This window comes from Talpa occidentalis, unplaced genomic scaffold, assembly GCF_014898055.3.
Source record: "Talpa occidentalis isolate TD23 unplaced genomic scaffold, MPIMG_talOcc4v2.1 talOcc4.16, whole genome shotgun sequence".
Classification (NCBI taxonomy): Eukaryota; Metazoa; Chordata; class Mammalia; order Eulipotyphla; family Talpidae; genus Talpa; species Talpa occidentalis.
The window spans coordinates 7,780,877-7,852,965 of NW_023601653.1; the positions used below are offsets into that span (position 1 = coordinate 7,780,877).

Sequence of the window (72,089 nt, forward strand, 5' to 3'; positions counted from 1 at the left end):
AATGAGAGCCTACATCAAGGACTCCTAGGAGTAATGAGATGGGGGGATTGCAATGAACGTGCTGGTTACCCTAAAATCCTTCCACCCTTCCAACAGAAACCAGATTTTATTCAAATCTCCTCAGTGCCCATGCAAGAGAGAAAGAGAAACACTCAAGAGAAACACTCTCTCTTTCTCTTTGTAATGGTGGTGTGTGGTTAGAGGATACTACATCTAGGAGAAATGCCATTTCTCCTTTTCCAAAGGACTCAGAAGAAGCCACTTTATTCCTGGGTAAATTCCATGTTTAACTCCTGATTGGCCTAATATATTCAGTGCATGGAACTCCCCTGCTAGCTGTTACTGACCTGGGTTTAGGCCACATATGTTGAACTAACAGAGAGGGAAGATTATACTTCATGCTTGGAGTAGAGGTTTCCTCTCTCCTTATATGGATGAACAAGAAAGGGTATAATTATGATTGCCACCAGCAACCACTTTGTGACAACAGCAGCAGAATGGAGATGGTTAATAACAGTATTGTTGGGTTCCTAGTAGTTTGTGCCTGGAACCCCTCTCCACCCATAGCTCCTAACAGCCTGGTTGATTAACTGAGTTGGGATTGAGTTGGGATTTCTATTTGTTGAAGTCAAATTACCCCTACTGACAGAGGGAGAGAGGATGTCGGTGAGTGCAACTTCATGGTCCCCTGTCATCTGTCATGGACTCGATGTGTACACCCAAGAATTTGGGGAATGATACCCTCCAGCATGGTGCCATACATGCCAGCCTTAGAACTCTGTCTCAGGCACATATCCCAGGTCGTTTGGTAATTCTCCATGTGATACGGCACCCAGAATTCTCATGGCTGGTAATTTGCAATTACAAGGCTTACAGAATTGAATATTCCAAACATGGTCTAAATTCCTCAAGTACAATGAGAATATTATGTTCTGTATACATGATTCAGCTTGGTGTAATGGTAACAGAGCTGTAGTAGGTGTCATTAGACCGGTTCAAGTCCAGGATCCCCAATATAAGCAAATTTCTTAACCACACTGAGCCTCAGCTTTCTTTTTGATAAAATGGGAAAAATAATCCCTGTTTACCTCAAAGCATTGCCATGCAAATCGGGTGAAACAATGTATGTAAAAGTTCTTTGAAACTGTAAAACTATACGATTGTAAAAAATGATGATTAATGCATCTTAAGATGGTGTCAGCTTCCTTCAGCAGTTGTATCACAGTTTAATTACACCCTGCCTTGTTTCAGAAAGAATTTCAGGCATCTTACCAGAGAACATAAAAAAGACAAGATAACATAAATTAGAAACAAAAAAAAATTTTTTTAAAGAAAAAGAACTATGTAGCCAAGAAACAGACACAGCAAACCTGGCCTAGGGTAAACATTTTTCAGTGAGTACTGAAGTTGTTCAAAAATTTTCCTCTGAGCTTTCTAGAAGTCAACATCATCACAGAAATTGTGTGTTATGTACTTCTTAATTTCTATGAAATATAAATGGATGCTTAACCTCTCGGTGGTGACTTTTTAGGATTTTCTAGCTGAGCAGACACATTATCATCACATTTACATTAATATCTCCAAAGTCACATCTACGTTAATTACATCAGCATGTTATGAACCTTATACCTCTGAGACGTGGCTGTACAGGGCCACCCTAAGGAAACCTCCCAAGGTGCCTCCTTAACTGGCTTCAGATGCCTCCAAAGTCACAGGACCATGCAAAACCTCTCCTCTAAGACAGTGTCCTTGGGTGTCTCCATTCCTAGCCCCAAACCCCAACTATTCAGAGGTTCTGTGGTCACCCAGATCAAGACCCACCTTCTGCACCTTCATTTTCCACCCAGGATATGCATCTTCTCACCAGAGAACAAGTCAAATAGTCAGGGAGACCCAACACATCCTTTCAGGGAGACCCAACACATCCAGAGAGATGGGGCTCCATTCCCTGGCCCCAACAGAGCGACCCCACCAACATGCAACATTTCTACCTCAGTACACTGTCCCAGAGCAGAGCTCTTCCATCTCCGGTGACTTTCTCTTGAACCCAGACGGACCCCTTCCCCTCAAAACAGACTTGTTGAGGGAAAACATGAAGACGTGGAAAGCGCTGTTCAAAACAACTCTCCTGATTGCAGCTGTATGGTCAGAAGCTTAAATGGATCAAAATGGATGTGACAATGGTTCACTTATTTTATACAGGCTTCAATTAACTCTCAAAGGAATGTTAGAAATAAGTATACACATCAAGAAACGGAGGGTTGGAGTCGATAGCAACCCTTCCCGTGCATAGAACCAGTGGGCAGCCAACCGAAGGCTGGGAATCATTCTGGGCTAGTTGTAAATCCTCTCACTCAAGCTGGCATCACTGCAGCTTCAGAGGCCATGATGAATGAAAATTCACGAGGATTCATTCAACAAACATCGAGGGAACTCATATTATGTGTTACATGTAATGTGATACATAACATAATTATGTATTTTGTGTTAAGCCTTGCAGGACCTTTTAGCTCCATTACCGTTCATGAATGAATTTATGAATTTATGCCTTTTTCCAATAAAATCTCTGTTTTCTTATCAAGATTTCTCCTTTGAGGAAATGACCTGAGACCCAGCACCTAAGTGAGCAACACCCCTGTAAATACAGACCCATGAAACAGAAGCAGCAAAACTCTTCTGCCTTCTGGTCCCCCGTGTGCTACCACTCATTGAGATGAGCCCACACTGAACGAGCCTAGGAAATTCCCTCCCCAACCTCACACCACTGCTGCCGGCCCCGGGTGCACTGTGGATCGTCCTGGGTAGTTGTAACACCTGCCCCAAGGGACCTCTGTCCTTGGTGCCCCAGCAGGTTAAGCACATCATCTGCCTGCTGGCGCGGTGTCCCTGCTCCAAGTCGGCTGTGCTGGGCTCACAGCAGGGCTGTTATCTTAGTTTCTCAGGGCCAGGGAGTGAGTCAGAGAGAGAGAGGACAGGTCCCCGAAGCCCTGAAGGTCTATGCACAGGATATGTTTGCTAGAGGCGTGCGGCAGAGAGTGTAAATCTCTCTTGCTTGCTGGGGCTGAATACAAATCAGCCCTCATTTGTATTCATTGATTCCACCAGCAGTGGGTTTGAGAGGCTGAGGGTGAGCATGCTCCAGCGAGGGCCAAAAGCCTGGACTCTGGTCATGGCTACACCGCGAACTTCTATGTGAACTTGCACTTGTTACTCACCGGCCTCGGCGTGAGATGGGGCGTGAATAACCACAAGTCTGCGGAGATGCCGTGTCCTCACCAGCGGGACAGCTGGAACCCCCGGCCGGCCACTCCACCGGCCGGTTGTGTAGCCCTGGACATGCTGCTCTTCTGAGCCTCCACGCGCTCACCTGAACAACGGGAAGGAACACAACGCCTGAGTCCCAGGGTGACTGTGCAGACACATGAAGCCGATCTCATAAAGCGCGTACTCGGATCTTGGTGGGTTGCGAGCCCCAGACAAGGAAGGCCGTCCTTGTCGGTGTTATTCTTGCACAGGGGGGTTGTACACAGCGAGGCTTCATGAATATTCCCATTTATACAACACCATTACAATAAAAACTGCATTATGGATTTAAAGAATCTTTGATATTGAGCTGTGCTCAGCAATACGCTAACAACAGAGACATCTCTCCATACCCCAGTAGGACTTTAGGGATGATCTGGCCCTGTGCTCTTGTCTTAGAGGGAAGACAATCAAGGCACAATGAAATAAAGTTTATTTGCCAGTATCCAGAGCTGGTCAGGGATGTATTGGGACTGGAGCCCACTTGCTGTGAATCTCAGAACAGGTTTGTGCTTCCATCTGTTGCCTTTCACACGTAAGGAGGACAAAGTTGGGGGGATTGAATGAGTTGCCCACGGGCATGCAGGTAAGTAGCGGTAGATGCCACATGTGTGGCATTCTCCGTATGTGCCAAGCCCTGTTCTCAGGTTTGCACAACTCAAAGCTTTCCTGCCCTGTGATTTGCTATGAGGACTCCCACTTTTCATATTTGGATATGGAGGCACAGAGAGCGCAAGTGAGTTCCCCAAGGGTGCACAGGAGACACCGGCATTAAAACACAGACTGTCTGGCTTTTGAATCTGCTAGAACATTCTAGTCTTTCAACTTGACCCTATTAAGCTTGAGCTAACCAGCCACCGCCCATAGCAGGAGCAGTCCTGGGACCTGTCATTCAAGGGTCACTGAGCCTGATATCCTGGGGTATATACATCTGCACCCCTCCGGGGATGATAACGTGCTCTCTGCATGCTGGGGCAACCACTGCTGGACCAGCTCTGCACCCCTGCAGCGGCACACCAGCTCCCTGGAGGATGCACCCTATTTTAACATCAGCCCTGCCTGAAACAGCATCAGGGAACAGGGGCCACCTGCTCACTGGAGTCTCTAGTTCTCTGTGAAGCCCTTGAAGGCAGAATGGCCTCCTTTGTGCTGAGTCAGCATCTTGAACTGCTTGAGGGCCATGGAGAGGGTCCCCAAAGGAAACTCTGGGCTTCTTGATAATCTGGGCATATGGGAAACGAGAAATTAATTGTACTATTGAAAGAGATGTGACTTTATTTGTTCTGCAACTAGTTACATGAAATAATAGCAGGCACATTTAATGAGAACTTACAAGGCTCCAGGCACAGTATCAAGTAATTTACATAACCTAGCTCCTTTCATTTTTGCAACACGAAGGGGTAGGCTGTTTTATCCATATATCACACGTAAGGCGACTGAGCCCCAAGGAGAGCAGTCACTTGTCCAAGGTCACAAAAGTATGGTGTGACAAAGCCAGTGTTCAGAATCAAGAATCTGATGACAAAGGACAGCCCCCCTCCCGCCCCCTCCATAGTGACACACAGCCAGGCTGGCACTGTGACGGGAGAGCAAGGAAAGCAAAGTCTCTTGCTAGGTGAGAGGATGCATGTGCGTTGTCTGAGTTCTCTGGCAGGGAATGAGCACGTGATCTCGTGGCCTGCCTTTGAGAGACAACTAACTTTTAGTGGCAGAAACTGGTGTCCAACCAGGAGGATTAACCCTACTGATGCCATGAGCGCCCAGGTGCTCTTGGCCAAGTCCATTTTCTTTCTCGTCTCGCGAGCAGCCCAGCTGGAAAACTGGGCACAGGACAAGAGCCTTTTTCTGAACCAGATCTCCTCCCCGAGGCAGGCTTTGTCCCTGGGAAAGAAATTGCGACAAAATGAGAGGCAGAAAGGGTCCTTTTCTAGCTGCAAAAACTATTCCAGGGCCGTGTGCGGATGCTGGGCCAGGACGAGACGCAATTAGCAAATCCTGACACCAGTGGCGGCTTCTCTCTCGGGCAAGGTCTGTGTTGAAGCCAACATCTGCTGGTTTGCCTTGCCATGCCAGGACAGGCTGTGCCAGTCCTGCTGCCTGCACACTCCACGCCAGGCAACTTGGCAGGGCCCAGCGTCCCCCCAGGGCTGCATGGCATGGCCATCTTGGGGAAGGGAGAGCCTCAAGGCCCCAGATGGCCCCACAATCAATGCTGATGTTGCCAACACAACTCCTTGTCTGTGAACAGCGACCGTGGTGCAGAAGACAAGATAAGCACAATAAATAAATACGATTGAAGTGGACACTAAGCATATTAGAATGTCTTTGCTGCAAGGCACTTGCAAAATTTGTTTGTTCAACAGAACTAATAATATTAGCCACCACTGACAGCGGGGACTCAGCGCCAGTGCCTCTTCTAAGTGCTGTGTGTACTTGATCCAATCGATCCTTATAGCGACATGGAGGGCAAGAGCAATTATACTCTCCATTCCACAGATTGGGAAACTGAGGCTTGGAGAGGCTAAGGAAATTGGCCAGTGCCACAAGACTTGTCATTGGCAGAGCCCAGGTAGAACTAGAATTGGTACCAATTGGGAAAACTCTTGTTTCTTAATTCACTGCCTCCAACTCCATCCTGAAACACATATCCCAAGGAGTCAATCCTTTTTAAAAGGAACATACAAATACCCACAGTAACTATGTATTCACACTCATGAAGAGGAATATCAGCTTCCTGGGGGTGATGACTCTAGAATGTAACTCTGGTCAAAGAAATATAAAGTTAACTTTGAAATTTTATGCGGAAACCAAGCCAGAGCGCAAGAAGACAGAATGTCTGGGGTCCCCTCCACTTCCAAAGTGCTGTCATTCTTCAGAAAATTTACATCACAGCTGAGCTGGGTGCATGGGGATGATGCATCAGTGCTGAGTCCACACCAGACCCCCATGGTCTTTCTCCTTTTCCCCCTGTCCAGACTCTGCCAAACAGCATAATCCAAACTCATATAACTCCTGCTGCCTGAGATCTTCTATGAGCCACCAGAGGCAGCTTTCCGCCCCCAAACCATGTGAGCTCACCATGACATCAGTGCCTCTTCTATGATGTATTGTAGCATAACAAGGGTTAGAATCCCATCTTTACCCCACCTGGACTTACCAGCAGGTGTGAGCAAAGCAGGTGCTTAGGGAGAACTTGTGGCTGGGGTGGAGGAAGGAGCAGGGTAATGAGGTAAGTGAACTTGGGAAATAGAGAGCGGACATAGGTTTTATTGTTGCTCAGTGTGAAAAGCCAGGAAATCTAAGAGTTCCTGGCACTGATTTTATTCCTACCCCTTAGCATTTTTAATGGACAGAACTGGAAAAATTCCATCACTATTAATGACCCTTAGCAATTAGACTGTTTGCCGGTGACTCTGGGACTGGACTAGGAGGAACACTGCAGTTAGATGGTTTACAGCAAGGTCAGCAGACACACTAGGTGACTATCCATGGCGATTTCCCATGAGACTGTAAATCTAGGCATCTCCCACATGATATTTGATATTTTCTCTATTGTCTATGGTTCCCTTCACGTCAGTTTGTTTTTATTCTTACTTTCCCTTAGCCTAGAATTCCTTTTCTTCCCACTCTTTGGAAATCATCTTTCTACAGACTTATGTCAAGCATCCTGTTTTTTGAAATCTGTGCAGACATATAGCCAAGTAGAGCTGTTCAGTTACCCTAATATTTATTGATCATAAATCCGGTGCTGGTTATATATAGTTGGCTATTATTCTTTTCACATGCAGTCACCTGGAGAAGCCTTGAGTACATGCAAGGAAATGAGTCATGGTTTAGAAAATTCCTGCTCCCTCGCCCTCGGACTGGCTAGACTCTAGGGCACATTCACTTGAGTATCTTCATAAGAATAACCAAGTCTAACGCATCTTTGTGCACTGAGAGGATGCTGTGTTTGGAGATAGTCTGAAGTCATTGGGATCCAAGCCTGAGAAATATCGTGGGTTATGAGGTAAGAGGAGAAGTTAAAGAAATCCTACGTTATGGGAAGAAAATGAATTTTGAAACCTAAAGCCCCCAGTTTCCCTCTCCTACCTACCTACCTGACATTAGAAAATCTGTGTCTGTAGGCAAGTCTCCTAAGTTTTCTGAGCTTCTATTTCTTGAGGTAAAATAGAAAAGGTAATAACACCTATATCCTGGTGCAGTTTGTTATGCAACTGAACTTAGCGAATGTAGGCGAAGATTGGGGTGCAGTGCTGGTAAACGTGGGATGGTACCCCGACAGGTGTGACTGCAAAGTCGTCAGCCTGACTTCCACGTGTACATATGAGTGTGTGCTCATTCCTAACAAGAGATCCAGTAAAGTTCTAGGCTCCCTGGCGATGCCATCTCATCCTTGGCGACATCCAAGTGGGTGAAAAATGTTCCCTAAAACGATCATAGTTTATTTTCGGGGAAACAAAGCTGGCTTTATGGTCTTTATGTCCATGCCACGCTAGTGCATTCCAGCTTTTCCCACAAACTAACTCAAATCTTGAGAAATGCCAACCTGTGAAAGGCATTGGAGGGTTCTGGGCCTCTTCATTTCACCCTTTCCTAGGCTGCCAGGCAGGTCTGTCCTGGCCTAGTCCTGAAAACAGGATGTTGGCACAAGCCTGAAGAGCCTCCCCAGAAGCCCTTGCTCACAATCTGGAATTGTGTTTACTAAAATATGGATGGAGGCTTCCTATTCCTGGTGCCAGATGATACTGTCAACCTACAAACAAATTGCATCTGTGCCACGCAGTAATTGCCAGGTGCCCACAAAGCTGATGTGTTGCCCTCTGCAGTAGAGATAAAGTTTCTCCAAGGACCCACTTTCAGCATATTTGGCAAAATTTAATTTCATATTCTTACTTACAAGTTTTTCCCTGCATTCCTTATTAAAAAATAAAATAAAGTGCTGTTACCACTTTTCTTTTGATAAGACTCAGGCAGTCACAGTGAGGTCTTCCCTCGGGTCCTCAACAAAGCGGCTTTATTTCCCCACCTCATGGCCACAGACCACTTGGAGATCAAGGCTTCCCAGGCCCTTCTGTCTTGAATGGCAAAGAGAGAGAGACAGGGCTGCTGAATATGTAAATCCTCCCTGTCAGACAGCCTTTGTTGTCTGTTCTTGGTGTGGGGAGGCTCAATTAAGGGCTGAACCCTCACCCCAGAGCCCAGAAGGCTTAGAAGGAGGCTCTGGGAGGTGTTCATGGAGAGAATATTAAGGTGAAAGGAAGAAGTAAAGGAATCTCAGTGAAAAGACTGGTGTTTTGTTTCGTTCGATTCAAAGGATAGATTGGTAACCCTGTCTTGAAGGAAGGAGATGGGGCATCACTGATAAAATCAACCCAAATGAAGGCTGGTCTCCAGATTGTTTCAGGGACTGGGGTCCCTGCACTGGGCCAGCGAGCTGCTGCAGGTTTGCACGTCACTTGACTGGGGAACACCCCATCAGCCATGATTCCTAACAATTCACGAACCAGTGGCATCCAATGCAGGCAGATGAGACCAATGGCAAGTTCAACGTACCAGCCTATGGCATGTGAAATTAGTTTTGCTGGATTTTGCTCTGATTCTCACAGTTGAAGATCTTCCCTTTTCTCTGTGTCCCCCCTTCTGTCTCACTTTATGATGGACTCTTCTGCGCCCCGACTGATGCTAGAACTTGATCCTGAGCTCTCCCGACACCCTGCAGCCTGCTTGATGGGCTCCTGGAGTGCTGTCCCTCCATGTCTGTCTGTCTCACCGCTGTATCTCCCCCCACATGACAGTGGTGCATTCATGTTAGTTGACTGTGTGAACTGCTGGCTCGTGGCTTATGATGGGATGTAGCTGGACAGGAACTGTATGGCTTCTACCTGAACAGCTGTAAGAATTGCCTCTTCTTGAGCTATCTGCTGAGACTCAAGTCCATACCCCACTCACCAGATCTGACCTCTGGGACAGTGATGTTTTGTCAGCCAACTTGCCATGACTTTGACTGTGCTATAGTGTTTCCTGAGACAGAGGTGGCCTAGTCTGTTCAGGCAGCTCTAATGAAATGCCATAGACTGGTGGCTTACAAACAGGAGACACTGATTTCTTATGGTTCTGGGGGCCGGAGGACCAAGACCAAGCTGCCCAGCATGGGCAGGTGTGGTGGGCCCTCTGCTGGACTGTAGGTTTCTTAGTGTGCAAGGGCGCTCTTGGGTGTCTTTCAGAAAGACTTGAATCTTTTTCTTGAGAACTCAGCCTTTCTAACCTCATCACTTCCCAAAGGCCCTACTGCCTAATACCTTGATCTTTGTACTAGCACGGGAAGTACAAGTAGGGATTGCAACAATGATGAGAGAAAGACAATTCAGATAGGAGAATAGAATTTATAGAGACATAGCAATGGACAAAGCCATGTTGTTCTCTGCTTGCATGGAAGAGTGCCATTTGACTGGTGCGGAGGATGAGTTAGACAGAGAATAGTCAACTAGATGCTGGGTTAGATGTGGGTCTTACGTTAGGGAACTGGGAGTCTCTGAGTGACTCTAAGCCAGGGGTGGGGAAGCTCCAACCCAAATCTGGCAAGCTGACTGTATCTGGAACAGTGATTTTATTGAATGCAGACATAACCATTTATTTCCTTATTGTGTGTTTTTCACTCGCTTACAAGAGTGGAGTTGCAACAGAGGTTATCTGGCCTGCAAATTCAAAACTATATCCTATCTGACCCTTTACAGAGTCAGCAAACCCTTGCCCTAAGCCAAGGAGTGACATGGCCCAACTGACATTTTAGAAAGATCACTCCAGCAATTGTGTGAGGCTCTGCTTAAAACCTCATCTGGAAAAGTGAAAAAATGGTGCTTCTAGAAGAACTTCAGGCTGATTCATAAAATCTCCATTCCCTCCCTGCTCCAACCCAGATCATGTACAGGTCTTTTAAGTCAGAGCAGATTCCTCTATGGCAATAAAATGAAGCATTTTTTTTTTTTTTTTTAGTCTTTGTGTTCCTGATGCCTCTCTTACTGCCTAGCGATTTGATTCAATAACTCAACGATTCAACAATTTACATGAATTGTTGCATTTATGCCCAGCCAACATGGGACACTACAGTCCATCCTGCTGAGCACCCCCCTGGGGGGCAGGACTGTAGAGAGGAGGCAGTTGAGTCCTGAGCCCTAACTGGGGCCCTGCAAGGCACTCTGAATTGCGTTTTTTTTTTTTTTTTTTTTAAATGCTTTTGCCTCCAGGTAACTCAGAAAGCATCTATTTTGAGGACTTTTCAACACTTGTCTCCACCCAGGTAAATGTCTCCTTGGATGAGGTCCTGGGGAGAGGAAGGCACTGCGCGGGGCGGGTTTGCTCTTGGGCACCAGGAGTCCCTTACCAGGCTAATCGGCATTTGCAAATGAAGATTAAGGGCCAGGCAAACAACCCAGGCAGCGATAACTGCAAAGCTGGCCTAATCTTAATGAAATCTGCAACATATATTTATATAAATCATAATGACTCTTGCTTGCTTTCCATGTAATTTGCTTCGATGGGTTTGAAATGACACAGTCAATTGTTTTGCCACTGCCTTCGCCCTATTTTGAAGAACTCCTCAGCAGCCCACGCTGGGCTAACAGTGACATGCAGCTGGTCCAGCGGGACCTCGGAGCCTGTTGAAAATGCATTAGGTTTAACTCCTTAGCCTCCTAGCAAAGCCAGGCTTCCCCCTCTAACCTGAATCTCAGAGAGAATGAGTTGGAAGAGAGGTGCCTGAGATGGTGCCCAGGTGCCACTAGCCATGATTCTCCTGTCTCAGAAGCCACCTCCATCCCGATATCCTCAGGGATTCCAGGAGTCCCAGAATCCAGCTCTTTAGTATTCATCACTGTCATTATGACTCAGCTTGCCACTCTGGGTATAGAGAGGCCAGAGACAAGTGGGTCACAGCCAGGGATGGAAGTGGGGTGCTGGCTGCACACCCTCACATTCTGATCCACTCCTCCCTGAGTTCTGGCCTGCTGTGCCCTCTCTGCCCAGCAGTGTCACCTCCTTGTCACCTGAATGTGACCGTTCTCTCCACATGTATTCTGAAAACAACCTGCATCAGAACCAGCCGAGGTGCTTGTTTAAAAATACTCCACATCTCTCGGGATGAAGCCCAGGGAAGGGCTTTTTGAGCAGACTTTCTGGATGATTCTTATCATCCAGTTTGAGAACCATTGAGCTTAACCCAGATATCAAGAGAATGTCATTGTTGCTCCCTGGTAGCCTGGGTCAACCCTGCTTTTAATTTGTCCTCTGCCCAGGACTTCTTTCCTTGATCGTCCCCACTGACAGTTCCTGGGTCACTTCTGATTCTTTTATCTTAGCCTTTATCCTGAGAGCTTTGTACTGCTACCTCCATTCAGCTGAGCCAGGATCCTCCCACCTCTCTGTGGGGCCAACTCTGTCTCGTTTTTATCAGGTCCAGTTCAGACATCACCTCCTCAGAGAGGCCTTCCCTGATGACCGTATTTAAAGGACCTCCTACAACTTGGCAGCTGTCACATTTTCTACTTTTCTTCCGAGCATGGACATATTTTGTAGCTGTGCTCTTTGTTCATCACACCACTGTGGGCACAACTAAGTTTCTCCAAATTAAGGAGGTGATTTGAGTCTGAAGAACAAAGCAGGCCTGTCCATTAAGCACAAGGGTCCTCAACATTGGCGAGGATGTCCACTGCTGCCCCCAGAGATCTTCTTATCCCCCGTTCAGCACATGTGATCTCTCTGGCATGGGAATAATGAAACCAGGTGTCAGGGACACCACAGGTGTCTTTGTTCTACTAAGATTAATATACTTGGGCATAGATCACAAATGCAGGTTCGTATGCATGTAAGAAACAAATGGGAAAAGGAAGGTGATCCTCCAGGGCAGAGCAATTGATGGTTCCAGGCTGAGATGGTGCTGCTACAAGGGGGGGAGGTCACCCTGGTTAGCATGTGGGTAGTCACTCTGGTTTCATTCATACCCCATGGGAATGTAAACTCTATGAGGTTAGAGGCCTCGTTTGCCTCACTTTCTACTGGATCCTCAGAACCTGGCAAGATGCCTGACTGTAGGCATTCAATAACAGTTTGTTAAGGGCATGGATGAATAAATATTGCGTTTTCAAGGAAGATGGCAGATTTCAAGAGAAGTTAGTCACCTGTGCCATCCCCTCTGTAATCACTCCCTATAAGTTCCCTGTCCTCTATCCTCTGCTTAGCACTCCTGAACCACAACCTCAATTTCCTTGTCTCTAAAACTGTTTCTAAACTATCCCCTCTACTAAGGATCCCTACCTCTCCCTGGGGTATTATGATTGTACTCCTTGATGTCTTGTCCCTGAGACTCAGTGAAAACAGTGATCTTTAGCGAGAGACTTGTAGGTACCTGGGACCAGGGCTCTCATCTGGAAAAGTTACCAGAGCCTTTCTGAGTAGCTTCAGAAAGTCACTACTATCCCCTACTGGGTCTCAGATGGCTCGTCTACCACTGCCCACGGCCTCTGAATGGTCACTGCAAGCTCATCCAGCCCCGCCAGCTCTGATGCTTACTGTGGAACGAGGCATTGTGCTACGTGAGAAGAGGGAGACGCTCCTGGGGCACATGTCCTGCATCTCCCCAAAGTCTGGTGCAGAGAAAAACTCTGTTCTGCCCTTGATCAGTTCTTGACTCTCCCGCCTCAATGCCTCCGGATGGTTGGGCATTTAACATTGGGCAGAAATCGATGTAGCCAATTTCTGAAAAACAAACAAAGAGCCCCAGTGTCATGTGAAGGGAGATAATAGATGAGCAGCAACTTCAGATCAGAGGAGTCATTAAATATCAAATTCCCCTGAGAACTTGGAGCAAAAGAGCTTCCAACATGGGCTTGAGACTGCCCCAAGCAGGCAGCCTTCTCGCTGCAGGCAGGTCTTGCTATGAGAAGTAGTCTGAATGTGTCGTTGCAAAGAAAATGATAGTTGCATGTGTGCTCCTCAACAATCATTGCACCCACTCCAGTAGGATCCTCCACAGTGGAACAAATGATATTAGGATGAGCTTTAATTATCCTTACAAGCCTTTGAAGACACATCTGAGCATCTGAGCTGAGTAAGACAAGGACTTGAAGGACCCCCTCCTACACCTACACACACACACACGGCATATATGGGTTTTGAGGGCAGAGAGAGATCTGGGTTGGCTCCTAAGCTTTATTTTTATTGGCCACAGAACTTTGATTATCTTATTTAACATCATAGTTTCCTCTTTGGTCCAAGGAACCACTGGAAGGATCATTAGATGACATATATGAAGCACCTGGCAACATTGCCTGGGGACACAGCAGACTATGAATAAATTACTCTTCTTTCTCCTTTGTCTACAATATACATCACTGCTCTGAATCTATATGTCTTCTCTGAATATACCATTTTTTTCCAGAGCTCCCCTCCCACACCCATTTTTCAATTCAAGTGTTAGGTGGAAGCTCTGCTCAGTCCAACCAACCACATTCCCCCATCCGGGCTTGTGACCTCCACTCTTCACTCACATGGCAAACCCATCCAAGTCAACTGTGGTTCTTGAGCTGCATCCCTACTTGGCTCCCAAGATGGAGAGTTACTTAAGAGGCCTCAGGCTGTGTTTACTTCCAAATCTCTATCAAAGCACCGGTACATAATAAGTGTTCTGATTTCCTGTGACCAACAAATTAGAAACAACACCTGGAAGAGGGAAACAGAATGGCGGCAGGAGATGTGACAGCTGGAGGCTTGGCAGAGCGGTCAAGAGGGACACGTAACTCCATTAGTCACAGAAACCCAACCTTTAACAACAGAAATTTGTGGGGAAGGAAGAAATGACTTTTTATTTTCAACACACTCATTCATTCTACAGATATTTATTGAAGATCAATTTTGCATGAGACTCTCTGAGACAGAGCTATAAATGAACTTCAAATCCAGTCTTCTTCAACTCAACCCATCTTTGGAAAGGATGGAAAGGATGGATGAGTGAGCCTTGCAATGGGAGTCTCTGTAAAACCAGACATCCATGCCCCTTGTCTTCAAGGGGCTCCATGTCTGGCCAGGGAAACAAGATTAATAAGCAAGATAATTGTATATGAAACATAGTAACCATATTATCTGTCACATAAGTGCAAATATTTTGTCAGTTTGTTATTTGCTTTTATTTTGTTTACATGGATTTTGACATGGAGAAATTTTGAATTTGTAAGTAGTCAAATCTATCAATCATTTTCTTTCCACCTCTGAGGGATGTGTGCGTGTGTGTGTATATGAAGGCTCTGATTGTTTCTGGGTGGGTGAGATTTTTCTTTAAACCTAACTGGCAATTTTTATTTCTATTCTATGATTATATTGAATTTGTAATAAGTAAAATATTATTTACCTTACAAAGGAAGTCATTATAAAATCAAACAAAGTACATGAGACTTGAACAAAGAACCTAAGAATACCCAGAAAGAGTGCAGCTGTATTCCCAATGTCTTCTTTAAAGATTTAGTTCCATGAAAAATGCCAAAGTCAAAAAATTCTTAAACTCAATGGAATTTGAAATTAATTTCTTTCTTTCTTTTTAAAAAAGATTTATTTTATTTACGCATACAAGAACTGGGGTATAGACTAGAGGTGCAGGGGGTGAGAGGATTCACCAGAGACAGAGTGGGGAACAGAACAGGCAGATGGACTGAAATACACTGCTGAGGGGAGCAGCGGGCGAGACAGGAGAGGTCTGCTGTGCCATGTGGGTTGCTCCCTGGCCGGGGATAGAACTTGTGCTGCAGAGGCTGCTGATAGCTTCTTCGTGCTGAGACTTAACCTCTTGCACCACCAGGGAGGGCCCTGAAATTAATTTCTGTAGACTAATTTCTTCTTTCCTAATCATTTTAATAAATAAAGTATGATTGCAAACACGTGAAATGCATGAGGAGGAGCAATCCCATCATGGTTGTGTGTCAGTAGAAGCTGGAGGAAGAGGGTCATGAACATGAACTTGTGAATCAGATTCAAGCACATTCTCTGAGATGGTTAGAATATACTTCATTTATCCAGTGTGACAACTGTGCCGATTTGTTTTTGTTTTTAATTCCCATTTTAAAGAAGAAACAATTAAGACTCAGAGATACCCAACTATTTCCTCTGTGGCATGCAACTGGTAAGTTGTACATGTGAAATCCAAACCTATAACCTCAGATAAAATGCAACTCTCCAGAAAATTCCTTATGGGGAGCCTTAGACTGCCGGGTAATGCTTCTCCTTCTTATGGAAGCAGATAAGATTGTTAAAAGAAAACATAATGTAGATCAGCCTTGAAGATCCCCCAAGCAGTAAAAATCATTTAAGCCATGTAAGCAGAACAAATTCTGATTTACTTCATGAACATAAGAGAAATATAACTTAGGTTATTTCTTGTAAACGCCTCTGATAATCATAAAAGAAACTTCAGTTATCTTCCTAAAAGAGGGGAGAAAAATATGCAGGGTTTGCAACCTCCAATCCACATGCTTCTTTGTGTGCATGAGTTCCTGCTCTGTTTGTTTCATCATTAGGTAAGTTCTTTGGAACTGAAGACACAAGATTACGAATGGATTTTTCTATGGGCACTGATTGGGCGGTGGGGGGAGCTGTTGATGTCTGCCCCTTTCTCCAGCATTCCAGGGAGCGGTGACAGCTCTGGGGCTCTGATGTCCACATAGTTGAAGATTCCACCTTAACAAGGTGGCTGGCTCAGAACACCTGTACTTAATTCTGCTCCCTCTATTCCCACACTTACTTGACGGTAGGGCTTTTGTCTGCTTGGCTTTTGCTTTTAAAGCTTCTACTGACGAAGAAAATAAAAAAGGAAACACAGTTGGAAGCTGGAAATCCAATGGCTCAAAGAAAGATAAACTGAAGATGTGGTGAAAGTCGTTTCCTCAGAAAGGCTCAGAATTTGAGTCGGGTCCAAGAACACAAGGGCAGGGCTGCCAACAGGAGGGACTGGCAACTATGGGAGGAGTGACCGGATCCCTTCCCTCACCAGGAAGTTGGTGTTTCCACTCTGGTCGCCATGAGCGAGAGCTCTTGGTCTGCTGGATGGGAGGTGTGCAGAGGGTGGGCGTGCTCAGGAACCCAGTGCTGGAGTGAGAATCTGCATCATGAATCACAGTCCTAGCATGATTGTCAGGACTCAGAACACCAGAAGCAAAGTTTATTTTATACCTCAGGAATGATTCTCCTCAGGAATCTGGTAGCCCAAGAGAAATACCAAGAGACACTTTCAAAAGAAAACAAGAGAGTTTTGCTTGATGTGACTATTTCATTGCATAAGGAACAAACTGTTCACTCACACAGAAACTTTGAACCAGAAGTGGTATGAAGTTCAGAGGTCTCCGATGACAAGGTGGCTCATGAAGAGAAAATGAGGAAGTTGTTTAACTTTACAATGACTGGTTATTACAATGCAGGTTTCCAGGAGGCAGAGGATTGGTTAAAAGTGCTTATTTTGTACCATTTTAGGAAGATGATTTAAGTTATTTCTATCAGGCATTTATCAGTAATACTCTGGATCAAGTTTTATGTTCATGAGATAAGTTAGACTTAGTTCCCTTTGCTGGTTTACATGGTTTTGTCTGCTTGGAGGAGCCTCAAGTCTGGTCTTCATTTTATTTTAACAATTCTTACTCTAGGGGGTCTCTAATAAGGTGGCCAAGTGGATTACCTGTAGCAAAGCTCCCCAATAGACACACCTTGCGTCACCCACACAGGGTGTCCAGTCAGTTCTTTGATGTCACTTTCTCTCAATACTCATACAGGCAAATGTCATGGACTTTTGAGGAACGCCTCCAGAGACAGAGACTTAAAAGAGAAAAGGGAAAAAAAAAACTTTAAGGGACTTAGTAAATTGCAGAAAACAGAATTTCAAAAGATGGTAACTAAGGGCCTCCCCGGTGGTGCAGCGGTTAAGCGCTGGGTTGTGAAGTTGCCCGCAGCCTCTGCAGCACTGGTTCGATCCCCAGCCACCAGGTGAGAATCCCACATGGTGCGCAGACCTCTCTTGCCGCGCCCGCTGCTCCCCTCAGTAGTGTGCTTCGTCAGTCTGCCTATTTCTGTTCTCTGCTCCGTCTCTGGTGAATTCTCTCAACCTCACGCACTTCTACTGTACCCAGTGCTTGTATAAATAAATAAATCTTAAAAAAAAAAGGATGGTAACTAAGTAAATTGAATGCTTAGGCAGATTATTTAGGAAAGATTATTATATCCAAGTAAAAAAAGGAAGGTGCTATATAAAAAGGAGCATTCCATGAACTGACTGAACTCTTGAAAATTAAAAAAAAATAATAGTAGAAATGAAAAACTCAATGGCAAGAATGAAAGATCAGTGTGAGTGACTATGTCAGAATAGAGATTTAAAAAATAGAAATGGAGATTACTTAGACATCCTAGGAAGAGTGAATAAAGGAGGGGGAATAAAATAAACAGACACATTGATTAATTAACTAAATAAGAACATTTTCAGAATCCCAGGGCAAGTTCTAGACTAAATATTCCACAAATATCCAGCCTACTGGATGAAAAAGACTATCATGAATTTCAGAACTTTGGAGACAAAAAAAAAAAGATTTTAAAGTTTTTAGAGAGGGGAGAAAAGTAAAATCAAAAGACAAAGTATTAGGAAGGCATCAGATCACACAACAATAGCCAAAGATGAAAGACAAAGTAAGAATTTCTTTATGATTCTGAAGGGATTGTCACAATGTGGAGCAACCTTTAGTTATAGATTCAGCTAAAATAATTAAGTATGAGCTTATAATTAATTATTAGCTATGCAAGCTGCCAAACAATTCTCCTCTGCAGTCTTTCTCAAGAAGCTCTTTGAGAATGGTTCTACCATAATAAGGGCCTGAGCTTAGAAGTAGAAGCTAGAAGCTCTTTGAGAATGGTTCTACCATAATAAGGGCCTGAGCTTAGAAGTAGAAGCTATGAAAGCTGAGATACAGATCTACCAATGCAGAAAAGAGGAAAGCAAATTCCCAGGATGATTGTGATGACCTCTGAGACTGAAACAAGAGGACAGTAGCCCCAACAAAGAGAACTGTGAGCAGATGATGCTGATAAAAGCCCAAGGCTTTGAGTGTATTGGAGGAAGACTTACATATATAGGTTTGGACATCTATCATAGGACCATAGGAAAATTATGTAACTGAATGAAAAACACATTGTTTACTCCTCAGTAGGGAGTGTGGGAGCATGACACAAGAAAGGAAATATAACCATAGTACACTACATGGCTCAGCTGGGAATGTGGTTACACAATATGGTAAGAGTATCATGGGATTAATTCTCATCTTTCATTAGAAGTCAATATGTGATGATCAAACTGGGAGGTAAAGAATTTGCAATCTAGGTATGCTATCTGAGATATGAAGGCTCATGCTAACAAATACAGCTACAGGAGTTGAAAATGATTGCTTCTGGGGAGTGGGAAAGAGGAGGTTGGGGGTGTAGGCAATAAGTCTTACAGAGTTATTTGCTTTTCTGATAATATTCAGATATATCCTTAACAGAAATGAAAGTGATTTACAGTAAAAAAAGAATTCAACACCTGCAGGCAAAAGGCAGACCTGCAGGTCACATCTGAATAATGTTTTGCATTTGATAGGACATAAAAGGAGAGTGAAAAGGGCAGGGGATAATTGTGCAATTTAGCTGTTATGGAAATAAACAAAGATCAAAGTTTGGTTTATATACGAAGGGAGGTGACTCGAGTTCAGCAGACCCTAGACTCTTACATTTAAAACTACACAGTGATAGTAGACACATTCTTTAATTTGTTTCTCATATGAATCCAATATCATTATAGGGAAGGTAATGATTTATCTTCATTTTACGAATGAGGAATCTGAAACTCAGAGATTAAATGACTTGGCAAGGGCCCCAGACTGGCGGGAAGCAGAGTTGGGGTATCTAATGCCAAGTTCAGCATTCTTTCTAATTTTGCAGTGCCTGTTACTCTAAAGGATTGAGCATGAGCTCAAGGATGGATTATTGATATGTTTAGCAAACAGCCCAAGAGGTACATTTATTTTAACAGTTATTGACTAACCATCCACTTTCATTCAAATGCTTACTCGGTGCTCACCTGGAGGGTCATTATTCATTGTCCATGTGTTCTGGGGCCGAATCCCACAGAAAAATTGGTAAAATAAGATGATGCAGATACTGACGGCTTTGGCTCAGAGTGGAGTCTTCCTCGGCTTCCTTGTCTCCCTACCTGATTCTCCCAACTATTTTCAGCGTGTTAGTGTTCCCAACCTATTTCTGAAGCCTTGGAAACACTCCAGCCTCACTTTGTGGCTTAAGAAATGAAATCTGGTCTTGGTCTTGGCTATAATGACCAACTTGTCCCAGTTTTCCCAGGATAGCCTTAATTTTAGTAGTGAAAGGCCCATTCCCTTAGGCTCAGGCAGAATGGGACAACTGGTCAGCCTACAGCAGGCGTTTCTTAGCCACATTTATGAACATAAGCTAGTTCAACCCATGTGCTCAATATGATCCAACAACTTGTGGATGATTCTCTGGGAACTTTGCACTTTAAGTCTCTAGGTCATGACTTCAGAGGACTTGAGGAGCCAGGGACACTTGTGGACCCACATGTCCCTATTGCTTTTCTTCCCTTCAGTGTTCCTCATTGAAATAAGAGCTATGTGAGCTTGAATGAGTTATTTAAACTGCCTCCAATACCTCCCTTGGACTAAAATGCTTCACAGGGATGATATAAAGATGAAATTATACCATTTGTGAACATATTGTCAAAGTCCTGGTCACCCTCTCCCCTTCAGCGCCCCTCAGATCTAGCAGGAAAGAAAGCAAAGCCATCTGCATAGACTTTTAAGTTGGAACTGGCTCTGTTCTGTGAAACCTCCATGCCCAATCTGTTGCCTGTAGGTAAACTGGCCTTTCAAGCTCCACTAATGACCAGGGAGCCACATAAAGAGGATTTGAATAATGGGGGCCTAGTCTTTGCATCTCCAGAGTGCATTCTTCAGAAATCAGGAAAGTGATTAAACCACAGCATTTGCCATCCTCTGCACATAGATAGCATCAACATATATTTAGGTCAAATTAATTAGGAGCAATATTTCTTCCCCATCAAACAATAATTACATTTTTGATGTCCATGAGTCATTGTTCCTATCTACGTGAATTAAATTCAAACTTGTGCATGTTAGAACAATCCTCAGAGTATGATTTGTCAGACTTCTGTGTTCAAATCCTCATTTTGATCATCTAATAAGCTTGTCATTGAGAATTTTATTCCAGTTAACACCATTTAGCAAAGATCTACTATGTGCAGAAATTCTAGTAAGTCTTTTATATATATTAAAATTATTTACTTTCAATCTCCTGTCATTGAAATATACAGCTGATGAAGGTAGATAGTATGTCTTTTTTTTTCTTTTTCCTTTTTTTTTTTTTTTTTTTGCTATTCAGTATCAGGGGAGTGAGATTGGTCTATTTATCTATATTCAAATATATATGTATATTCAAATACATCCTGAATATTTTTTGGGTGAATAAATGAATAATTTTATTTAGTCCTACATAAAACTGGAAGGTAGCTAATCTCATTCCAGTTTTATAGATTAGGAAATCGATGCTCACAGGGTCAAAGGCACTTATTTATAGCCAAGTGTCAGACTCCAAATTCAAAAGCAGGTCTGCCCATCTGAAGGGCCAGGCCCTTGGCCTCTACAGCAAAATGCCACAAAGCATCTGAACGACCCAGCATGGTACCTGGCTGGCGGAAGGAGGACAAGTCTTCTTTCTCTGGCTCTTGCACATCGCCCTCTGCTCATTGCCATGACCAGCGTGGAGATCTGTGTCCTGTCCATGCAAAGCCCTAGATGCTGCTTCCCCTAGCTTTTCTAGCACATTCACTCTAGTACATTCCTACTTCAATAGGAAGGCAGGGCCAATGGAGCAGCAGTAATTGCTGGTGACGAGTATGCACATCTGAACCAAGGAAGTGACAACATCCATCAGCGCTTGTCTCTTCACATCATCCTGGAAGTAATTTGACCTGACACCCCATCATCCTTGGACAGGAATGTCTCTGCCTGGAGACACAAAAATAATAAACAGGAAAGCCCGGCAGAGTGACAGCCAGCACATCTGCATGTGACAGTGGTGAGTGGCCAGTGAGCCAGGCTTTCATACTTCTCCCAAGACCTGTGGAAATCTCGGGGGTTTGCTGTTGTTCTTTTATTCTCTTTCCCCCCCAGCATTCACTAGCATGGGACCTGACCCTTTTGCCATCGAATTTCTTCTCCCCCAATAAAAGAATACATGTGTGTAAAGTAGATGTCACTGAAGATTTAGGAATAATGAACAAATATCAGAATCATCAACTCAAAATTTCCCATTAGACATTGTCCCCACACCTGCAGGGGCCTTTTATTGCAAACACCTCCCCCGACTCAGACTGCTTAAACTCCCACGCTCTTGCAGATTTTTCTTCTCTCGCTTTTTTCTTTGCCCATCAACACCCTCCCCAAACAACCCTGGGCCTCCTAATTCTTCTCCTTTTATTACCCAGAACAGAATACATTTCCCTACCTCAAAATAGTTAGAAATGGGCTGCAGAAGAGAGCGGAGGTTAATCAGAAAGAAAAAAGAAGAGCCATCTGTTGCATTATTATTAGTATTAAAAAGCCATGCTTCAAGACACTTGACCTACTCTTTGAACCCACAGTAGGTGGCTTAGCCTTCTGTTTAGCTCCCTCTCATTCCCCCTTTATGCTGCTATGCCCCAGGTTAGTGCTTATGGTGCTGCCACCTCCAATGTCTCTGACATTGTGACATCTCTTCTGCAGCATCTGGCCTGACATTCATTCCTCGACCAAGCTTAGCACCCACGGGTATATTAGGCTCAGAAGCTGTGTCCATTTTAGGCTAACGAGGGTGGATGTAAGACCCCAGTTTTTCCAGGGACTGTGCTGTAAGAGAAGGAACTTCTGAAAATGTCACCCAAACCACACATGCCTCCAGAAGTAGTGGTGGTGCTTGCACTCGCCTGAAGCAGCAGGAAAACCTGAGTGCCCCTTTGCTTCCCATGAGCAGTGGTTGCACATGTGATGGCTGATCCAGCATTTTCTTTCTCAGCTCTGCTTACATTGTCTTCCCATTGGGTTGTTGTTGCTGTTTTGCAATCATCTCCTTCCCTGAGAAAATAAAAAGTGAACATGTGGCAAAATTGAATCACTAGATGCTGAACAATTTACTGGTGTTATTTTCATTGCAGTGTGATGAGGTTAGGTTCATTGATTTCAGAGAATGCATGACATTTCGTTGCTCTTTCTCCCCCTACCTCTCACTTGGGAGAATTTGTCTTTTCTCACTCAACTTTTATCTCCTTCCCCACACTTTAAGAGAGTTCTGTGTTTTCTCAGAGGTCTCTGAACTACTGTTCAGCATGAGAATCGAAGCAAAGAGAGAGAGAGGAGTAGGAGTGTGGGGGCAGGGAAAGGCGTTGCTTGCCTGCTTGCTGTAGAGTTCAGTTCCCAGGAGCTCCTTTATTGTGAGTGATGGGTGAATCAAGGAGAAAGTTTCAGAGAACTAATGTAATCTATGGAACAAATAGTTTGGTGGAGGGAGAGGAGATAACAAAAATATGACAGTGGATATGGGTGAGAATTTAGAGGCTTAAGGATGAGATGTTACAGCTGTGCTGGCCATGTAGTCTACATTAGACACAGCCAGTATCAATTTGAAACTTAAATTAAGTAAGGTTAAGTAAAGCAAAAATTCATCAATCACAAAAGCCATGTTTCAAACCCTCACCAGGCCAGGGACTGTTGGATTGGACAATGCAGATACAGAACATTGCCATCATCACAGAAAGTTCTTTTCGACAGTATAACTCTAGAACTATTATAGGACGAGAAAAAGCCAAAGGTAGGGGACTGTAAGAAGTATTGCTTGAGTTATAAATTAGATTTTCTTTACCCTATCAGAGACAATATAAATATTGGACTTTCGGGGGGGAGGGAGGTGGCAGACCCTTGGAACAGCTGATCTCATGTGTGTAACCAGGTATAGAGCCTGTCTCTGTGAGTACATGAAATTGGTTCTTATTACAAAAGGTTGCAAAGGTACTATTGATGGCATAACATTAAGTAAGAGAAAGATTACATAGTTGAATCACTAGATGTTGGTTGAAGGATATCTGGATCAAATCCTTGCTTCTCCACTTACCACTTAAAATCAAAGAAGGCTAGCTGGCAAGAATTGCTCACTATCCCACTGGTTTCATTTTGTTATATGAGAAAAGTCAAGTCAGGCACTGCACACTTGCTGACTTCCTGCTAGGTACAAAGTGTCCTACAGCCCAGTTCTGAGAACAACTCAAATGTGAACAAACGGTCCTTCTAGATGAATTCTGGTCATAGTAGAGACAGAACAGAAGACTAAACCAAAAAGAAAAAACCAACCAACCCTTGGGATCTCTCTACCTACATGTACAGACACGTGACTCTCTCAAAGACTTTGGAAAGTAGGTGAAACTTAGTGTAATTTGAGTGGGCCAGGCATTCATTAGTCCTGGTCTGTCTTCTCGGGGCTATCTATCCATCTCTTAATTAGCCTATTATGCTTAAAGGTGATTTTGTGTGTATCCATTAAGTCAGAACACTCATGGGCACTCAATCTCCCAGACTTTTTAGGTGTTCATTGGCATAAGTGAGATGAATTCAATTTTGCTAAGAGCCCATCACCAGATGAGGGTTTGCACCTGGAGGCTCCTCGGGTAGAAAGAGATGTGTAGATTGGCTTTGTCAAATCAAGAATTTATTTGGTCTTCCTTCTGTCAGCCTGTTAAAAACCCTGCCCCTGGATTCATGCGGTCATAAAACAGGGTGGATGGCTGCTTGACAGTTTCCTTTTGCATTTGGGTTCTGGAAGCCTGGTGAGAACTAGCCCACATAAAACCACAATTGAAGGGACCCGCAAAGCAAGTGTGCCTTGCATTGATCATTACACCATATTTCAAAAAGGCTGCAGAAGGTTGGGGGTTTACCTAAGTAGGGTGAAGATGCTCAAAAACCCGAGGGCGTTACAGCTAGGAGTGCCGACCACCTCCCCCAACCCTATGCCTCGCCCACTCACTGAGGCATGACTCCTCCCTCCTGTCTTATGCTGTGGGTAGCTGGGACAATGAAACCACATACCAAAGAGAACCTGGCTGGGCAAGCCTTAGCAAAAATACAACTTTAAAAGCTTTTGCAGAATCTTTGATGGTAGACATGAATCATCCTTTCTCAAATGCTCATTGACCTTCCCCTTGCAAACAGAGCTCCTATTTGTTAAGAAAGACAATATACTCAACAAATAATTCCTATCGTAGCCTTCCATGCAGCCAGTGGTGGTATGTGATACAGTTCTTAAAAACAACAGCAATGGCCCTGTGGTAGGTATATCATTGGCCAACTTCCATGATGGACATATCCTCGGGTTTCACCCATGTTGTGAATGGTAGGATTTTTTTCTATGAATGAATAATATTCCTGTGTGTATACATATATTCATAACTTCTTTATTCATTCATCTATTGATGAATACAGGACACAGGTTTTCTGCAGGTCTTATGTGGTAAGCATAGAAGTGCAGACAGTTCTTCAAAATCCTGCTGTCATTTTCTTTGAAGATATACCCAGATGTGGGATTGTTGGACTATATGGTAGTTCTATTTTTAACTTTTTGAGATACATTCATACTGTTTTCCATAGCAACAGTACCAATTTACATTCCCGCCAAAAATAAATTTTGGGGATTTTACTACACATTTTAGGTTTTTTCAATGTCTAATTGGTTTCCTTGTAAATCCACCTGATCATTTTTGCTCACTTCTTGTTCTTCACTCATACTTTCTGTTCTTCCTATTCCTTTCATGAAGCCAAATTCATAGCATCTTACAGCTGTATCTGGCAAGTCATTCTGTGGGAGTAGAAGTCAGTCTTTGGGACTTAGGAGTGGGTTGTCCTTGCTGGTGGATTGGTCATGCTTAGCACCACGGGAGCAGAACTGGAGATGAGAAGACTGTGTGTATGTCAAGGTCCCTAGGACATGACTTCCTCCTAGCACCGCAGACCTGAGTCTAGTGAAGGGGGAGTGTTACCTTCCAGGCAGCACTACCCACTGCCCACACTTCCAACCATGAAAGCATTCTGGTAGATACTTTCCTCTCCACGTTCTGCTCCGCCTCTCAACCTCTTCCTCCTCCTTCATCTTTTAGAGACATGCTTTTCTAGTTTCTTCCCAGTGGCCCTAGGGCTACTTTGTAAAATTCATAGGACCAGCTTATCTTTATTTCTATTACAACTTTCAGATATAGGAATATAATGAAATTCATTTTAAACCAATTTCATCAAGTCACTCACACACACACACACACACACACACACACACACACAGATTTACTTGGTAGGAAGAAGACACACTGCATGTAGTGTTCCTAAATCTCAAACTCTCCAGGAATAAGCCCTGTTGCTTCCCCCAAGCTTAACAGTTTACAAAGCATTTTCACAAGTGTGAATGTTTTGCCCCAGGAAAGCTCTGAGTTTATCACACCCCATTATGCAGATGACACCTACACGACTTGCTCAGATCACAAGCCCTGAGGAGTGGGCTGGAGTTCAGCTTGAAGAGCTTCTCAGGCCAGACACATGGCATTGCCACTTCTTGTTCTTCCTAAGCCCCAGCCCTCCCTCTTCCCATTCTGTCCTGAATACGCATCTTGATTTTATGATTATTTGCCAGCTGTTGATTGATTTGGAAGCAAGAATTGTTTGGAACCAGATGCTACTGGATGTATATACCCTGGGAATGATACAAAGTGGGAAACTCAGAAAAGGATGGGATGGGGTCTTTCTGGAGGGAGGCCTCTGGTTGGTTTGGAAGAGGAAACACAAATGGGCTTGGGTGAACAGCCAGTCAGATTCAGACCAGGGCTTGCAGTGGGTTTAGCTGATTATGGGAAATAAGTGGGGGCACCTAACTCTAGAAAATGTGAGTCTTGTGGTTCTCAAATTTTCTCTGCCTCAGTAGGAGCCCAGGTGAAAGTCTTCGCATCTCCCCATAGTGCTCACACTTGCTCCAGCTTCCTGGGGCTACTGGCCGGTACATGATTATGAGGCCTAGTTCCTGGATGCAGACAGATTCAATGTGGGTTTTGTGGCTTGTCTTCAGAGCAGGGATTAGAGGGAGAACTGGCATCCTGGCAGCATAGTAATAGCACAGGGCACAGAACAGAAGCCATCTGCATTCCAGTTCTGACTTATTAATTTATTCTTCCAACAAATATTTGTTCAGGGCTTGCCCTGCATCAGGGACTGTGCTGAGTGAGAGGATGCATTCACCTGGGCATGACAGGTGAGGCCACTACTCTTAGGTAAGACTTTGAGCTTGTCCATAGTAACTGCAGCAATGACCCTGTTGCCAGGGTCCAGTGTCAAGTTCTTTCCAGGTAATTATCACTTACCATGACCCTGTGAGAAAGGAAGATGTCACCAGAGAAGGCAGAGCTGTGTCTAGGGAGTCTCTGGATTGCTCTGGGAAATTCTGGGAAGATTTCACAGATGTGAGAGCACTGGAGTAAAAGGGTATTCCAGTAAGGAGGGAAATGTTATGTTTTGGATCAATTAGGATTCATAAAGATGAACAAATATGGCTTTTTGGGCTCAAACGAAGTTTGTAATCTAGATTATCAACAACATGAACTCAACAAAGAATTACTATAGTGAGAAGCAGGCAAGAGTAGGAAACCTTGTGTTGGGGTCGCTTTACAATATTGTGAGGTTATGTGAATCTTTTCATCATTTCCTATTGCTATCCTCAGCATTTTGTCCAAGTGGTTTTTAACCTCGTGATCCCAAGATGGCTGCCACACTTGCAGATGCCTGTTTACTTTATATGCAAAAATGACAAGAAACAACAACAAGGCAGATGGGACGTGCTGAGTCTATAGGCTTTAAAGTGTTTTCCATGATGAGTACAGGTGCATAGGGCCACAGGTAGCTGCAGGAAAATATGGAGAGGTGAGCACTCTCAGCCAGGCATGTGGTTGCTCTTCCTGAGTGAGAAGAAAGAAGGGAGAATGGATGCTGGAGAGGTAACAGGAGATGGATGCTGTCTGCCAGATTGCAGTAGAAAAATCGTGGGTCTGACAGATAGGAACACATGCCACTTACTGTAGCTGTGACTCAGCCAAGTCAGACAAAGGCTTTGTGTCTCAACTTTGCCTTATGTGAAAAATAGACATAGTGATATGAACCCCACCTCTATCACATAATCATCAGCATCAAAGTTGAAGGTAGATCAGGAAGTGCTTGGAACAAAAAGTAAAAAAGCTCTGTTTATCTGGGAAGAAGCATCATCGTATTCAATTAATCACCCCGAGAAGAATGCTCAGGAAAAGGACCGTCGTCCATTCAGGGAAATGGAGCACTCTCTGCGTGTTTATCTCATCGGAGATATTTTTCAGCATACACAACTCATGCCTTAGACGCTATTCCAATTGTAGCAGATAGTTTTTTTTAAGCATTCATAGATAAAGTGTGTATTGTTGGAACATATTGAAACCAGATTAATCTAAAGAATGACAATGCTAGCAGCAGAGGCTGTTGTGCGGCGAGCTTGTTACTCTGATGGCTCAGGAAGGGGCAATGGTGAGGCAGGAGGGGGAGCTGAGGATGCCTGTATCTGATGTGGAGGATTCAGTCCAAAGGGGCCACCACCTCCAACAATCCCATCTTCCCTTTTCATTTCCTGAATAATCCTGCCTATGGCAGGGAAGGGACAAGCTGGCATCTTTGCTGTCTGCCTGCTGAGTAGAGCCAAGATGATTAATTTTCATTTGCAGAGAGTTGAATTATCTCTGCCCCCCACATGTTAGCATATACAGTCCAGTAATTTCTTTTTTCCTCCAATTTCATTTCGACATGGGTCCAGATGCAATCTGGACCAGCAAGTCAGGATCATGAATGACTATGTCTTCTGGAAATTAGCATGCTTGTCTGAAGATGATCTTCAATAAATATGCATTATTAATAAGTAATAGCAGTTACCAGTTATTAAATACTTATTACGTATTGATCTTCAATGTGTATGATTTTGTAGATTATGAAATTGAGACACGGGAACATTAAGTAACCTGTCTAATGCCTTATAGCTCATAACAGTGCAGTTGGGATTACACCCAACTTTGTCTGATTCCTGTGTCCTTAAGTGCTGTGATCAAGAGTGACCAGGTCAAGCACTTACTATCTGCTGGACAGTGTGCTAAGTATGGGTAATACAGCAACATTTTCACTAGCAGGGTGGAAAGTAAAAACCATAAAGAAAGTGATGTTTGAGCTGAGTATTACCGGCCATTGGGTCTGAAAGCCTTAGTGTCATCCCTTTTTTTTCTGAGTGGCCATTTGACACTAAGCAAGGTGAGCCATCACTCTGAAACTCAGTTTTCCCATCTGTAAAATGGGAAGAATTGCCTTGACGCCACTAGCCGAGTGGGGGTGAGGCTTTGGGACTCTGTACAAAGCATAGTTTGGTAAAGATGGAGGGATTTACTTCTGTGAACTTTCTCTTATTCTACAGGGTAGGAGGTTGGAATAGGGAAATTTAATTTTTTGACATTTCCTCTTTAGTTTTCAAACTCTCCCCTTGCTCCTTTCTCTATTGGTGACTTTCATTCTGATGCCTACAGCCTTTCCCTGAACCTCAGGTAGAAGCATCCCTATGCCTCCCTCAGAACAGAGGACTTTGTAGCTGTCCATGCACTCACGGAATCACCCACATAGATAGGGTGGGGTTGGCCTGCCAGACACCCATCTCGGCTCAACTCTGTTAGTATTTAATCTTTATAGCACTCAGATTTAAGAGGGACAAATTTGAGGGTTCAGGAGCAGATTCATTCAATCAACAGCTATTTATTGAGTTCTAGCTACATGTCAGGCATTCTTGTAGGTGCCAGAAACACAATAGTTAATGAAATCGGCTGATAAAATGCATTTATGGGACTTACATTCTGGTGATGGAGGCAATTACTATAAATAAAACATAAAACACCAAGCAAATGGGAATTTGAGGAAACTTGGTATCGAGCCTTGGCGATTCCTATTATCTTCTTTCATGGTTCATGTGCCTTCCCCATGATCCACCATGTTGAACTTTTAGTGCTTTGACAAGTTCAGGCCTCTTTGTCACTCATTCTTTATACCTGAAGCTCTTCTGTCTGGCCTCATCACTTTATTTAGAATGCCTGTTCATCTTTAAAATGTAAACTTAAATGTCATTTCAAGAAATAATTTTTTTTTTATTCTCCCACATTTAGTCCATACTTCCCCACATATACCCACATATTATGGTATATTAGATTTGCACTTGATCTTAGCCAAAAGGCCAAGAAGCAATATATTAGATTAACAGATTTTTCATTTTAAATACAAGGTCAAGTCATTCAGATAAAAATGACAATGAAGATGTTAACAAGCATTGCATTCCAATAAACTTTATAACTTGTATGAAATGGGAACAGTCCTTGAAACATGCAAACTAACAAAACTGACTGAAGAGGAAATAGAAAATCCAGAGCCCTATTTCAAAGACATTGAATTAGTAGTTAGTCCCCCTCCCTGAATAAATTCCCACCCTTGGTGGCTTCAACGGTGAATTCTATCTAATATTTAAAGTTTAAATAAAAATTCTATACAGTTTTCAATATGTAGAAAGAAATTAATCTCAACTGCTACCTTACAACATAAACTTAAAATGGATTATAGACCTAAGTCTCAAAGCTAAGACTATAAAATTTCTAGAAAAAATAATAATAAAATCTTCATAACCCTGATGCAGGCAAAGATTTCTCTGAGATGACATTAAAATTTCATAAAAGATACTAAAAATTAAATGTCTATACTTCAAAAGGCATTGTTAAGCAAATAAAAATGTAAGACATTAATTAAGATAAAAAACCACTATGCTTATGTTTAACTATAATATGTATATCCAAATTACATAAAGAACTTCTATAACCAAATAATAACACACACATACACAGACCTAAAATTGTAGGCAAAAGACCTTAACAGACACTGCATAAAAGAAATTATATGAATGGGTAATAATCACATATAAAGGGAAATTCAAATAAAAGCAAACTAAGAAGCCATTACACAGGGCCTCCCCTGGTGGCACATTGGTTGAGCGCTGGGCTGTGAAGCTGCCCACAGCCTCTGTAGCACCAGTTCGATCCCAGGCCACCGGCGAGGGTCCCACATGGCGCAACAGACCTCTCCTTTCTTGCCCGCTGCTCCCCTCATTAGTGTGTTTCGTCAGTCTGCCTGTTCTGTTCTCTGCTCTGGCTCTGGTGAATCCTCTCACCCTCCTGTGCTTCTGACTGTACCCAGTGCTTATATAAATAAATAAATCTTTAAAAAAAAGAAGAAGCCATTACACATTACTGAGAATAACAAAATAAAAGAAAGTGATAAAGGAAGGAAGAACCAAAGAAAAGAAAATTGATCAAATATTGGCAAGCACATGGAGCAAGCCTAACTCTTACCAATTTTGGTATAAAAGGATGGAAACCTTTGAGGGAAGGTCTGACAATTTCTTACAAGTACCCATATGCCTACTCTATAATTCAGCAATTCCTCTAGATTTTTACCTAATGAAAATAAGACATATATCCATAAAAACACATATTTATTTATAGTTTGGAACTCAACTTCAGAGCTAAAGGCTATCTATATGTGTATCAATAAGAGAATGGATAAACACATTGTAGTATATTGAACTATGCAATATTATTCAGCAATGAAAATAAATAAAATAACAAATAAAATCACATGGCAAAGCTGAAAGACATTATGCTAAGTAAGAGGAGTTTTACAGAGAAAAATATACAGTGTGAGTCCATTGACATAAAGTTCTAGAACAGACAAAACTAACCTGTGGTGGAAAAAAAGTAAAAAGTTGCCTGGGCAGTGGAGATGGGGAATATTACCTGAGGACAGACAGGTAACTCTGGAGTAATGGTAATAAGCTATGTTTTTTGTTTTTTTTTTTAAATTCTTTTTTTTTTCTTCAAAGATGTATTCATTCATACAAGCACTGGGCACAGTCACAAGCGCGGGAGGGTGAGAGAATTCACCAGAGCCAGAGCGGGGAACAGAACAGGCAGACTGACGAAGTACACTGCTGAGGGGAGCAGTGGGCAGCAGGAGAGGTCTGCGCGCCATGTGGGACCCTCGCCTGGTGGCCAGGGATCGAACTGGCGCCGCAGAAGCTGCAGGCAGCTTCGCAACCCAGCGCTCAACCACTGCGCCACCGGGGAGGCCCCAATAAGCTATGTTTTGATAGGGGTCTGGGTAATAGATGTATTTGTCAAAAACCAGAAAATGTACACTTAGCATTTGTGTTTTATTGTACATTCTTTTTACTTTGAAAGAAAATGTGTGAACAAGTACAGCATTCTAGTTACTAATACAACCTGAAATATTTAGAGAAATGATTGATGTCTACAATTTAGCTTCCAATGCGAGACTAGTAAGGGAGAAAGCAGGATGAATAAACAGACACATAATAAAGCAAAATGTTAATGACAGAGTCTAGGTGGTGGATATACAGGAATTGACTATAAAATTCTTCTAATTTTTCTGCGTGTTTGGAAAGTTTACTGTTGAAAACAATTATGCTGAGTCAAGAAGGCAGACAGAAAAGAGTAGATACTGAATATTCCACTGATGTGAAGGCCTAGAAGAGATGCAAGGAACTGTAACAGTAAGAATCAGAGAAGTGGTTATCTGGGCAGGGCAGCAAGGGGAGTTGAGCATATGCTGTCTTGATTGGGACACTGATTATATGGGTGTGTGCATAGGTCAAAATGTTCCCGATTTCTCACTTAAAATGTGCAATTTACTTGTTGTATCTAAATCCTACTTCAATACTTTTGATTTTAAAATTAGCTCTATAGAAAATTACTCTTCTGTAACCAAGTATTTTCTTCAACCTACCCATGCAGTTGGGGGCTGGGTGGATGGCACAAATACCTCCCAGTCTGTCCTCAACCACAGAAGTTCAATCTTTTCCCTGCTTCTGTTGCTAATGTCCTTCAGTTGCCTCATTCTTGACAGTGACCGAAGGTCTCGTAGTTACTGACAGCATCTCAGAGCAAATGCAGGTTGGCTGCTTCTCTCTCCCCTGCTCCACGGAAGGGCACAGGCAGTGAGCAGAAGTGAGTTTAGGTGAGTGGTACCTGACAACCAGGGGGATACTTACAGACCTTATCTCCAGGCATGAGGAAGTGGAAACTGAAAGAAAGTGCCTGGAGTCAAAACCAAGACAGAGGCAGAGGCTGTGCCATCCATTCCTGATACTGCGCTGGACCTGGGGCCAATGCCTTTCTTTTATTTTTCTTTTTTTTAAAGATTTATTTATACATACAAGAACTGGGCTATAGGCCAGAGGTGTGGGGGGTGAGAGGATCCACCAGAGACAGAGTGGGGAGCAGAACAGATAGATCTACTGAAATATACTCCTGAGGGGTATGGCGGGTGAGACACGAGAGGTCTGCTGTGCCATGTGGGTAGCTCCCTGGCTGGGGATCAAACTTGGGGATGGAACTCCTCATGCTGCAGTAGCTGTGGATTGCTTCACTGTGCTGCTGCTTAACCCCTTGTGCCACCACGGAGGCCCCTGGGAACAATGCTTCTTCCCCCACCTCCCGCAAGAACATTGTGCACAAAAAGTCAAGATAGTGTGCCAAGTCTACTCAACTCTCAGGGTGATAGTTCTGCCCTCCTAGTCCTCTTCTCAGACTCGGGTGTCTTGTGTTTGGAGACCTCAACTCACAAAGACTCAGATACCCTTCTGAGGTCAGCTTCTGGAGCCCCTGCACCCCGATAGGGGAGACCACCTGCAATAGCCTCGGCATGTTCTGCTGTGCTGTGCCCCTTTGATTTTTTAACTCAGAGACTTCAGCAAGTCTGTGTTATTTTTGGTAACTTCTTTGGTGAAGTGGGGTGGGAATGCGAATTTATTCTTGCATAGGACTGTATTCCAACTCTTTAATCATCTGCTTCTAAGGAGTTTGGGAGCTTTTTGAGGGTGGGGTGGTGCCCTGTTCATGGCTTTACCTGACAGTCTAGCAGAAACCATGGCAACGCCACCAAATGGGCATTTATTTTCTGAGCGTTGCCTACATACATCAGCCATCATTAGGGGACAAAGTGAAAAGAAGACATATTGTTTTTTCCTGAAGGAATGTGTTGTTATGTCAAGAAGATAAAACATTTTCACATAGAACAATTAGGAGAAAACAAAAGTGAGCACCAAGCTGGCTCCTGGTTTTCATGCAGTCAACTTCCCACGCATGCTGTGGGAGGCAGAAATCAGAGTCACATGCGTGGAATACAGTGGCTAAGAACGTAGTCAGGAGAGAGTGGAATTTGACCCTGACCTTGGTGGATTGGGGTGTTTTAGGTAGGTTGGGTGGAAAAGGGGAGTTGCTACTTGGCAGGGCACTGGGCACAGGTGAGGTCTGGAGATGGGCATTAACATAACCTATGTGCAAACGTCACTGCCTATTATTTCCTTTTGGAAAAGTTACTGACACTTAACTAGAACAACATTGGATAGAGACATTAAATAACTTACCCATGGCTGTGTCCCCAAGCATTAAGAGGAAGATTTTAGCCCAGTCATTACCTCCAGAGTTCATACTGTTAGCTACATTCTTAGGAAAACAGTATTGTTTATAAATACCATTGTTTATTCTTTATACACTCATTTAATCTTTCCCCTTAAAAAATTCTCTGATCTCTCACCTCATTCTCCTGAACGCACAGAAATGCTCTTTTATTCCTGGTGCCCTGCGCTCACAGATCCATTTCAGCTCCCCCCTAGGCCAGGGACTATGGGTACTTCTTATTTATCCAGCTTTCCAGGACAGTGCTTGGAGCTCCCTCCAATATTCTTTTGCACATTCATGAAAGCATTAATTTTGTGCATGAATTATTTCTCCCACTGGAGTGCATGCTCTTGAGAATTGGGTCTATGACTCATCTCTAAGACTAACACCCAGGATCAGGCACAGAGCCACATAGAGATTAAATGTTCAGGAGCTATTTGTTACAATGAGTGAAAGTTATCAGAATTCAGCGATCAGTTCTTATCTTACAGCTAAGTCCCCCAAGAACAAGTTCTAATGAAGTAGGCAGAAGGAAGGAAAATTCCAGCACCCCAGGTTTGAATACATGGGAAGGCCCTCCCTGTTCATGGTATGGAACCAGCAGCCTGAGGCACAGAGAATAGACAATAGAAGGCTGTGGGTGAGGGTTTCAACACATGGATTTTGGGGAGACACAAATATTCATCATCTTTTACTCATATGAAAAATAAGAGTGCCTGGTAAATAACGCATATTCAATAAATATTTGTTGAACCAAGGAGATTGGACTATATAATCTCTAAGAGTCTTTGCAAAGTGATTTTCTTTAATTTTTTCTCCTGTGGAATCATCCTGAGTTGATGTAAGAGAGAGAAATGTCTTCCTCTATTTAAATTAAACTTTTAGTGATGGGGTGGGGGACAAGGAGGTGCAAACATTTAAAGACACACAAGTACATTGAATCCTACTGAGCAAGGAGCTCAACTATTTCATTCTGTTTTCTCTCTGGATTCTACATCAGTTTTTGGCAGATAGTAGGTGTCTCAATATGCTTCCTGAATAAAAAAAAGAATGAGTTAATAAATCAAATGAAGACTCATGCTGCCTTTAACTATCTCCAAGGAGTTCAGGAACAAGAGGCAACATAGTTTGAGTCACTGATGAGACTGGGTCCTCCCTCTGACTAATAGGAATTGCAGAGATGGGGCCAGAGGAGGTGCTGAGCTGTCCCGTAGGCGGAGTTTCCTGGAGGCGGACATCAGCTCTGCCTGCTTCTTCTGCCTCCCTTCCTCATCTCTGATTTCCCCAACGTCCCACAGGCATGTCAGCTGCCTTATTCCAAAACACTTGCTTTCCTCCTTCGTTCTCCAAACCTAATCATGCTTGTCCTCAGTATCTGCCTAGTTGTTCCAGTAAGAGATCTGAGTCATCTCCTGCTTCCCTACAGTCACTCCACTGAAATGGAGAAATCCAACTTGACCTCAATTACGACTACTGAGCTACCATTTTGCGGGGGATTTATCAAGGGCCGGACTCTGCTCTAGACTACTGGTGTAAAAGATCACTGCTAATCCCCCCAGTGGCTCTCTGAGGTGGGTATAATCTTTATAGCACAGAGAGTAAATGCGGACTCAGAAAGTTTAAGTGACTTTTTCAAGGTTACAGAGCTAGATAAAGGGATTTGCACTTACTGATGGACTCTAAAACCTCTGCCCTTTCCACACTGTCAGATTACCTCCAACTTAGTTATTCCATTTCCCACTTTTACATTCTCTCCCTTCTGGAACTGGGCGCTCACCTCTGCTCTCAAGCAGATGCACATCTCTCTACCGCCATTCCTCTCACAGAAATGGTAGTTATTCATCTGTTCTCCTGTGACCTACTGGGAAGTTTCTTATTCTTCCCTCTATTCCCCATTCTCAGCTCACCGGTGTCAGGTCCACATAGAACCTCTTCTGGAAATACTTTTAGAAACGAATTAAATTCCTACCTTTTCAATTACCAACCATGTGATCCTTTGTGCAACATCTCATGGAAATTGTGAGGGAAAAGGAAATCTCCCATATTTCCCCTTCTTTTCCGTAAGAACAAAACTATTTAGCACCTCAAAATGTCCAGGCTACTCTTCAGATACTTCTGGCAGCTGAGACCTAGATGAGGAAGCCTCTGCAGCAGCGAGATCTTGGTTTCTAATAACATTTGCTAATAAAGGAAACCAGGGCTTCTTGGAGAAATGACTGATTCCAGGACTCAGGGAGCGAATTTACGTGATGAACTTGGAGCATCTTGTATTTTGAGAAAATAAGAAAGTGTTTTGTTTTAAAAAAGTACAATGATAGGGGCTCTCGGGGGGGTGGGGGGCATGTGAACCAATTGAAAGAACTCCCAAAGGAAAAACTGGAACAATTTGAGCAACAAAGTAGTGTTAGATTGTAATTTAGAGTATAAAATGAAAAAAGGATGAATCCACGCTGATGCGAATAAATTGTTGAATAATAGAGAAAAGATAAATCTCTCATGCAGAAGAACTCCAGACAATCTTATGTAAATAATCCACCTTCTCCATTCCTTAAGTGTAGACTGCACATAGCAATTTATGTCTAAAGAATATAGTAAATGGGGGAAAAGAATACAGAGGAACCTGACAAACCCTCCCTCGACCAGGTGATCAAGGTTAGTGTCAGCAGTAGAATTCTTGATAGGATGTGATGAAAATGGCATTTACCTCTTTGGTCTTCTTCCCAGGAACATATAATCCCAACAGAACGTGGGAAAGACATGGGAAAATCCCTACTGCGGCACAGTACACAAAATATCTGACCAATTATCTTCAAAACTTCAAGGTCATCAAAAAACAGGAAAAATCCAAGAACTTCAGCCAAGAGAAGCCTAAAGAGATAGCTGATGACTGAACGCAGTTGGTGTCCCAGCTGGATTCCGACCAGAAGCGGCACATTATGTAAAAACGAAGGAAATCTGAGGCAAGTAATGACTTGAGTTGATAATAATGGTCAATGTTGGTTCATTAATTGACACAAATGTACCATAAAAATGAAAATGCTAATAACTCTAATAACCAAGGGAAGCTTGGTTTGGGGGTTATGGGAACTTTCTGTATTTTCTTCTCAATTTTTTTAGTATATTCTCAATTTTTCTAAAATAATTCTAAAATGACATATTTAATTTTTTGGATGACTATTGGCAAATTACTTCATTAAAATGTGCCAGTGTACATGTCCATCAAGTATGCATGAGAGTTTCTAGTTTTCTGTACCCTGGACAAAAGTGAATATTATCCTTTTGATATTTGTGAATTTGAAAGTGACAAATGAAATCTCAATGTTCAAATTTGCATATTTAAATTACAAATGAGATTTAGCATTTTTGTTATTGGTCATTTATATTTCTTTATCTATAGGTTTTGTGTTGCTGTTTTTGCTCCTTTCTCAAGCTTGTTGCTCTCTTACCTATGTAGAACTTTTCGTTTAGTAGAAATAAAATTAACCCTTCCTTTCATAGGTTTACAATTGTTTTGTAGACTTTTTTTTTTTTAAATGAAATTTTAGTGAGTCACCACTAGTGTGCCTTGCCATTGTTTTCACATTGTGGATTCCTGTTTTTTAACTATGCAGAAATTTAAATATAATGACTTGATTACTATAACAAGTAATGGCTATCTCCATGCCAGGCCCTAATTATTTTAGATGTTTTTGAAAAGACAAAATACAGGTGTTCACAGTTCACTGTCAGTTCAAACACCTCTGAGCTTAGTCTTCTCCTGCCAGCCCCTTGTCTTCTGATAGCCAGGTGCAGACAGACATCTATGCTTGACATAGGAGACTCTATTACTCTTGCCAGGAGTGTTGCCCTTCAGTTCCAGTCCTTGGGATGTCAGAATAGGATGATTTTGTGTAATGTTAGAAATCTGTTCCTTTCTGAAGTATGTTTTTCATTTGGCTCCTGTGTAATTCTCATCACTCACCAGTTAGTCTCAATATCCTTTATAGGCGTCTCCTAACTTCCTGGTTATTAAATGCTAGATTTATGTTCCAGGATTCAGCATAAATCTGTGCTTCTCAACAGCAATCTTGTCTTGGGGGATCTCAGTTCATTTCATGACCTTAGCTGATGCTCCCCAGAGTTACAGTGCCCAGCTCTAATTCCACCATGGAGCCCGTCTCGCCTGTCCAGACTCACATACCCCAGGCTATTCAGCCTCTTCACTTATTTACTTAATAGACATCTTATGGTTAACATGTCCACAGCCGAACTCCTGACCTTCCCTTCTAGGACCTTCAATGCCTCAGGATTCTGCAATACCTCCCAGTTCTTCAGTACCCAGTAATGGGGAACACCATCATTCCAGTTATGAAAAATGTTGGAGTCACTCCTTACACTTTATTTCATATCCCATAGCCAATCTGTTTGGAAGTTCAGATAGCTCAAATTTCAAAATATACCCATAATGCACACATTTTCCAAAACTCCTTTGGAGCTGACTTAACCAGGCCCTACATCTCTCTTCTGGACGGAGGGAGAGAGAGAGAGAGGGAGAGAGAGAGAGAGAGACACACACACACCCCCACACAAAATGTGATAGAAAGGAGTGCCAATGGAAAGCAGGTGATTTCCATATCTCTACCCCAGCATTGCCCACTGCAAAAACAGAGCTGCTTAACAGAGCCCTGGGGTGCCCCCTAAATGCATCCCTCCCAGTGTGGTGTCAGCAGTTTCCACCATTAGGAAGCAGCAAGGGCAGGTGAGGGCTTAGACTAGTGAGGGACCCTGGGGCGTGCAGAGCTGCCTTGATAAGAACAGACCAGGACACCCTCAGGGGCTCTGGCTTCTGACCCACAGGAGGGAATAAGAAGCTCAAGAATTAGGACTGAATTTGAATCCTGGGAGGAGAAACTGTCACCAGGACCAGTCAGAGTTTTCCCAGGAATGGCATACTTGAAAACATTAGAGAAAGTGAAATCGCCGGCAGGATGCGTCCGTCTGGGCTGCTACTGCAATTTTCTTGGGCTCCCCTCCGAGTTCCAATCCAGTGCAGAATAATTCTCACCTTGATTAAGACAAAGTTTTCTTCCCAGCATGGTGTTCTCAAAAAATATACCCTTGAGAGCCGTAAAACTCAGTGTTTGAATTCCATCTCTGCCAGGTACCAAGTTTTGGCTTTAGGAAAGTTAGTTAACATTTGAGACTTAGTTTCCTGGCTATAAACTGGGGGTAAGAGCACCTGTCACTCAGCGCTGTGGAATGGATCACACGAGAAAGCATCTGTCACAGGAAGCGACAGCTGTCAATCATACCTCGCTCGCTCAGAACATCGCCAAGGCAGAGCCATGTTCTCTTCTCCAGCTCTTTGGAGAATTTCTGAAGTGTGGCATATAAATGTTAGCCAAGGAACGTGATCGGAATTCCTATCACTGATGCTCCCCCCTCCTCCCAGTGTATGAATTCTCCCCTGTCTGCATCTCAACGAGTGTAGACACGCTCCTCACCTATTCCCTTCAGAAAGACAGTCTCGACACCCTGGACCACTTGACTTGGGTGGTCTTCCCAAAACTGATCTCTCTCTGTGTTCTTGTGTTCCCCACCTCTGTTTTCCAACCCAGGAGGCCCGCATACTCTACCCTTGCGAATTAAGGCCCCAGAGTGCCCAGTGATGCCCACGTCTCTGCTGAAAGCTCACCACCCATGATCTGTTCCTCACGAAGCCACGACAGTGTTCCTTCATGCCAGGCGTGCTGACGTATCTAGGAGACAGTGTTTTGATGTCTGTGACTTATTTTAAAATGTATATTTTAAACGATGAATTGAAGGATGAAGAAATGGATGGATTTGTAATAAATCCAGGATGGCAAAATGTTAATTATAGCCTACATGGTGGGTAGATGGGTGTCTGCATTGCTTCCAACTTTCCTGTACTTTTGAAAAGATCACATTTAAAAAGTGTGGAGGTTTCTCAAAAGACTAAAAATGGATCATCCAGCGGACCCAGGAATTCCACTCCTAGGTATCTACTCTCAAAATACAAAAACACTAATTTGAAAGGAAACCTGCACTCCTATGTTTATCGCAGCATTGTTTACAATTACAGCAATATTTACTACTTTCAATAGCAAGATACAGAAACATCCTACATGCCCCAAAACAGATGAGTGGATATAGAAGATGTGGTCCATACACACCATGGAATACTACTCAGCAATCAAAAAGGATAAAATCATGCCATTGGCAGCAACATGGACAGAGCTCAAAGGGATCATGCTCAGTGAAATAAGCCAGAAGGAGAAAGAAATATGCCAGAGGGTGTCACTTATGTGTGACAAAGAGTCAGAAAGAGACAAAGAGTCAGAAAGAGACAAACTATACAACCAACCCTTTGAAAGCTGACCAGAGGTCTGCAGCTTTCAAAGGGGGAGAGGAAGGTGAGAGATAACCTCTAGCGAAGATGACAAGTGATCCTTCAAGTGTGTGTGTGTATGAGTATGTATTTTTTTTTTTACAGGAAAAAAATTAAACTAAATGAAAATAAACAAAAATCTTCCTCCCAAATAGAATTAAAATATTTGAAAGCAAAAATAAATAAGCAAATAAATAAAAAATTAAAAATCTGTAAGGATCTTACTCCTGTGCTAAAACCCTCCAACTACCTGCAACATAGCACTCTGACCTTCCTCCATTCTCCATTCTTCTCTGGGCTGGTAAGTGTTGTGCTCATTCACAGTGCAGCCAGACCAACAGAATAATCTTCCCCAGCAACCAGTGTTGTTAAGACTGCACTTTTGTCTTAAAAGCATTTACCAACTTATCGCTGTTTGTTAGGGATGCTGCAGAAAGCGGCTTAATTCAAGTGCTCTGTATTTAGGCTCCACCCTGGGGATCTGTGTGCCATAGGGAAACAAAATGTCTCTTTGCATGATTTATATAAAATGTCTGTGATGATAGCATCCTTTGCAAAATCTCCAGTAGAGCACCCACTACCTGGTAAGTAATAAATAAACAGCAACAAGTTTTGCTGAATCACACAGGAGAATCCAGGATCCTTCTTACATCAGTAAGAACCTTTTAATATCACCCAAGCCGGTTTCTTTAAATTCATCTTGCATCGTCCTAAGGGTTAATGTTCTCTGGCTATATTTAACTTTTCATTGTTCCCTAAGGAAAGTGTGTGCTTCCAAGGCTATCTTGCTTTAGCATCAAGTGACCTTGGCTAACCTGGCAAGTTTCTACTCAACTTTCAAGACCTAGTTCAAAAATTGGGTCAACAAGCTGAACTGAATTCACCTGCTTTTTACTTTCAGTGGGTGGTGGGTGTAATATGGCAACTTAACACCTGAAGGCTGTGATCCGATACATCTTCATCATATACAATGCTGTAAACCAATGTTGCCTCCATTAAAAGTACAAATAAATAAAACAGAAAATGAAAAAAAATCCTTTGACTGATGAGAAGATATTATAAAAAATATAAGTGCTACACAGCCCTGGAATATGGAAGATGTCATCAGCAGACCACAATTTGATGCATATTTAAAATAGATACAGCCGTCAGAATATCTCTATTTCTGGCTGAGAAAGTTTTAGCATAACTCCTAAATAAAAAAAAAAGTAGTTGGAAATGTAACAAGCATTTTTAAAGGCATATCTGAGCTTCTAAGAAATAAGGATAGATCTCTAGAGACCCGAAACAGAGGGAGACATGAAAACCCAAGTCGCCCGCTGCCACCCATGCAGCTGCTCTCCTGGGAGCATTTGCTCTGCTTATTAACCAGGAGGTTTGAGTTTTAGTAGCTGTCACTAAAGAAAACAAAACTAAAAAGCCTGTGGCTATTTAAAGCTGGAAATTGGGAACTGAAACCCTGCATAAATATGAGTCTTTCAGGGGGCTACCTGGTAGGTAAAAAGTGTACTTGAAAAAAAAAAAATCTCTGCTAGCAAAGAAAACTGCAAGGTAAAGTGTCTGTCTCAGCGTGGACTTTGGGAGGGATAATGTCTTCCCTGCAGATTGATAACCATGGGGCTGCCCATTATGAGGAACTGGGATTCTGCAAAACCCCATGCACTTTGGGGGCCCTCTCCACAGCAAATGACAGTCCTCTCCAGAGAGAAGCACCTCCCATCGAGGTCTTCATTTTCAAAACTGAAGCTGTGCTAAAGAACATCTCTAAGTTCAAAAAGGAGAGCTTAAAAACATGAGAAATGCCGGATATCTGAGATCAAGATTCAGCAGAAAGAATAAACAGCAGAATTAGACCCTCAATAACCTGTGCTAATAGAATTATTGGATTCTTACTATGAGGAGGCAGAAAATTAAAAACAGAAATGAAAACATTGTGTAGGGTAAAGAAAATATCAGCCTTTTCTGCCCTCCCGCCATCAGGATAGATGATGGATCCTTGTCCTGAATGCATGCCTGATGGCGGGCACCTGGAATAGGGTGTGGGCATAGGTAGATGGGATTCAGCTGAGCTAAGATTGTGCTTTTAAGGGCGGCGTCACGGGGACGGCAGCAGCGGCAGCAGCAGCAGCAGCAGCAGCAGCAGCAGCAGCAGCAGCAGCAGCAGCAGCAGCAGCAGCAGCAGCAGCAGCCAAAGCAGAAGCCGAAGCAGAAGCCAAGAAGCAGCAGAACGAACGCCAGAGAGTCCAAATAGAGTGAAGACTTGCTGGGGGCTGGGAGGCCTGCCAGCCTCCCAGCCCCCCAGCCAGCACCCCTGCCTGCCATATGCCTGGTGAACCCCAATATAAAACCTGCAAAACTACTGAGGACTCTGACTCCTCCTTTACCTGGTCTGCATGGGATCAGAAAACCTGCACTGTGGCCAGTCCTGGACCTTACACATTGTAAATTAACAATGTAAAATCGAAATACAGGTAGGATTGACATAGAGCTAAATAGATGTTTAAAATAAGATAGTTATTGAATTTCCAACTTAATAAATGGTTTTAAAAAGAGAATACATTTTTGAAGTGAAATAAATATTAGGAAGTTATTTGTGATGCAGTCCAGAGAGAAAAAGAGAAAGCGAATGGGAGAAATTTACTGTATATATCTAATCAGATTCCTACAGAAGAAATAGCGAAGATAAAGGTTATATGGCAATTATTCATGATACAATGGGTAAGCATTTTCTAAAATTGATGAAGAATCATATTTTAAGTTTTAGGAAACACAATAAATACCAATCAAGATACTTTCTTTTTAAAAATCTGTATCTAACACATTGTTATAATACTATGAGCGCACATACACATACAGAAAAAATAGGGGGAATTTGCTAAATCAGGCAAGGAAGAGAGAAAAATAGCTTTCGATCTAAAATTAATCCCACTATTTTTCAGAAAAACAAAAGTGAGTTTATCATTAAAAGTTCCTCACTAAATGAATGTCTAAAATACATGTTAGGAAGAAAAAAACTTGGACTCATGCCAAGGACGTAGATCTGAAAAGGCATAGTGAGGAAACCAACAGGTAATTTTTATATTTTTTAAAAATATTATGTTTATAAAGCAATAATAATGATAGTAAGTAACTGGAGAGCATGTTTTAAAAATTTGAAATAAAAATATACTGAGTAATAATAAAAATAATGTGTGTATATGATAGAAAAATTGTATTTTCTTATATACTTCTGAAGGAGATTGTACACTTAATTAAAATTTCAAGAGTAGTAAAAAAGGTGTAGAAGTTTAGTGTGTAACTTACAAAAAAAGAAAAAAAACATTTGATCAAAAACAAGTTAGGAAAAGAGAAAATAAGTACAAGTAGGTAAAATAGAAAGCAAAATAATAGGAAGAAATTGTAAAATATGCATTATATCTGCGCAAAATATTTGCACTATTGTGAATAATGGAATCACATACATTTTTTTTTTAAAGATTTATTTATTTATTTATACAAGCACTGGGTACAGTCAGAAGCACAGGAGGGTGAGAGGATTCACCAGAGCCAGAGCGGGGAACAGAACAGACAGACTGACGAAATACACTGCTGAGGCGAGCAGTGGGTGCGGCAGGAGGGGTCTGCGCACCATGTGGGACCCTTCTCCGGTGGCCGGGGAGCAGCCCGGGATTGAACCGGCACTGCAGATGCTGCAGGCAGCTTTGCAGCCCAGCGCTCAACCGCTTGGCACCACCATGGGAGGCCCCTACGCACATACATATTTAGATAGGGTTTTTAGAACTTAATGTTGTGGGTTGAATTACGTCTCCCCTAAAGTTCATATGCGGCCACCCCAATCCTAATACCTCAGACCACACCCTTATTGGCAATGAGACCATTGCAGATGTAAACTGGGCAAGGTCTTTGTCATGAATATTACAAAACACTGTAATGAGTGACATACAAAAATGTGACAATAGCCTTTATGCAGAGATACAAGTAAGATTGCAAAGCTGTCACTTCTCCCTGAGTATAACCAGAGGTTGCAAATATTGTACTTAAAATCCCAAAAGTATTACTTGTGAACTCTAACAAACTGCTTCTAAAATTTATCTGGAAAATTAGTGGGTTCCAAATAGCTAAATCTTTTTTGAAAGAAAAACATTATGAGAGGACATGTTCTATCAGATATCAAGAATAATTTCTGTAAGTACATAGTATTTTTTTAAAGTATGTCATTTTAAAAGAACACGCAAATCAAATAATAGAACAGAATCAAGAGATCAGAAACAAAATCACATAAGTGCACATAAATCACATAAATTTAGTAAATAGAATAGGCACCACAGGCTAATGGGGAAAGAATAACTTATTGAGTGAAAGGTGTGGTGATATTTTCTGAGCATGGATGAAAATGGAACCCTAATTCATACATAAATAAAAGTACATGTAACTATTAAAAAAATGCCTCATCTTTAAAAATACTGAGGAGACTATATAAAATTCATGGAAATAAAGAATTATTTTAATAAAACACAAGTACAAGGCATAAAGAAAAGCTATGTTATCTACAACAAAATCAAATTTTTTTTTATAAATCAAAGTTTACATAGAAAAAGTAAAATATCCACTGAACATTGCTAGAAGATATCTGTAATTCCATATGATATTAAAACTTAATCACTAGAATATATAAGAAATCTTTATCAGTAAAAAAGTTAACCAATAAAATCACGAAACACCCAACAAAAATAGGAAAAGATAATCTGTCACCAATATTCATGAAAATGGAGATTAAACTACAATAAGGTACCATTTCATACTTATTAGTTAAAATTCAGAAAGTGTGACAATACTAAGTATGGTGAGGATGTGGCTAAACGGGAACTCTTATAGGTGCTGGTGGAAAGGGAATTTTTTCAAATTCTTTGTCGAACAATATGGCAACATTGGTTGTGGCTAAAGATGAGCATACTTGATGACAAAGCAGCTCTACTTACAGATAAATCATTTAAAAAAACCCCACAAAATATTGAAAGGAAAGGAAAATAGGGCAGATTGGATTGGTCTAAAGGAGAAACAAGGATAGAAAAAATCAACTTTGGGGAGAAGCAACTACTGGGGTTAAAGTTAATTTTGTCACAGTTTCTCCAGAGAAATGCCAAGCTAAGAGTGAACTAATACGAAGATCAGGGACCATGGGGGAATAATCAAAGAAATTAATCAATGGACTGAAGTTGGAGCAGCTGCTCAACTAAACTCATCGCTTCCTTATCAAACATCTGGTAGCACTAGTTTTGGCCCTTGAGAAAAAGCTCCGAGAACCGATATATACAACAAAGTCAATGAGTTTTCTTAGAAGGGCTCTTAACAGGAGTGTTGGCAGTGGAAAAAATAAACACAGTCTGAGATAAGTCTGCAAGAATATACACACATGCATACAGAAAGTTTTATTTTTGAAAGAATTCAAGTTTTGAACAAAGTTCTCAGAAGTACAGTCTTAGCCTGGGAAATATAACATGTTCCATGTTCAGAGAAACAAAATATTATGCCCAGAAAATGAAGCACAAGAACTTTACATGAATATCTCTCCCCTCATTTGTAACCACTGAGTGTAATTAATGAAATGCCCTTGTCCAGAATTTAGATTGACAGATAAAAAGACATATATATTTGATTTAATAAAGTATGTCCCAACTTCCACTATTGTTCAGTCCAGCCCTTAACTACAAACAGGAACAGCCAAGAATCATCAAATATTTGAACAGACATGGGAACCTTGAAAGAGTCAAATTGAATAATCAGAAAAATTAGCCCCCTTAGGAAGCAAATATAATTGAGGATATAATAATTCAGAATAAATATAGTTAATATCCTCTGGGAGATTGAGAAACTGACTGTTATGAACAGAACCATAATTCTGGAACTTAAAAGTAGAATAATTAGAAAACATATATAAATATTTAAGTGGCAAAATGTGGATAGCTGAAGACACAATTAATAAGCTCAAAGACTGAACAAAATAATTAGCTTAGGAATAATAGTGCAATAAGACAAAGAGATGAAAACTATGAGAGAAGTTAAGAGGCGTGAAGAATAGATGCAGAACTTCCAATATCTGTCTCAAGATGGCTGCAGTACCTTAGGGCTTCATGTCCGACATCCCCAGGGAAAGAAGAGGGAAAGTCAAAGGGCCTGAGGTCTGCGTGCTGGTCAATCTGTCCCCTTTAATCACCTTCCTAGGGCTCTTCCAATAATTTGGTTTGATCTCTTTGGCCAGAGCTCTGTTGTGTGGCCTGCATGTTACCATGCACATGGAGATGGGGATTCTGGGTAAGATTGTGACCTTGAACTGCAGTCTGCCAGTATACACTGAATACTAGATCTAATTAGTAAGTCTGATCCCTAGTCTCCTCTGGAACACATTCTTGCTTAAAATGTTCTGTGGTCTCCAGAGTCTTAAAATAACCCAATATCCTAAAGGTGGCATCTAATTTATTCATGATCTGGATCCTGTCTACCTCTTCTGCTATGACCTGATTAGCACCTGAAACTCTTCTAAATAATTTGCTATTCCTTTGCATGCCAGACTTCATCCCCTGTGCTTTCTTGCATCCAGTTTCTTCTGCCTAAAATACCTTTTACTCCCATGTTATCTACTTTGTGATTATCTTGCCCTACACCTCTTCCAGGAAGCCCTCTCTGACCTCAGCACAGAATGCATTAGGCACCCATTTTTGGGTTCTTGCTCATCTTGTGCAAACCCTCTTTATTCAACAGTCTGCTTAGTTGCTCTATATCCCTCTGGAGAAACTCTATTGCTTATCTTTGCAATCACAGTCCCTGAGATAGTAGTTGCTAGATTAATACTTTCTGGACAATAAAGGGAAAGAGTACACCATGTCTATGACTTAACCAAGCATAAATCTCAAAACACTTGGAGCAGGCATTCCTCTCCCACAAGACAAAGCAACATCTGGTAGGCGTCTGCAAGTCCCCCTTTGTGAAGAAGCTCCTGGGGATTTAGAAATGCATGTAATAAAAGGTTTTGGGCTTTTTCTTCCACAGGGTGTTCACTGAGTCCATGGAGAGCCACAGGGAGGGGCTCAGGGTAGCAGCCAAGCAGAAACTGATTATAGATCAGCTGTCAGATTGCAAAAGAAATCTTTCTCATGCTGGACAGATTGCTTGCTGAGGATCATTAACCATTTAGGACATCTGACTTTTTTTTTCCCTTTAAATTGCTTTCCAACCTAGCAATATGAAAATGAAACCCCATTATGACAAAATCATCTTTCATTCACTATCAGAAACTCATCCTTTAAGTATGATTAGGAAGAATTTGAGGTTGTCTCCCACTTCTGGCGTGAGGCCAGCACGAATAAAAGGGCGACTCATTTGGGAGGTGTTGATGATTTGGTTTAAAAGAGATGGCCTCTGCCTTCTTATACACACTGGGATCCTACTATGTGCAAGAAATTTTACATGCTTTATTATATCTATGCTTAAAATGATGAGCTAGTTACTATAATAATGGGGGGATGAGTCTCAAAAAGCATTAGTGAAGTGTACAAGGCAAGAGTCAGAGTAGAATCTGGTATTGACTCATTCATTCATTCATCCAAAAAATAAATATTACTGCCTCATGTGAGTTGTACCACAAAGATGTAAGAGTGAGAAACATAGTTGCAACCTCCTGTCCAATAAGAAAAGATGGGCTGTAAAGCATTAATTATGGCACATTGGAGTACCAGGTACTCCGGCAACATAGAACCAAGGAAGACAGTCTATGGGTTAGGGCTGGTTTCTTGGAAGAAATGATATTTAAGTCAAAACCTACAGGTTAAGTCAGGATTTGACAGATGAGAATTGGAGATGGGATTTTTTGGATAGAAAAGCAGCCAAGCTCACAGGTCTGGTGTTGAGGAAGACTGATTTTTTGGAAACACTGAAATTTTCAAAATAGGAAGGAAGGAGAGAGAGGTTTGAGAGTCAGGCTGGGGGGTCAGCACCAATGAGATCACTAAGGAACTTGTTAGCTGCTGGACACAGCTGGACCTCATGCTCACACCTGGGAAACCACTGAGGAGTCCAGTCAGGTGCACAGCCCGGGTGACAACCAGGGTCACGGCCTCCTCAACCATGCCAGCGTCCGGTAAACAGGGCACAGGCACGGGAGCTGTGGTTCAGGCTGCCATCGATTTATCAGTTCAATCAGGACACCTTGGAGAGTGAAAATGGCATTGCTCATAACTTTACTGTGGCAACAGGCAAGTTGTTCCAAGCAAATCAGAATATATGGTCAGCCTGTATCCTGTATTTAATCTCCTTAACAAATCCTTGAGGTAGGATTATTATCTCCATTTTGTAGATGAGGAAACTGAGGCACAGGGAGGTTAAGAAACTTACCCAAAGGCATTCAGATTTGCCTTTTTCAAAAGATTATTTATTCACAGATGCAACAAATACAGATTGTTTTTTACCGTATACCAGACACTCAGGATATCGTCGAGAACAATAGGCACATCATGTCTGCTTTTATGGAATTTCATTCTAAAGGATTGAAGCTAATAGAATCATGAACTCGTAACTGTGTGTCTAGAAGACAGGCCAAGAGGGTGGATGTGTAACATGAAGTCCAGCAGTGGGGACTGCTAATCAGGGCTGTGAGACGGGGCAGAGCTTTCTAACCAGGACATTGATTTTGCAACTCTGGAGGATATCTGGAACTATCTGAAGGCAACTGAGAAAGGGTGTTGGCATCTAGTGATGAAAGAGACCGGGGTGCTGCTCACATCCTTCAGAGCACAGAAACTCCCACCCCCGCAACAAAGAATCATCTGATCCCAAATGCCAACAGTGCTAAGACTGAGAATTTTAATGCACAGACATGCAACACACAGAGGCACGCGTGCATATACACACACACCGACTACCACTCACCCTCGTATCCACCATTTTATTTTAATATTTCAAAGCTGAAGAATTTAACTCTATGTTTTGAAAATCCAGTTTTATTGAAACTGTCCAGGTAATGTCATCCAGGTTATGACTGCATAAACAAGTTAAAGTAGATAAAAGCTGCAATTTATTAGATTAAATTGGTTTTATTCATTTGATTTATTAAAGGTACTCTAGGCAATCTTTCACGCCTTTAATAATTACATTAAAAAGTTAAAGACTTGCAATTATTGCAGCAAAGAGTAATGAAATGTCAGGGTCTTAGAATTCTCTGAGGTGTTTTGATTTGAAATTTGGAATAAAGTTTTTCCCTACAAAAATCCAAGAAGGTACACAGGTACTCTTGTTCATAGGAATAGGGAGCAAAACTATTTTTGGTTGATAATCCAACCTTATTCTCACATCCTAAATGCTGAGGCAATCAGAAGGAAAAGTCAAAGATAGCCTTAAATAATATGGGAAAAATCATAAATACTGACATAATTAAAAACTTCATGATTATACAAATTTAAAGATCTGCACCTATAACATTCACATATGATTATTTGTAAGCAGCCTCTTCAAAAATTATTCCCAAACCCTCATTTGCCTGCTTCTGTGACTGACTTACTTTTTAGGAGCTGGTGACAGCAAAGAATTGAAAAATACTTATAGAATGAAGAATGAATAGCAAATAGCAGACAAAATCCTTGCATGGAGATTTCTTTTACTTTGGCAACAGCAGAATATAGTGGCAAAAAAATACAAGTCTTAGAGTGACATGAGCAGGATCAAATCTCGGCTCTACCATTTGCTAACTGTGTGACCTTGGACAAGTCATGAGCCTGTCTTTGCCGCCTATTCCAGAGCACCCCATAGCATCATACCAGGATCCCTTCCCATAGCTTTGCCATCCCAGGGTCTCCCCTACAGTAGCCAAACTAGTTTCTTTTTTACTCTATGACATAATTTAATACTTGTTATGCATATGATATATTTCTGTCTTCTCTGGCCAGAATGTTTAAGGTCCAGTAGAACAGAGATCTTTATTTTGTCCAATGATAACTCACAAGCACCTCGTACAGTACCTGGCATGCATAAGGAACTTGAAAAATGAGCCATGAAGGAAGCCCTTCAATTCTTATCCAGACTGTGTGGTAGGTAGTGTGCCTAGTCAATGAGAGTCTTAGAGCATTCATTCATTCATTCATTCATTCATTCATTCATTCAATCATCCACCCAACTGTCCTGGGATGTATTGAATGCTTGTCATACTTTTGAGCCTCAGCCAGGTACTGGCAACACGAGCAGTGAGGTCTCATTATGTCTCTCAACCTCCATTCACTTTATGTTCCATCTTCACTTAGCTTCTTAATTTTCCCCAAACATGCAATGTTCTTTCAAACTCTGAAGCCTTTGCTCCTATGATTTCCTCTGCTCAACGACTAATAATGAATAATAGCTAACATTTATTGAATGCATCGTTCTAAGTGCTTTATATGCATTTACTTATTTAGTCCTCGTAACAGAGCAGTAAATTCAGTATTTTTAGTATCCTTGTGTTTACAATGCAAGAGAACTGAGGCTCAGGAAATTGAATTAAAATGCCTAATGTCATGTAGCTGGTAAGTGAGATCTCTGATTCAAACATATGCCTTTTGATTCTAAGATATCTCCTCTTATAACCATAATATGATAGAGAAGAGCCCTTTCCTGTTCTTTGTATATCCCGAAGTTTGTCTTTACCTAAATTGGGGTCATATACTAAAATGCACTCAGGGACCAGGCAGTTAACAACAACAACAAAAAGTGAAAATGTTAGATGAAATGAAAGGTAGTAGTAGGTCTGTGTAAATTAAAGACACACCTGACTTTCTTACAAATACGGCTTAATAGGAAAATTGGCCAAAACATGTTGGATTCAGTCCATAGGTTGGGAATTAGTGATGCTACTTAGAGGGCAGCCTGTCAGACACTGTTAGTCACTTCGTCTCTGGTGCTTCCAAAGGGGACTTTGTGTACTTAGCACCTCATCCATGATAGCACAGGGAGTTTGTTAGCACCACTGGCTGAGCACAGATACATACAATCCGGAAGGGTCTCAGATAGTAGAGCTCTGCCTTCTTGAAGCTTCACTCTACTAAGAAGATACTTACACTAATGGCACTCAAGTGCTAGAGTCACAGAGATGGCTGTTTAGGATTGAGTAGGAGGGTTAAGTTGAGGAGGGTGAGTATGGTAAGACCACCAGGGCACAGGAACTGTTGGGTCTTTGAAGATGAATAGATGACCACTCACTGGAGGAAGGATGAACGGGTCATGGAGACAGGACATCCCAGGCAGCATGGAATGAGCCATGGAGGCTTGCAATAGGCCAGGATGATCAAGGAAATTCAAGAATAGTCATATGGCCAGCTCTCAGCACAGGTGGCTCATACTTCTCATTGGAACCCAAGAGTTCTCAGAGCAACTGCAGTTTAAATTTGGCTTCCAAAGCCCCAACCAGCCCAAGTGGCATCTGATTTACTGATATTCATTTCTCTCTCTCAACTCCTCAAAGCTCCCCACTCCTATCTTCCTTCCTCCTGTGGGGCCCCAGTCAGCTGGGCATAAAACACCAGCAGATAAGAAATTTCCTGACAGGCTAGTGGATAAGGGTCTCCTCAGCTCAGGGCTACTAAGAATAGTATCCAGTGCCTAAAAATTAATTATACACATAAATCTATAGCTTACTTAGTATATGGTCAATTTATAGAAAGCAGTAAAAAAGCACACTTGCCATTTTGGTTTTGGTCAATCCTTTATGACTCTAAACTCATTATTTTTTGTTAATTAAAACTACAAGGCAACAGTATCTATGTGCTGGTAATTTGTGAGGTTTAATGTGTTGATTACATGTAATCTTTTTGCCCCTAATATAATCTAATTTATGATGAAATAAACCCTTAAGTCCTAAAATTTTTGTTTTAGAGAGAAACCTACATTCATCCTATCATCTGTGCACATGCGCCCCCTTCAGGCAGTAGCCTGACCTACAGCCAGAAGACACCTGTCCAGCTATGTGCTGTGTGAGGCTGGTCTGTTCTTTCTCTCTCCTGGGTATCCATTTCCTGCTCTGTTAAAGGAGGCAGCGAAATCCATATCAGGATAAGGCTGAGAAGATGGGGTAAGAGCAGATGAGAAAACACCAAGTCTTGACACCTGGCACTGGATAGGGATGCAGCAAAATTCCGCTAGATAAGAAATTCCTCAAAGAGAGATTTTGTCTTTTTCATCCTCCCAAAGGGCTCAGTGACTGTGGGCAGTGTCTTCGTTTGAAGACTTTTGGAGAGGAAGCAGTTTTAGACCAGTGGCCCATGACTGTCTTCTCTGTGGCTATAGAAGCACTTTCATTGATGAGCAAAATATGGAACCTACTCATTATTGTCCATTTCTTACAGTCACGGTGAAAGGACAGGCGGAGGTCACGGCAAGGTGATCTCCAAAGCAGAGACTGTCCTTGAGACTAAAGTTCTCTTCTGCCTCTCCCCCACCTCTGAGTCTTTTTTCACTTCCCACCTGTCCCTGGGAGGTGGGGTGTATCTCCCCTGACAGGTCGTACAGAAAATTTTCTCAGAATTGGGGAATAATCCCTATGAGAGAGACGCAGCTCCTTATCTGAACCCTTGTCACCACTCTGGAGTTCCAGATTTCCAACTCATCCCATTTCTCTTAATTTCTTCTTTCTTCTTTTTTTACTTCTCCCTGTTTACATCTCTTGGGTGTGCTTTGTAAGATTAAAAGGCAGTGAGTTGCTGTCTTAAGATCTGATGTGTCATTTGGGCTTCTTCCTTTTCTTCTTTCCCTGATGGCAACTTCAGATGCCAGGGATGGAAAGTTCTAGACTCCAACCACTGTTCTGGTTGAATGACCTTGGACTTGTCAAGCAACCATACTCTCAGAAGTCCAGTTTCCTTTTCTGCAATTCCTTTCTTCCCAGGGAGATTAAATCAGAGGACGCTCCAGGGATGTGAAATAGCTCCCAGGTTGGCACAAGCGTATGATGAACGCTCTGCTTGTCTTTGCTTTCTATTGATTCTCTTCACCACACCTCTAATTCTTCCATTACCATAAAGGCTGTAGAGCTGATCCACCAAGAATTGAAGTCTTAGTAGCTCACAACTGGGACCAGGAAAAGAGAGGAATCTATTTTTTTTTTTTTTTTTTTTTTTTTTTTTTTTTTTTTTTTATTTTTTTTTTTTTATTTATTTATTTATTATATTTGTTTGTTTGTTTTGTTTATACATGCACTGGGTACAGTCAGAAGCGCGGGAGGGTGAGAGAATTCACCAGAGCCAGAGCGGGGAGCAGAGCAGGCAGAAGGACTGAAGTACACTGCTGAGGGGAGCAGCGGGTGGCAGGAGAGGTCTGCGCACCATGTGGGATCCTCCTCCGGTGGCTGGGGAGCAGCCGGGGATCGAACCGGTGCCGCAGAGGCCACGGGCAGCTTCGCAACCCAGCGCTCAACCACTGCGCCACCGGGGAGGCCCGAGGAATCTATTTTTCATTGGTATCAAGGACTTTGACCCTAGATTACTGAGCATCTATCATGTGCCAGGTCATTTTTAGGCCACTTTCATATATGCTGACTCACTTAACACCTTCCCAGGAATCCTGAGAAACAGGTAACCTTGTCACTAGCTGGAGGCTGCAGCCCTTACCCCAAGTCACTCTAATACCTATATATATATATGTCAAAAACTTGGAAAATCTTAAGACCATCCCAGGCACCAGTACCTCGGGAGGAAGCTTCTTCTTCCTCTAGGTACTGGGCAGATAGGAAACTGGAAGCTTTTCTACACAACCCAGGAGATGGAAGTTCAAGTTCATCAGCAAGGTTCAGGCTGCAGACTGTAACATTTCTATTTCTCAAAGCCAGAGTCAATTCCATGTTAGAGATGAGCTATATGAATGTGTGTGTACGTATATATGCATATGTGTGTGAATATATATGCCTATATGTATATGAGTGTGTCTATGTGCATGTACACACACACACAAACATACAAGTCTGGGGCTGACAGCACCAGGGTGGAGAGAGCCCCATTGCTTTCCTTCTGATCTCTTTCCTGTGGCTTTCATTTGTCTCTCCACACGGTCTGGTATGTGCCTTTCTCTGCCCAACAGGTGATCTGTACCCATGGGAACTTATTTTCTGTTTTTTCCTTGAGTTTAGTCAGTGGGAGACACCATCGGGAGCCCAAGGGTGAAGAGACAAATGCAGGTATTTTGTTCCCTGTGCTTTGCCCTCAGCCCCAGGTGACCTCCCCACCTGAGGGTACAGGGAAACATCTTCTCCCTGTTGCTACATGCTGGCAGCTTTGCCATCCCTTACTGGCCCTCTTAACTCCATCCACACCTCTGTAAGTGATCCTTTATTAAACTTTCTCTGCAAATCTTCTCCCTGTAACTTTCATTATCTGCCAGGAGAGTGCCTGACCCAGCACCCAGCTACTGACCTGGCACAGGATTGCCATCCACAGAAGAGCCTAGAACACCTGGACAGTGGCAGTGGTGAGAAGGACGCTGGACGTCACTAGTCTAACATGGCATTTTGCGACTGAGGGAACTGAACCCACATCACAGCTCAGTTGCGCCTGGAGAAGCAAAGACTCATATTCCTGAGTGTTTTGTACAACATTACACTGAGTTTTGACTTTAAGTAAAAATAATTTTTTTTCTGTATTCAATTACTTCTTGTAAAACTAAAAAAAAATTGTTTTCATCACAGCAAAACTGCCTTACATAACACAGAGATCAAATAAACTGCTATTAAGTATAACATGCACTGGACATAATAGTAATTTATGTCATGCCACATTGTCTTGTTTACACGGGAGTTTGGTCTGTTTATAGAATCAAAAATTCCATTTCCATGGCCCGTGTTGGGTTAGTTGGCCTTTTTTGTCATTGAAATTTCAAAGGGCATCTCATATCATAAGTTGTAACCATTTACAGGGAACACAGAAGGTTCTGTTTTTATTTATTATTTTTGTTTTTATTATTATTTTTTAATATTTTATTTTATATAATTCTTACATCATTTTTCATCTTTGCACAGTGTATGCATTTTCATTTTGGTTATATTCCCCATACAATTGCACCCCCTTATTTTGACTCTAGTTCTTCCTCTCCCCTCCCCTCCCTAATCCCCCCACCCCCGGAGTGTGTCTCTGGTTTATAGTTGCATTCATTAGTCTTTTTCCTGGTCCCTTATTTAGGTTTTCTAAATTCCTGCTATGAGTGAGACCATCCAATATTTTTCTTTTTCTTTCTGACTTATTTCACTGAGCATGATCCCTTCTAGCTCCATCCATGTTGCTGCAAGCTGCATGTGTTTATCTTTTTTGATTGCTGAGTAATATTCCATGGTGTATATGTACCACATCTTCTTGATCCAGTCATCTATTTTTGGGCATTTGGGTTGTTTCCATATCTCAGCTATTGTAAATAGTGCTGCTATAAACATAGGCGTGCAGGTGCCTTTTGGAATTACTGTTTCTGAACACAGAAGGTTCTAGATCATACTATGCTCCTGCCAATCATCAGCACTCCTGGTTTCCTGAAGGATTCAGAAGATCGCTCTCCTGTCTCCATCAAAATGAGTGTCTGATGGCCTCCCAGTTCCTAAGAGCTTCCTCAACAGCACCCAGTTCCCCAGGAGCTGTAATTGGAAGGTGATCCTGTGTCTCTGATTAGACCAAGGGACGAGGCCTCTGACTCAAGTCCCCAATCTGTTTCTCCTCCTCCGGGATTTGGAGACACATGAAGAAGACCACTGAAAAGAGAGGCAGAGGCTTCCAAACCATGTGGCCAGAAAATGCCAGCGCTCTTGATGGCCATTTCCCACATGTGGGCAGGAGAGCAGGAAGCCACGTCCACCAAACCATAGCATACGGGGTCTCTGCTGCCCCCAGGGCTTGACCACCCCCTGCTCTGGGATCATGTGCAAGTCCTGTCAGGACACTCTGCCTTGGCTTTACTTAAAGAGTAAGTTGATTCCTGCTGTTTGAGAAATGGCCGTGCTGTGCACACGCTTTCAGGAAGTGCCGTCAACTGAAGAGAAGCTCTTCCTGAGAGACGAGCACGGAAGTCCCGGGCTGAGAGCCAACGTGGACTCTGTCCTGGGGGTCAGTCCCTTCTGAGGCGCCGCTCCCTCAGGCCTGGTCTGCGTGAGTTGGTTCAGGAAAAACCTGAGCCACCAGATAAAGTAAGAGCTTTCTCTAAAATATTACAGTTTCCTGAGGGGAGAAATCCTATACTGTTAAAAAAATAAGAAGGATGTAAAACAATGATACTTCTCTAAAAAAAGATAAACAAACAAATAAAAAAAAGAAATAAAAAGGGAAAATGTAATGTTTTACCAACAGGCAGAGACCCAGAGGGGCAGAGCCGCTCAGGCAGGGCCTGCTCTATGCCGGGCACGGTCTACGGTTGCCCCTTTCAGTTTCCAGAAATCTGGGAGATGCGTATCTTCACTTCCCATCAGACCTTGCAGTTGAGAAGATGAGAGGGAAAGTGGTTCCAAAATGTGCGTGAAGAGAAAATAACAAGTGTGCGGAAGAGGCTAAACCCGGCTCAGGACACTGATCACTGACAGGCCCTTCCCTGGAGGAACCGACTTGACAGTTGCTGCAGTGTTCAGGCCCGACCCTGTAAGACGAACAGTGGACTAATGTCCACGCCTGCCCGAATGGCCACCAGTTGCAATGACCCTTAGCACACACTATTCCAGTGGTGGTCCAGCTCTGCCCTGGTCAGAACCTCCCGAGGAGCTTATTAAAGCAGATTATTTGGCTCCGTGATCAGAGCACGAGAGTCGGCACACCTGGGGTGGGCACTGGGACTTGTTGCATCTCTGACAAGTTCCCAGGAGCTGCTGATGCTGCTGGTCTGGGGATCAGACTTTTTCACTTGACAGTTAAAGATGCTGAGGCTCGGAAGCCACAAGCAACCTGCCCAGGTCCACACAGAGAGGAGTGGGGCCGACAGTCCAGACCTGCCAGTCCTGGTGCCCTATTTTAATTCCTCCATCCTGGGCATGCACCTCCCAGGGCCCATGAAGGTAAGGGCAGGTATAGCAGGTCATGTTTTGGTTCCTCTGGGAAGGAATGATTCAGGATGCAAAGGACTGGAATTTTTGACACATCTGTACACTTTTAAAGGTTCTGGGGAAAAAATATTTTTAAATAGTAAGGAAAAGGAGTGTTATCCACTGCCCAGATTGCTCACAGAGGAGGGCAGTCCTTCCTATAGAAAGAGGCCCTGTCTCTTCTCTTGGAAATTCTGAATCCAGGATTGGGGGTAGAGTTGGGGTGATCAAGTTCTTCTGTTCACGCTCATTCCCTTTTCTACTTGGTGTTTATAGCAACCTCCTCTCTTTCTGTGGTCTGTTGGAGACCAAAAATGAAATTCAAGTTTTTCCTGGAGCGTTGTTGGTGTGATGACCTAAATTCAAACTAACTCATTCAGCAGCACTTTTGGAAAATCCTTTAGAAATGTTATCATGAATTTCCATAAGATCAAAGAGTCCTAGAAACAATGGTCCTCCAGGGGAGCTGGTCCCCCTGCTCGAGGCCCTGGAGCAATGACAGTCCCAAATGACACCTTGATGATGGTGGTGATGAGGGGGATGTCATCATGGTAACTGACATATTTTAACCCCTTACTAGGTTTCACTCATATGTGTTAACTTATGTTCAGAATTATCTATGAAGTGAATAACACCATTTTAATCCCACTCTGTGGGTATAAAAACTGAGATACAGAGATGCTAAACATTTTGAGGCAAGGACATACAGCTAAGAGGCTCAGGCAAGATTCAAACCCATGCAGCTACCCCTTCTCCCCTCACTGCCCTGCCTCCGGCAGTGGCCCTGCGGGGTGTGGCTCTTACTTGGGTTTGTCTAGCTAATGCTTCTATAGAAAAGCATGCTTTCCTCAGTAACAGTGGCTCCTATTTTGACTTTTGGGTGTAGATGTTTCCTACATAGCTGGAATTTAGTCACTGAATTCTCAAATAAATTTGATTTTAAGTGGCATTCAGGACAGCGTGTAGACTAAAATGCCTGTAGAGAACAGAGAAGGCAATAAGGCCCATTGGAGACTAGATCTCCGGTATAAAAAAGGCAGTAGATACTCAGCTCCATCAAACTGCTAGGTGGAAATGCAATCCCAGAGTTGCAAGAGCTCCTAATTTTTTGAGAGAAGAACAGATATCCACAGTTTTACATGGCATTCTATTTTTAGATTTATGTTTAAAATTGGCAGCCAAAAAGAAAAGAAAAATGTGCAGGTAACATACACAGGCTTGTGGCTGGCTCTGACCTAGGGACTAGCAGTTGGTACATTTTTTTCTAGAACAAGTCCCACCGCCAATTTTTCATGTGATGAAAAAAAATGGCTCAGAAATGGGTAAGAACAGGCCAGGATCAAAGAACAATTTATTTATTTTTAAATCTTTTTTTTTAAAGATTTATTTATTTTTATATAAGAACTGGGGTACAGAGGCACGGGAGGGTCTCTGTCTCACCAGAAGCAGTGTGGGGAGCAGGACAGGCAGACGGACTGAAACACACTGCTGAGGGGAGCAGCGGGTGAGACAGGAGAGGTCTGCTGCACCATGTGGGTTGCTCCCTGGCTGACCGGGAATTGAACCCACACTGCAGAGGCCACGCACAGCTTCACAGCGCTGCACTTAACCCACTGTGCCACCAGAGGAGGCCCTCAAAGAGCAATTTAGAAGTAGAGTAAAAGTGAAGGGTTTGGCTTTCTAAGTCTTGGGACTCTGTATCTTTTCTCTGTTCTATGATGGGATTAAAATGGTATTATTTAGTTCATAGATTGTTCCGAACATAAGTTAACACATATGAGTACATAAGGGGCTGTTGTATCTCTGAGTAGTAGGTTAAGCCTCTCCTCCTTTGAGTCCATGTTCTCATCTACATTTGGGATACTATCATTAATCATCCATCCATTAAACAAATTGAATATCTGCTAAGTGTTGGACATTATATTTGGGGTTGATTATACAGTAGGAAATTAAATACATGTGGTTCACTACCTGACAGCTCTTACAGCTTAATGGATTATCATCACCTTCCGGATCATCATCATCTTTCTAATCTGAGGCACCTATTATGTCTCAAGCACTTCACCAGTTGTTCAACGTCCATTCATGTAAATATTATGTATTTATTTTCCAGTGAGGTCCAAATAGGTGAAAAACAATGGTGTGAGGTACTTGGGAATAGAGTGGGAAGGTACAAAGGCACATGAAACATGCTTGTGCTTCTAAGCACTGAGGTCATTTGGAGAATCTGAAGTGTCTACAGACATATGCCAGCACCAGTTCTGAGCATTTACCCTGATGGGTAATTTTGGTGTTTTTGTCTCATTTAATCCTTACTATAGCTCTGTGTGGAAGATGTAATTGTTCTCATTTTACAGGTGAGAAAAATGAGTCTTTAGATTACTTGCTCAAAACTGACCCAGCTGTTGAATTAAAGAGCTGAGATCCAAAGTAAAGCATGTCTAATAATGTGTTCTGACTATGAAACAAACAAGGCATTTGACCATAAAGTGCAGGTTCAACTTTATGATATGTGGCCTATTACAGATGTATAGAAACGTGTGCTCCAAGGGGCCTTACCTTTTGGCTTAATGTTCTTGTTAACAACCTTGAAATCCTTAATAATTTGGGGACTGAAAAAAATACATAAAAAATAATTTTGGGACTCTATAATTTTATTTTTCACTGGACCCTGATAATATTTTGCCACTCCTAGAGTGAAGAAACACATATTTTGACCTAAATCTGATTAGACATCCAAAGCCTTTTCAAATTTTATCTCATAAATTTCCTCACTGGATCCCTGCCTATTTGTATATTCACCACTTCTTTAGAATAGCCCTTGGGACAGGGGATTTATCTGTTAAGACTGTCCATTTGTCCTGGATGGTGACAGCAAAAAGGTTACCAGTGCAAATGCTAGTAGATCTATTTAGGGTGTCCAGGAAGGTTTGACCTCAGAGTCACTCTGGACCCAGCTGATCCACTCAGTAGGCCCTACATTTACTCTGACTATTACTCCAAAGGCAATAGACCCAGGATGTCCAGCTTCTGAAATTCAATGGATCAACTGGTGGTATGGAATGGTTTATTTGGAAATAAGTCATAGAACACTTGTAGAAAGTGGAACTAACGAATAACTTAATAGTGGTGAAAAAAGGTATGTGGTAACCCTCAGAGTGTAGCCTGCACAGAATAAAGACTTTGGAAGTAAGCAGAATGTAGGAAGCTCTGCCACTTACTCACCATGAGTGATTGACCAATTTATGCATCTCTATGACCTCCTAAATCTGCCCATGAGAAAGGAATAATTGTAATTCCTTCACAGAACGGCTGTGAGTCTGAATAAGAGGAAGTGGAGTAACTAACAGAAACCCAGGAGGTGAGGGGATCCTCCAGAACTGTTAGTTCTCCCCTTACTTTCTCCTTCAAGAACAGAATAAAAATAGCTCTAGACTGCTATACAAATAATAGATGAGAGTAAGAATAGAGTGTGAGACCTTAGAGATCCTCTAATTCAACCTAAGCATTTTGTGGATGGAGAGACAGAAGCATGAATAATGAAGGCTGGGTAAAACAGAGAACTTTTCAAGTATGAGATTGAACAATCTTTTCTACACCTTTTTTTCTTCCTAGAATAGAATATATTTACATATATGCAATGGCCCTGCCCTAAAGCTGAAAATTAGATCAGATGGATCCTAGGTGTCATTGGGTAATCTATTTAAAAAACGCCTTGTAAACTGAAAAATTGAAGAAGATGACTTATATTTTAAGTATCTTTTACGTGTCAAACACTACATTAGATCCTTCATTTGTCTTAGCCTAAAAGCAACCTTGTGGGTTCTCTGGTTTGCAAACAGAGGAAGAAAATGACATCCGGCAATGGAGGAGTTGGGCCTGTGGGCACAAAAGACAGGGACTAGTAGAGGCAGGATTTGAATCAGGTACTGATTTGAGCCAGTAGCTCTTGCTCCTCTGTGCTTTCCACTCTAGCTCTCACAATTAGAGATGTGGGAAGGCGCCCTGCTTGCTGTGATGCACTAATACTGTCTCTGTGTGTTTATATCGATACTCCAGATACCAAGAGCCACTTGACCACCTGGCACCCAGACAAGTGTGCTATTTGCATGTACACTCCATATTCAGTAAAGTTAAGGTGATTGGATATCAAATCCAGGTCTCCATGAGGACCCTGATCATTGGCTATTTCATGACAAATGAAGTGGAGATATATTAGGAGCCATAACTTCCATCCACAGCCATTACCTGTACCCTAGCTGTTCCGCTCCATTTGGCTGTGTACACAGAGGGGATCTCAGATCAGCAGATCAACAGTGGCCCGTCTGAGCTGAGCACTGAGCAGAAAAGTCAATTACAGAGAAACAGCCAACACATGGGAATATCTCCTTCCCGTGGATTATCAGACCTTGACATAACTAGAGGGAATTGTAGTCAAGTTGAAGAGCTGCTGCACTAACAAGGGAATAGGCTTGTTAAATTCATTTCATTTTCACCCTCGGAATAGGAATAGGGCCATGAGATGGAAGTGACAGCAGGTCAGACTTGGCTTGACACACACAAGACCTCCTTATCTGTTGCAGGTGTGCAAAGATGGGTGGGAGGGTGGGAGGGAGTGGCTTTGTAAGGTGAAGAAGTCTTTGTCCTGGGAGTCTGCAGAGACAATTTGTATGAATGTTTCCAGGACACCTAATGACAACATTCAACCTTTAGATAAATGGTTGTATCTAGTAAGACTGGAAATTATTTGCCTTATAACTGGGACAAGATTGTGTTGGTACTGTTGTCAGGAAGCTGGGAATACCCAGATATTAACCTTGTCCTGGTAACCCCCTTCTCTGTGAAGTTCTTGAAGAAACTGTACTTACAAGAACAGTGGTAAATGGGAAACCTAACAAAAGATGAAACCTAACAAAATTCGTAGCAAAATAGAAGTGGTGATGGCAGTATTTTGACCAAGACTCCTGATATCAGGGGTCACAGACCATTGTTAATCTCCAAGTTACCTCAGTCTATGTAAGGTATGACATGAAATAAATCCACGTGAATGAAAAAATTCTTGGCAAATGGTAAAGCGTGTTACAAACACTCATGTTAATACTTTGATCAGCACTACTATGACCACTCACGTGACTTAGTCTGATCACTGACTTCATCTGGAAGTGAAGTGTTTGGACAAAAGCATCTCCCAGAATCTTTTTCAGCCACTCTAGTCGATGATTTATTTTTCTTTAGGATCCTTTGGCATTACTAAATGGACCTGGGCAAATCCTTCTAGAAAGGATCAAAGAAAAGGCTGTCAGGGAGGAGAGACAAACATGAGAAAGTTCAGCACCTCAAAAAAAGTAATTATTTCAGAGCAGGAGAAGCCAGCCAACAAAAAATACCATGCTTGAGGGTTTCAAATGAAAGTGTCTTTTCAACCATAGCCTTAATGGAAACCACTAATGAATCAGGGCACCTGGTAAGGAATAAATAACAGTTTCAAAGGGGCTTAGGACTAGGGTGGAATACAGAGGCTGAACTGAGGGAGTTAGGCAGGCCACAGAAGGCCCGCCTGTTATCTGTTCACTCATTTCAACAAAAGCTGTGTATGCCTACTATGTGCCAGGCATTGCTCTCGGAGAGAATTCACTATCTGGTTGTGGTAAGAAGCAAGGAAGCTAACAGGAAGCCAGCTAGTCACGTTTTGTGACATCTCGGTGACTTAACTTTCCAGCTTCTCTCTTAAATATTAAGACTTGGAGGGATCTATTATGCTGGCTAAATGTTCAGATAAATTGAAAAAGATGCATGTCTGGGTGGGGATAGACCCTGTATTTGCTTGTTACGGCTGCCGGAGCAAAGGATCACAAACCGATTGGCTTAAACAACAGAAATTTACTGTCTCAGTTCAGGAGACTTAAAGTCCAAGATCAAGATAGGTTGGGTTGGCTCTTTCTGGCTGAGAGGGAAGGATCTGTTCTAGTTTTCTCTCCTTGCCTTATAGGTATCTACCTGCTCCTTCTCTGTCTCTCCCCACTGTCTTCTCTCTATGCATCTTTATATGTCTAAATTTTCCCTATTTATAAGGATGCCAGTCATATTGGATTAGGGGCTCTAGCCTGAGGACCTCATTTTAACTCTGTAAGGTATTTGGAGTTAGGTCAACACAGACACTGATGGGGGAGCATAATTTAGCTCCTGATATAGCCCTTAAGGTAAATCCAACTACTGCTAGACAATAAGGTAGTTTAGTTGAGTTTAACTAAAATTTAGTGAAAACCTAGCAATCCCTCAGGCACTATGTGTATTCAGAGTGACTGAGAGGCAGCACTGTCCTGAGGGATTATTGTGTTCATGCTGTCATCTTGCTTAGTGAACTTCTCAATAGAACAGGATCTCTGCTTGGCACTAGGCATGTAAATATAAGTAAGAAGTCATCCTAATTCTCCAAGAAATATATAGAAACAATTATCAATAATGAGAAAACACATATAACTTGAGATTGAAACACCAGGGAAACATCACATAGGAGGTAATATCTGTACTAAATCTTGAAGGTGGAGCAGGAACTTCTAATGGTGACTGAGGTGTCTCCTCCACCCTCCATCCCCCACCGCCATGTTAGTCATCACTTGAGAAACTGAAGCAATAGAATATACACGTATGTATCTGGATGGCAGATAGATGGATAGACAATCTTATTTATCAAGTCTAGCTATCAAACGGTCAATGTATTTTAAGAAATTTGTTCACATGATTGCAGAGGCCAACAGGTCCGAAATCTGTAGAGTAAGCTGACAGTCTGGAGACCCAAGAAGAGCTGAACTTGCAGCTGCTTTACAAAGAAACTGAGGCACAGACAGGTGATTAAACTTGCAAAGGCTTCAGAGCAGACAAAGCTTGGCTTTGAGCTTAGCAGTCTGGATGCCAAATCTGTTCTTATAAAAATTGCATTACACACACACACACACAACAAAATCACTTATTTCCTCCTCCCTTGAAGGTAAAGCTTTGCAGAATCATTTTTTTTTTTTAAGCTAAGATGTTTTGCTGAACTCGTTGGGGAAACTTTTTTCAGCTTATTTATTTTTCTCATGTGAGGCTTTTTGTAGCATCCTTTTAAAAAGTGAAAAATATTGGTCCTCCCTGGTGGCGCAAGGGGTTAAGCAGCGCACTATGGGGCAATCCATGGCCTCTGCAGTCCGAGATCGATCCCCACAGGCCAGGGAGCAACCTACATGGCGAAGCAGACCTCTCCTGCCTCGCCCGCTGCTCCCCTCAACAGTGTGTTTCAGTCAATCTGCCTGTTCTGTTCCCCACTCTGTCTTTGGTGAATCCTCTCACCCTCCATCTCTGGCCTGTACCCCAGCTCTTGTATGCATAAATAAATAAATCTTTTTTAAAAAGTGAAAAATATTTGCATTGACAATAAAACAGGATGGATGACATTTAAAGGGAGTTGCAATTAAACTATAGTTGTGAAGGAAGTTTCCTTAGCCAGCTGGAAAGATTCTTCAGCTGAAATTACCCCTAAAATGATTTTATAATGACAGTGATATTATTATTCTTTTATTCCTCTCCTCCAAAAAGGCTGACAGAAGGACTTGCTACAGTTCTGAAACTTCATAGAGTGATTCCCCATGGGTCACTAAGTCACGTGGCTCCCTCGGCCTTGGGTAGTCCAATCTGTACAATGGCACCGCCATTGTAAACAGCTGTCCACACTCATAATTATGTCACAAATTATGTCGACATTGTGGAAAGGTCTTAGGACTCCTGCTTTTATAGTAAGTCACATAATTGGATCATATCACCCAGCAATTTCTTTAAAGTATCATTCTTTTATAAAAAAATATTTATTTATGCATACAAGAGCTGGGGTGTAGACCAGAGGTGCAGAGGTGAGGGGTGGTGAGAGGATTCACCAGAGACAGAGTGGGGAACAGAACAGGCAGATCTACTGAAATACACCACTGAGGGGAGCAGCGGGCGAGATAGGAGAGGTCTGCTATGCCATGTGTGTCACCTCCCTGGCTGGCTGGGGAATCGTACTTGTGCTTAATAGTGCTGTCTTTAATCCCTGCTCTCCCAGGGAGGCCCTAAAGTATCATTCCTACTCTGTGGCCTGTATTTGGCAAGTTGCATATGCATTTAATGAAATATGACTTGTAAAGATGTTACGTATTATTCCTAGTGCCTAAATCAGGGTTAAGGGCTTAGCATCAGTGCTAAATAAAGATAAATAATTGCACTGTGACTCATTACAGCATTTCTGCCTATTCAGTTCATCAAACTGTTGAGCTCCAAGTGCGTTTATGCTGAATTGCTGAGTCATCAGCCCCTCCCCCCCTTCACACTCCTCCACACTGCCAGGGAGCCCCCAACTGCTCCCATTTCCTTAAAATCTGAACTGTCAATTCCTTAAGCACAAAACTAAATACTCCTTTAATCGGGTCCATTTTACTTTTGCAGTCATTTTTTAGATACAAAGATGTACACTTGCTTTACTTCAACAAACACAATTTGAGGAAAAATACAGTAATATGGGCCTGTAAAAAACGTTTCACATTATTTCCTAAAATGGCCACCTCCCATTTTTCTCAGAGTAAACTCCTACTTGTCCTTTCATACCCAGTTCTGAAATCACATTTTCCAGGGAGTATTTTTTGACAGTAATTTAAAAAAATGACTTTATAGTAACTTTTTGAATAGTTGTTTTTCTAGACAACAGTAGATCCCATCATTTGCACAAAATTTGAAAAATATAATAATGTATGAAGAAGAAAATGAAAGCAATACATACAACCCCAAAATTCCCCAAATAGATATAACAGTTTTATATCAAAAAGTAGTGACAAAATTCAATAAAAGTGCTTATTAATCTATTGTTACTTAGCATATTTTGAGATATTTTCCATGTCATTAAAGATTTGAAAACATGATTTTTTAAAAATTTATTTATTTATGCATACAACAGCTGGGGTACAGGCCAGAGGTGTGTGTGTGGGGGGTGAGGCTTCACCAGAGACAGAGTGGGGAACAGAACAGGCAGACTGACTGAAGTACTGCTGAGGGGAGCAGCAGGGAGACAGGAGAGGTCTGCTGCGCCATGTGGGCTCTCCCCTGGCAGGCTGGGGATCGAACTCATGCTGCAGAGGCTGTGGATAGCTTTATAGGTTGCATCTTAACCCCTTGCACCACCAGGGAGGCCCTGAAAACATGATTTTTTATGAGAATACTCTGCTCACATTTAGTTAACTGTACTGCTCTTATCTCACATTTCAATTGTTCCTTGTTCTTTTGCTTCTTTAAGCAATGCTGTGGCAGCATTTATGTCATGCTGGGACATAAAGTTTTCTCCTATATTAGCTTGCACGAAGTAGCAAGTAGGATAGTGTTTCAAAGTTATAACTCTCATGCCCAGAGACTATGTGGGTATAAATTTCTAGACGATGCTTATTGTCTGAGCCAGTTTGACGAACCTGGATCTAAGCACAGAAATGAGCCAGGTCCCTGGCCATTCCCTGACCTGTCTGACAAGCCCCTAGGATAATAGGTTGTGTGAGGACTTATGCAGGAAGGGATCTTGGTGTTGCAAGAAAGTATGCTGGTCCCAGAAGAATGTCACATAGTGTCAAAGAGGAAAGGCCACAGGGCCACACCAGAGCCTTTTCCTTCTTTAGGATGATGAGTAGGGTCAGTTCCAAGCTGCAGGGTCTGTGGGCTGCCCCCACTTGGGACAAAGGATGGAGCTAAGCCAGAACTGCAGTGGACAAGGCACAGGAAAAGTCCCCCAAGGCATCAAAAGTAGCTCAAGGCTCCTTATCCAAGGGGACTGCTAACTCAAGCCCAAAGGTAGAGCTGGTGTCCCAAGGTCAGATCCAAGAGTAATCAGTGCAATTTAATGCAATAAACAAGATGCCTCTGGCACTGAATTCTCCTGTACACCCAGGTTCTTCTACCATCTTTACCTCTTTCTTGCTTTTTGATTTGGGTAGGTGTGTACTACTTAATGTCTGAGTCTCTTCTTTTTAAGATGGTAAATAATAACTAGCCTGAGTTATAGCTTTAAGGATTAAAATAACTTTATCAAATACTCAGAACATTGTTGTGGGACAAAGCACATGGTCTGCAAATAGCAAGAAGAGGAGGGAAAAAAAGAAGGAGGAAGTATTTTACATCAGACATGCTGGGACTCAAGCTCTGAGACAGAGATGCATGTTGCCGAGTTTTTTGGGGGGAATGGTCTTGGGATCAACACTCCTGATGGAGTTGAGGGGGGCAGGATGGGACAGATGGGGAGACTGAGCTGCTCTAATGTTGGAAAGCAGGACTTGGCCAATCCCATGGAGACTGTGGAGCTGGGATGGCCATTCTGCCTTCCACAGCCTGTGATCACTATAGCTGCTTCTTCATATCAGGCAGACCTACCTCTGATCCAGGCAGCCCACACCCCAAGGAGCACGGGATGCCACAGCTCAACTTTTGCTGTTACTTTGGATCTTTACCCCCTTCATATTTACTCCTCACTTTGTCCTTGGAGTTGCATGGATTTGGGTCCTCAAGTTTGTATCAAGTTTGGGTCTTCAAGTTTGGGTCCTCAAGTTTGTATCATATTTACTCATTTTGTTCTTGGAGTTGCCTGGATTTGGGTCCTCAAGTTTGTATCTCCCCCTTGTAGCTCCATTTGCCCTGGGGCTTGTAATGGTTCCCATCCATGTCCCCTTGCCATAACAAGCCTCCTTCTGTGTTGGTGAGCCCAGGAAACCTTGCCTCTGCACTGGCCCCTCTTTGTATCTCTGTAAGATGCTTCTGCCTACCTCTTCAGCTCCAGTTCATCTGCTCCTGTCCTCTCTGGGGGTCAGAGATGATTTCTCCGTCATATCTGTAGCCACAGTTTCTAGAATAGTGGCTGCCACATCAATACAAGCTTGTAGAATATTAAATAAAAAGAAGGTGGATGAACTGATGAATGAATTAAATGAACAAAAGAACTCAATTAGTTATGGTATAAGAAGCACTGACTTTTCCTGTGTGTGATGATTCACGAGTTAGGTCAGCAGGATGAAACCCAAATGTATTTTCCTTTATAGTTTATTTCTTAAACAAATATGTACTGAGTGCTACTATGAATTAGATTCTATAACAGGCTCTGCTGGTGATGAATAAGACACGTTCCTTGACCCGAGAAAAGTTTACTTTCCATTAGGGAGTGTGGCTGTGTCCACATTGGTTTCAGTTTCTCTCTTTGGCCCTATCCCTTTCTCATCTGGGTTTTGACCTCTTTGCCTCTCCTTTCTAAAGCACCCCCAAGCCTCTGGCCCGTGCCAGCAATTCTGTAAAGAAAGAAATTTCTCATTCTAGGTTAAACGTTGGAAATTAAGTGCTAGGAAGGGGTTAAGAGTTCATTAAATGTCTTTATTGCCAAGAAAGAAAATAAAAAGATATTCTTAAGGATATTTACATTTAAATTTCATTCTCTCCCACAGAGATGGCCCAATGCTGGTGCTGACTCCATGGTCAGAAACAAGTGAGAGCAGCACCATGGACAGGGCCAAACAAAAAGCCCGCAGGTTTTGGAGTCTACGTGACTGGGGATTTCTGTTCTTTTTCTTTTTATTGAAGTGAATGAAACTCACATAACATAAAATGAGTCACTTTAAAGTGGACATCTAGTGGCATTTAATATATTCACATTGTTGTGCAACTCCCTTATCTAGTTGCAAAACCTTGTCAGCACCCCAAAAGAAAAACCCTTTATTTACTACAAGTTAGTCCGCTCTCCTCTTCCCCAGAACCACCGATAATCACAAATCTGTGAGCTCCCTTGATCTTGTTCTCTCTCTCTCTCTCTCCCCCGCCCCATACTTTATTCCCCACTTTCCACGTGGAAAAGGGTTATTTTTCAGAATTTTTGCCTTTCATGCCAACATAGGACTTACTATCTCTGGAAACCCCACAGTCCTCACACACTAAGCCATTTTATTTTGCAAGGATGTCTTCTGGGTTCTCAGAGACATCAGCATATCTGAGTTGTCCCTTTGTCCACAGCTTACTAGTGGGGTGATTTGAAGGAGGCAATTTACCCGGAAAGCCTCTGTTTCCTTATTTGTGTGATACACGGGGACTATGCATCCCTCACAGGCTTGAGGTGGGAATTGTGAATTGTAAGTGATTGATTGTGTTCTTGTTATTATTGGCTTTTTTTGACTGCATTTCCCCAGCGTGGTATCTGACCGACCCAATGGAGGAGCTATGATGAATGAGTGAATGAATGACCATTATTATCATGATTATTTTACTGTGGAAATGCCACACAGATGGAGACGATCCTGCAGTTTTTCATTGACTAGAGAAGCTGCATAGATGAAGAATGTTCAAGCTGGAAAGGGCATGAATCTGGTCTTGCAGGGAAATTCCTCCTCTCTTGTATTGAACAATCCTGGGCCACTTGCAAAATGAGGGTAACAGCCTCAAGAGAGAACCCACTTTCCACCAGCCACACCTGCTCTCATGGTCCCGGTGACCATAAGAGGTGGGAAGGCAGAGCAATTAGGGCAAACGTTCATGGGATTGCCAGACACTGGAGTCACGTGGGAGGGGATGTGTTTGGACTTCATCCCCATCTTGGAAGAAGGTCCTTGACCCCAACTTCCTAAACTCCCACTGTTCACGATGGTTCAGCTTCAGGTTTATCACTCTGAGTTCATTATCTATTTTGAACACAGCCTTACCTTTCAGCTGTTTAAGTAGCAGTAGAATCATTGATTAGACTTTCCCTTTGGGGAAAGCTTTTCCCTTGTTTGATGAGACAAACAAGGCCTTTTTGGGGTCCAGCCTATTAGCAGGTGTAGGATGGGTGTACTTTGCCTCTTCCCATCCCCTTTCCCAGAAACCAGAGGTGTGGACAGGGAGGGAACACTGAATCCGACAGTAATGGGCTATAATTGAGTTCTCAGTTTGTTTTAACTGCCCGGGTGTGATTGCCTGTGAAAATGGTTTGATTTTACACTCTTTGTGGAGCTGCGTCAAGCCCCATTTGAAATAACAAGGGCTTCCTTTCTTGCTTCTGCTCAAAGTGGGGTGCGTGGAGGGGAGAGGAGGAGGGAGAGTCAGCTCCTGAGAGAACTTGCAGGGAAGAACAACATGAGCTCCTGTGCAGAAGTGAGCGGGCAGATGGGGATGGCAGGGCCACGCAGCAAAACTATCCTCAGACAGCCTGCAGCTTTGGCAGGTGACAGGTGGGACAGACATCTGGAACCTTCTAAATGTCTTCTCCAGCCAGCCACTGTTCTGTGCAGCCTGGTTGATGAGGCCTGCTCTGTTTCTATGTACAATGACAGCGCCCTCATAAAGGAAAAGTAGGAGAGGTCACAAGTTTAGACGTACTAACCAGGGCACTCGAGAACATGCCAGGATGTTCACCCTGCCCGTTCCTGCTTGTTCCTTCCAGAGGCAGAGCTCTGAGCTCTGATGTCCAGCTTAGTAGACATTAACCCACAAGTAGCTACTGAGCATTTGAAATGTTGCTGAATTGAGATGGGCTGTAAGTATAAAACACACACCAGTTTTCAAAGGCTTAAAGTGACAGAATCATATAAATTATCTCACTAATAGCATTTGAGGTTGATTCCGCATTGCCACGATAGTCATTTGGATATATTGGGCTAAGTAACATATATTATTAAAATCAATTCCCCCCTGCTTGTTTATGTTTTACTAATGTGGCTACTAGAAAATTTGAAATTATGTGTCTGTTTCATGTTATATTTTATTGGACAGTCTGGGACAAAGGCTGCCACATCCGGCACCTTCCCTTAGGCTCTAGACAAAATGGGACATGTGCAATGGTACTGCTAGGACCTCCCCCCTTGTCTTACCCTCTCAGGGAAGCATATTGGGATGCAAGAGAGTGAGAGTGATATTATCATAGGAATTACATTGAAATGAATTTAATCTTTCAGTAAAGCAAATCATTAATGTATTTTTGTTGTTTAATTAAGAGCAAATTCCTTATGCGTTGTAGGTAGTGGTGAGGCTGTTCCCTAGCCACTGGGATTTACATGAGTTTTGCCTTGATAACGACTAATCCCATGATGTCTAATCCCATTGATGTCTAATCCCTTGATGACGTCTAATCCATGGGAGTCCCCAATTTCTGCCAGTAGTGTAGGCAGTGCAGGTGTTCTTGTTCTTCGGGCTTCTGTGCCTCCTGGGCCTTGGTTTCACCTCTTCACCATTAACCAGTACCTGGAATGTGCCCACCTAGATTTTCTTTAAGAAGAACCCACGTCTCTGGTAAATTCTTTGACTCACCCGCACTTCTGTCTGTACCCAGTGCTTGTATAAATAAATAAATAAATAAATAATCTTTTTTTAAAAAAAATTAGAAGAACCCACGTACCAAGCTTTCATGACTGTAGGAGACTGTAGTGAGGATCAGAGCAGAGGAATTTCCAGGGAAAAGTCACAGCCAGTTACGCAGAGCTTCCTAGCACTTAACAAGTCACTTATTCCAGGCAGAATTATGATAATCCAGAGTGTCAGAGACCTATAGGGATGAAGCCTACCATCAGGGTTGATGGAGGTCACCCTGTGTGCATATCACCTGACCACAGAGAGAATAA

The 72,089-nt window shown here is 42.5% G+C and overlaps 1 long non-coding RNA gene across 3 annotated transcripts; it reads left to right on the forward strand.

Moving 5' to 3' along the window:
- The first annotated feature begins 6,418 nt into the window (after positions 1-6,418).
- Positions 6,419-36,999, forward strand: LOC119247315 (uncharacterized). Of its 3 annotated transcripts, XR_005125705.2 has the most exons (5): positions 6,419-6,532; positions 7,092-7,312; positions 10,551-10,603; positions 35,466-35,610; positions 36,764-36,999. It is a non-coding gene; the product is annotated as an uncharacterized LOC119247315 (long non-coding RNA). The 3 variants fall into 3 exon arrangements; XR_005125706.2 differs by lacking the exon at positions 10,551-10,603; XR_008552133.1 differs by lacking the exons at positions 7,092-7,312; positions 10,551-10,603.
- The last annotated feature ends 35,090 nt before the right edge of the window (positions 37,000-72,089 follow it).